This window comes from Macaca fascicularis, chromosome 1, assembly GCF_037993035.2.
Source record: "Macaca fascicularis isolate 582-1 chromosome 1, T2T-MFA8v1.1".
In the NCBI taxonomy this organism is placed as follows: Eukaryota; Metazoa; Chordata; class Mammalia; order Primates; family Cercopithecidae; genus Macaca; species Macaca fascicularis.
In genome coordinates, this window is record NC_088375.1 from 191,700,826 (window position 1) to 191,772,914 (window position 72,089).

Consider the following 72,089-nt stretch of genomic DNA (forward strand, 5'->3'; position numbering starts at 1 on the left):
AAACTCTTCTTTCAGATCTATTTCACTTTCATGAGCTCCTCTCCTATTTCCATTGTATCTACCCCAACTGTGGTTTCCAGTAACTCAGACTTTTATTTACAAGGAGAGTGTCTTGGTTTCCACAAATGACTTAGCCTTAAACTTCCTCTGCTACCAGAAATCATGAGGACAGTGGAAAGTGCCCTGAACTTTAGCCTTGACTTAATTTGTGAAGATCTTAGAAAAAACACCTTATCTCTTTGGAGCTCAGTTCTCCTGTATGTAAAATGGAGATAATGACCATATCTGACTTTGGAGGTGACAGAGCAGAAGCATCGCTATCTTGGACAAACCGCTTATTCTAAAGTTCGCCTTAATAATAACCACCTAAATCCAAAGGGTATCAGCCTAATGGCTAAGGTCAGCATGACCATAAACCACAAATAACATCTCCAACCAGAAACATTCCAAACTGCTCCCCGACCAGAGACATGCTAGCCAAGATAACTCCTCTCTGAGCTGGAAAGATATCTGCCCCAAGATAACCTCCCCTCCTCCCAGGGAGATTCCAACCCCACCATAAAGTTCTCCACACACATAAACATTCCAAGTTTCTGATAAGCCCCCTCACCCTAAAACCAATGTATACTCTTAGTCTGTAAGAGAATGTGCTCTTGACCGAAGTAGGCCAGGAGCGCTTCTCAGGTTTTACCTAAAGAAAACCTGTCTCTGACAGCCCTGTTTCGTGTTTCTTTTCCTTTCTTTAACTCTTACAGGAGATATAATAAAATTATTTTTAAGCTCAAAAGGTAACAGGACTTAAAAGTTAAATAATTGTATGTTATCATCAGAGACTCATTACCTTCAAACTATTATCTTAGAAAATGTTCGTTATTGATAGTAGCTTGTATTTGTCAACTTCACATGTTAAGATCAGGCTTATTGTGAGGTCAGTAAGTATGGGTTGGATACTCATGGTGACAACTGACTGCATATCCAGAGAGTCATGTCTTCAACACACAACACACACACACACATTAGTGAGACACAATCACATCAGATGCCACATTAACCAGGAACTAAACTATTTCTACTGCTATTAAAGCAAATCAAATTTCTTTAGCTCCAGTTTCAGATAAATATTAAATTGCTTTGCAAAAGGTGACACAGGATGAACCTTTTAAATTAGTTAGTCTTTACGTGTTTTTCTGATAGGATTCTATTTTTTAAACATTCCAGTTGTTTTTAACTGCTTTGAAAGAAGTTTTATCTGAAAACCCAGAATTGTCTGAACTTGAAGAAAACCTAAAAGATGAATAAATCCTAAGAGTATACTTTGTTCATTAACAACTTTCTTCAGAAGATAAATTCAGGAAAATTGCCAGCCTAGAGAATTCTTAGCATTCCCCAAGCATTAGAGGAATACAAGTTATAAGAGTGATGTGTAATTTTGAGAAGGGAAGAGTCTCCAGTGCCAGAGTTTCCCACCTGAACACCACAGCCTCTAAGGAGACAAGCCCTAGGGTATAAAGAGTCTTGATTTTCTGAAGACAGAATTGTCAGCAAGGCATGCTAATTGTGTTTCTTGAGGGCTTGTTAAGAAAATTGCCCTAGGGTCATTAGCGGGGGCATATGAGAATCATTTGCTAGAACTAATAGGGCTTCCTTCTTAGAGCTCTCAGAGCCGTAGAAATCCACAGCAGACCCACCTAATTTTCCCACCTCCCAACATGATCGTTCTACTCCAGCCAGTCCTGACTGTTTAGGTCTTTGCATAGGCCATTCCACATGGAATGCTCTCTCCTCCCACTTCCCAGCTGTCTCCTCACTCATTCATAAATGCTTCATATAGGTCTCTTCTTCAAAATGTTTTCTAACTATGCTTAGGTTAGATGAAAGCTTTTGCATCCCCATGAACTCTCGGCACCTAACTCTGGCCTCAGAAACAAACAGAATATCAGACTGGAAGAGATCTTCTATGGTCCAGTACACATCTTGTCCTTCAGTCCCTTTGAAAAAAAGAGCTGCTAACTTGCCATTCAAATATATTTGCATAAGGCTATTTCAAATGCTTGTGGCTTGGACTGTCCATTCTCTCATTCATGATAAACACACACACAAAAACTCTGTAAACTGGATATGGAAAGAAACTTCCTCACTCTGATAAAGACCATCTACAAAAATTTCCAGCAAACTCACACATTGTGATGAAAGACTAAATACTCTCCCCCTAAATCAGTACGAAGACAAAGATGTTTGCTCTCATTGACCTTTATTCAAAACAGTACTGGAAATTCTAGCTAGTGTAATAAGGCAAGAAAAGAGATTGAAAAGGAAGAAGTAAAACTGTTTCTATTTGTTTGCAGCTAACCTAATCATCAACATAAAAACAAAAACAAACACACAAAAACTCCACATAAACACTCCTGGAGTTAATGTAGCAATGTAACACACCAAAACTTATGGGATACCAGTGCTTAATGGGAAATTTGTATCTCTAAATGCCTATATTAAAACAGAAGAAAGATCTCAAGTTAATAACCTAATCTTTCACTTTTAGAAAGGTAGAAAAGCAAACTAAACTGAAAGCAAGCAGAAAGGAGAAATAAAGATTTAGTGGAAATAAATAAAATGGGAGATAGAAAAAATAGAGAAAATAAACAAAACCAAAAGTTGATTATTTTAAAATATCAACAAAATTGACAAACCTTTAGCTAGACTGACCAGGAAAAGAAAAGGCTTAACATACTAAAATCCAAAGTGAAAGAGAGGGCATTGATATGGACCTTACAAAATAAAAAAGGAATATAAGGAGATACTATAAACAACTGTATGCCAACAAATTAATCTAGAAGACATAGGCACATTTCTAGAAAGATGTAAATGATCAGAATTGACTTTAAAAATAGAAGATTCTCATAGACCTATGCAGGTAAAGAGATTTAATCAGTAATTTATAAATTTCCCAAAATAAAAGCCTGTGAACGGATGGCTTTACTGGTGAATTCTATCAAAAGTTTAAAGAATCAATGCCAATCCTTTCAAACTTTCTGAAAGAAGAAGAAGAAGAAGAAGAAGAAGAAGAAGAAGAAGAAGAAGAAGAAGAAGAAGAAGAAGAAGAAGAAGAAGAAGAAGAGGAGGAGGAGGAGGAGGAGGAGGAGGAGGAGGAGGAGGAGGAGGAGGAGGAGGAGGAAGAAGAAGAAGAAGAAGAGGAAGAAGAAGAAGAAGAAGAAGAAGAAGAAGAAGAAGAAGGAGGAGGAGGAGGAGGAGGAGCGAGAGGAGGAGGAAGATGAGAAGGAGGAGGAAGAGAAGGAGGAGGGGGAGGAGGAACAGGAGGAGGAGGGGGAGGAGGGGGAGGAGGAGGGGGGAGGAAGAACAGGAGGGGGAGGAGGGGGAGGAGGAAGAAGAGGGGAGGAGGAGGTGGCGGAACAGGAGGAGGAGGGGGAGGAGGAACAGGAGGAGGGGGAAGAGGAAGAGGAGGAGGAGGGGGAGCATGAGGGGGAGGAGGAGAAGAAGGAGGAGGAGGAAAAAAGAAGATGAAAAGCAAGAAGAAAAAGATGAAGAGGAATAAGAAGGAGGAGGAGAAGGTAGTGCTTCCCAATTCATTCTATAAGGCCAATGTTACTCTCATACCAAAATCACACTAACACATCACAAGAAAACTATAGACTTGTATCTCTTATAAGCATAGACACAAAAATCCTTAACAAATTCTAGAACACTGAATCTAGCAACACGTAAAGTCATATGCCATGACTAACTGTGATTCATCCAAGGAATGGAAGGTTGATTCAACATCTAAAACATTCATCAATATAAATACCATGTTAATGGAATAAAAGGCAAAAAGCCTGATAATCCTGGCAGAGGATACAGAGAAACCATTTCACGTAATCCAACACTCTTTCATTAAAAGCATTCAATAATTTAGGACTAAAAATGAACTTCTTTAACCTAATAAAGGGCTTGTATAAAAAACTTGCAGCTAACATCATAGTTATTGGTGAAAGATTGAAAGCTTTCCTTCTAAGACCTGTAGTAAGATAAGAATGTCCACTCTCACTACTGCTATTAAACATTGTACTGGAGGTTCTAGTCAGGGCAATTATGTAAGAAAAAAAATTTTAAGGCACCCAGATTCGAAATGGAAGATTTCTGTTTGCCATATATAGAAATTCTACAGAATTTGTACTCACAACAACTGTTAGAACTAATAAGTTCAGCAAGGTTTCAGAATATAAGATCAATATACAAATATCAGTTGTAGTTCTATATACTAGCAAAGAAAAATTCAAAATGATATTAGGAAAACAAGTCCATCTACTCTAATAGCATCAAAAATAATAAAATATCTAGGAAAAAATAACAAAAGCAGCACAGGACTTGGACACTGAAAACTACTAAACATCATTGACAGACATTAAAGATAACCTAAAAGAACAGAAAGACAGCTCATGTCCATCAATCAGGAGACTTAATATTGTTAATATGGCAATATTCTCCCCAAAAAGCTACAGATTTAACACATCCCTGTGAAAACTCGTTACCTTTTTGAAAGAAATTGACAAGCTGTTTCTAAAATTTACATAATTCAAGAGATCCAGAATAGACAACACAATCTTGAAGAAGAGCAAAGTTAAGAGAGCTCACTCTTCCCAATTTCAAAACTTGCTACAAAGCTAGATGAATCAAGACTACGTGATACTGGTACAAGCATAGACATGTAGATAAACAAAATAGAATTGTGAGCCCAGAAAAAAAACACATATGTCTATGGCGGAGTTGCAAAAATAATTCAGGGAGATCAATAGAATATAATTGAAAGTCTATAAATAAACCCTTAGATACAACACTTAAACCAAAAACAACTAAAGAAAAAGATAAGTTGGACTCTATCAAAATTAGAATACTTTTGTGTTTTTAAGGACACTATTAAAAACGTGAAAAGATGACCCAAAGAATGAGAGAGAATGTTAGAAATCATATATCTGATAAGGGTCTAGTATCTATTAGTAATTGTGGGTTTTGCCATTAAAAGTAATGACAATTGCTTTTGCTTTTGCATCAACTAACAGAATACGTGAACAACTCATTACTCAATAATAAAAAGATAATTCAGTTTAAAAACGGGCAAAGGATTTGAATAGCCACTTCTCTAAGCCAAAGAAACAAATGGTCAGTAAGCAGTGTGTTCCATATCATGAAAAGTGTTCCATATCATTAGCCTTCAGAACAATGCAAATCAAAACTATAATGAGATGCCACATGATAACTACTAGAATGACTATCATCAAAAAGATGGACAACAAGAAGTTCTGGCAAGGATGTGGAGAAATTAAAATGCTCATACATTGCCGATGGGAATGTAAAATGGTGCAGCCACTTGGAAAACAATTGGCAACTCCTCAAAAAGTTGAACACAGAATTACCCTATGACCTAGCAATTCCACTCCTAGGTATATACCCAAAATAAATGAAAACATATGTTCACATAGTTTCAGAGGGATCATGACCCTGCTGACACTTTGAATTCAGACTTCTAGCCTCCTGAAACCGAGAGAATAAATTTCTGTTGTTTTAAGCCCCTCTATTTGTGCTACTTTGATGACAGCCCTGGCAACTAATACAGCGAGGTGACCAAGGATCTGTGAAAGCCTGTATGAGGAAGGCACTGGAAAGAGAACCACATCCAAATCTTTGTTACTTTCTCAGGTTTTTCAGAGTTGCTAAACTTCAAAATACCAAAAGGTCTTTTTTAATGGAAGTCAAATTTTATCAAATGAAATGTGTCCTAAGATTTATCAAGTGCCTTTGCAATATCCATAAAATATCAATAAAGTGCCTTTGCAATATCCATAAAATATCAATAAAGTGCCTTTGCAATATCCATAAAATATCAATAAAGTGCCTTTGCAATATCCATAAAATATCAATGCTCTTTTGTTCATTTAAAATAGCAAAAGAGAATCCTCACTTGCCTCTCCCCACCTTCTTTCTATTATTATTATTATTATTTTTTGAGATGAAGTCTTGCTCTGTCACCCAGGCTGGAGTGCAGTGGCAGGATCTCGGCTCACTGCAACCTCTGCCTCCTGGGTTCAAATGATTCTCCTGCCTCAGCCCCCTGAGTAGCTGGGACTACAGGCATGTAGTGCAGTGGTCTAAACTGGACCACTAGTAGCTCCATTTCTCTTTCTGCAGCTGAAGGAGAATGGAAGACTTCTGGGATAACCACAGCTTCGTGTCTGAGTTCATCCTTCTGGGTTTCTCCAGGGATTCCCGAATTAATGCAATCCTCTTCAACATCTTTCTCTTCCTCTACCTCTCTACACTTGTGGGCAATGGGCTCATTGTCATCTTGATCCACCTTGACTCCCACCTCCACACACCCATGTACTTCCTCCTTAGTGCCCTTTCCATGCTGGACATGAGCTACGTTACCACTACTGTGCCCCAGATGTTGGTGCATCTGGTCTGCCAGAAGAAAATTATCTCCTATGTTGGATGTGTGTCCCAGATGTACATCTTCTTGGTTTTGGGAATCACTGAAGGCTGGCTGTTCTCTGTCATGGCTTATGATAGATATGTGGCCATCTGCTACCCACTCAGATACAAGGTTATTATGAGTCCATGGCTATGTGGAGCAATGATAGTCTTTTGTGGACTGTGGGGTGTCAGCTGTTCCCTAGTCTATACTGTCTTCACCATGTGCCTGCCCTACTGTGGTCCCAATGAGATCAACCACTTTTTCTGTGAGGTCCCTGCTGTTCTGAAGCTAACCTGTGCAGACACATCCCTCAATGACCAAGTAGATTTCATCCTGGGCTTCATCCTTCTCCTGGTACCTCTTTCCTTCATTCTGTCCTCTTATGTCTGCATCTTTGCCACTATCTTGAAAATCCGCTCAGCCCAGGGTCGACTCAAGGCCTTCTTCACCTGTGCATCCCACATCACTGTGATCACCATGTTCTGTGGACCAGCCATGTTTATGTACATGAACCCTGGGGCCAGTGCCTCCCCAGAGAGGGACAAGATACTGGCTCTGTTCTACAATGTCATCTCTGCCTTTCTCAACCCCATAATCTACAGCCTCAGAAACAAAGATGTGAAGAAGGCTTTCCTCAAAGTAACAGGCTGGGGCAGGGTCCCTGAGTGAGACTACTGGAGCATAGAAGGCCACAACCAGATCTGAAATCACAGGATCTGTGGCCATGTTACCCAGGCAGGAACCATTGACCGATGGTTAAGGCTGATGATATGTAAAGCTAAGTAGCTGGTGTAGACTTGCTGATGGCTCCAGCATCTGGGCTAGCCTCAACCATAAAAGACCCAACTGTAGACAGAGTGCCAAGTAGAATGTACTTTTGATTCATTTTCCCAGGGCTCAGCAAAGGGTCCCGCACAAAGCGTCATCAACGTTTGCTGATGGGGTGACTGAGTGTACAAGGATGTGACATATTAAATAAACTCAAGATGGCTGTGATAAGATGGCTCCCAGGACTCCAGATCAGTGACCTTATTTTTATCTCAAACAAAACCATAAACAGATCTAAAGAAACATAGGAGAAAGGAAAAGTGACCCCAGGAATAGGGTTCATGGATTGGCCATTGTCCATATAGCATTTTCCACGGGAATGTGAGTCCCAGGCTGCCTAATCCATCTGGTTGTTGGAGAGGTGAGCTCCTGCGGGGGTGAAGAGGTATCTTGAGGGGTCTCTGGGTACACACACAAAACATTACCCAAATCATATCATAGTGATTAAGAGTTTATACTTGGTAGCCAAACCGTTTCCTTATCTGTAAAATTGGGTGATATTAGTAACAGCAAATCATCACCTCATAGGATTGTTGTGAGAAGGTAAAGTTCTTAAAACAGTGCTTGAATCCTTTGTATAGACACTGCTTCATATAGATGCTGCTATTCTTCTCATCGTCTACTTCTGTTCCTCAAATCTATAGTTACCAAGAAGATATCTGAGACCATTTCGCCTTAGAGAAAAGGACCATTCTGCTCTTTGAAAAGGGATAACTAGCATTACAAATGAAAACATTGGCATTTGTTTAAATTTCAATCTGCTGTGGATTTAGTTAGCTTGGGACTGTCACCAAGAAGCTCATGAATTCAGAATCAGCAAAACCTTAAAAATTCACGACAGTTCCTCCAAGTGCTGCCGGAAAAGGCCCTAATTTCTTTTTTTTTTTTTTTTTTTTTTTTTTAATTTATTTATTATTATTATACTTTAAGTTGTAGGGTACATGTGCATAACGTGCAGGTTTGTTACATATGCACACTTGTGCCATGTTGCTGTGCTGCACCCATCAACTCGTCATTTACATCAGGTATAACTCCCAATGCAATCCCTCCCCCCTCCCCCCTCCCCATGATAGGCCCCGGTGTGTGATGTTCCCCTTCCTGAGTCCGAGTGATCTCATTGTTCAGTTCCCACCTATGAGTGAGAACATGCGGTGTTTGGTTTTCTGTTCTTGTGATAGTTTGCTAAGAATGATGGATTCCAGCTGCATCCAAGTCCCTACAAAGGACTCAAACTCATCCTTTTTTATGGCTGCATAGTATTCCATGGTGTATATGTGCCACATTTTCTTAATCCAATCTATCACTGATGGACATTTGGGTTGATTCCAAGTCTTTGCTATTGTGAATAGTGCTGCAATAAACATACGTGTGCATGTGTCTTTATAGCAGCATAATTTATAATCCTTTGGGTATATACCCAGTAATGGGATGGCTGGGTCATATGGTACATCTAGTTCTAGATCCTTGAGGAATCGCCATACTGTTTTCCATAATGGTTGAACTAGTTTACAATCCCACCAACAGTGTAAAAGTGTTCCTATTTCTCCACATCCTCTCCAGCACCTGTTGTTTCCTGACTTTTTAATGATCGCCATTCTAACTGGTGTGAGATGGTATCTCATGGTGGTTTTGATTTGCATTTCTCTGATGGCCAGTGATGATGAGCATTTTTTCATGTGTCTGTTGGCTGTATGAATGTCTTCTTTTGAGAAATGTCTGTTCATGTCCTTTGCCCACTTTTTGATGGGGTTGTTTGTTTTTTTCTTGTAAATTTGTTTGAGTTCTTTGTAGGTTCTGGATATTAGCCCTTTGTCAGATGAGTAGATTGCAAAAATTTTCTCCCATTCTGTAGGTTGCCTGTTCACTCTGATGGTAGTGTCTTTTGCTGTGCAGAAGCTCTTTAGTTTAATGAGATCCCATTTGTCAATTTTGGCTTTTGCTGCCGTTGCTTTTGGTGTTTTAGACATGAAATCTTTGCCCATGCCTATGTCCTGAATGGTACTACCTAGGTTTTCCTCTAGGATTTTTATGGTATTAGGTCTAACATTTAAGTCTCTAATCCATCTTGAATTAATTTTCGTATAAGGAGTAAGGAAAGGATCCAGTTTCAGCTTTCTACTTATGGCTAGCCAATTTTCCCAGCACCATTTATTAAATAGGGAATCCTTTCCCCATTTCTTGTTTCTCTCAGGTTTGTCAAAGATCAAATGGCTGTAGATGTGTGGTATTATTTCTGAGGACTCTGTTCTGTTCCATTGGTCTATATCTCTGTTTTGGTACCAGTACCATGCTGTTTTGGTTACTGTAGCCTTGTAGTATAGTTTGAAGTCAGGTAGCGTGATGCCTCCAGCTTTGTTCTTTTGACTTAGGATTGTCTTGGAGATGTGGGCTCTTTTTTGGTTCCATATGAACTTTAAAGCAGTTTTTTCCAATTCTGTGAAGAAACTCATTGGTAGCTTGATGGGGATGGCATTGAATCTATAAATTACCTTGGGCAGTATGGCCATTTTCACAATATTGATTCTTCCTATCCATGAGCATGGTATGTTCTTCCATTTGTTTGTGTCAAAAGGCCCTAATTTCAACCAGTCAGCATGCCCCCAAAGACATCTTCATTGCCTTTTCATAAACCTTTTCATAAACAGTTCCTTAAATCTGAATTGAGTAATAATGGTGCTAATAGAGTACTTGATCCAAGGAGTTGCTGATGGGATATGATCAGCATATTGGATCGTAGGATCCAATAACTCCAATAACTCCAAGGGGTTGCAGTTGGATATGATAGTCATAGTGGTGCTGGCTTCTATTTCCAGTGCCAAGACCTTTACCCATGGTTTTGGCCCCTGATGGTCCCTGGCACCTTGGAGGAGGCATAGACAAGTGGCTCCACAGAATCCTAGGAAATTGTACTAACCACACATTGTCTACAGTATCAAGAAAGTCAGGGACACCTCCAGCGAAGCCTGATTCAGAGAGGAAAGCTTTCACAAGGAACTTCTTCCACCTTTACAGAATCTCCTCCAAATACTACCCTCACCCTTTTCACCACCAAAGGAAAACGGGGCAGGAATTCCAGCATTTTCTTAATCCTTGTCATTATTCTTTTTTTTTTTTTACTTGAAATTTTCATATTTATTGGAGATCTCTTTTAGTTGTTTTTAAATACAGATTTTTATTTAACCCTCTTGCATGTACATATCAAATAACAAAAAAGTGAAATATTGAATGAATATGCATATAAAATAACAAAAAAGTGAAATATTGAGATATCATCAAGAAATTTCTACAGCTTCACATTCAAACTCTTCAACACTTTCAGAGCTATTGATATGCATACATCCACCTAGTACCTTCTGTGCTTTCAGAGTTATTGGTAAGGCTGTATTTCCTGAGTGCTCTTACCACACTTATGTCTGGATTTTTTTTTACCTAACTGCAGACCCACACTCCTGCAAGTTTTGATACCCTTCTGTTTGACAAAACTCAGTTTCACTTTTGCTGCAGTTTAATCACAGGTCCTAAGATAGAAGATCGGACCTGTGATTGATTTCTCACAAATTGATGTCATATTAACATGTTAATATGAAAATTATTGTTTGGTAAAGCAGAAGTGACCATCTGAAGCCCTCAAATATGGTATTTGTGTGTTTATTTTTTCTTTTTCAAGATTCTTTTTATTATTATTATTATACTTTAAGTTCTAGGGTACATGTGCATAACGTTTGTTATGGTTTGTTACATATGTATACTTGTGCCATATTGGTGTGCTGCACCCATCAACTCGTCAGCACCCATCAACTCGTCCTTTACATCAGGTATAACTCCCAATGCAATCCCTCTCCCCTCCGCCCTCCCCATAGGCCCTGGTGTGTGATGTTTCCCTTCTTGTGTCCAAGTGATCTCATTGTTCAGTTCCCACCTATGAGTGAGAACATGTGGTGTTTGGTTTTCTGTTCTTGCAATAGTTTGCTGAGAATGATGGTTTCCAGCTGCATCCATGTCCCTACAAAGGACACAAACTCATCCTTTTTTATGGCTGCATAGTATTCCATGGTGTATATGTGCCACATTTTCTAAATCCAGTCTGTCACTGATGGACATTTGGGTTGATTCCAAGTCTTTGCTATTGTGAATAGTGCTGCAATGAACATACATGTGCATGTGTCTTTATAGCAGCATGATTTATAATCCTTTGGGTGTATACCCAATAATGGGATGGCTGGGTCATATGGTACTTCTAGTTCTAGATCCTTGAGGAATCGCCATACTGTTTTCCATAATGGTTGAACTAGTTTACAATCCCACCAACAGTGTAAAAATGTTCCTATTTCTCCACATCCTCTCCAGCACCTGTTGTTTCCTGACTTTTTAATGATTGCCATTCTAACTAGTATCTCATTGTGGTTTTGATTCGGCTAGAGAACAGACATTGTGGGGGTAAGGATGGAGGCAAATGGGGGGAGTTGCTAGAACAGAGTGCAATTTGGGAAATTTAGATTTCAGAGTAGGAAATAGTCCAGTTGATTACTTAAAAGCCTATCCAAGAGTACTGCCCCTAAGAAAAATTCGTATTTTGGTAAAGAGGTGAAGGGAATATTCAGTGAAGAAATTCTGGATGCATCTTAATTTTAGAAAGGGAAATTTCACAGAGAAGCTGCAAGAAGAGGAGATGAACCCAGTATAGGAAGAATATATGGGAAGGATGGATGCCGTGGGGTGAACATTTTGGGTGGTAATGGCCAGAGATGAAGCCAACAGAACAAAGTTGAAATCTCAGCTTCTCCATGTACTGGCTAAAGGACTTTGGAAATGACCCTACCCACTCTTTGCATTTATTTTCTGAGCTTCACTTTTTCTCTTCAGTAAAATAGAGATAATAATACTTACTTTGAAAAGTTAGAGAAACTGTAGCTCTCTGGGTCCAATCAGGAGATAGAAAGCACCCAATGCAAGAGAAGTTAAATATTAATGTGTATTAACTGAGTGGTGCTCTGGAGCTATAGGATAGTGGCTTTAAAAAGACAAACTTGGAAGGGGTTCAGACGTCATGGAGAAGTTATAGTTCAGGGACAGAACTGCAGAAGAATTTGCTGGTTACCCAAGGCAGAGCTGCTCTGGAGCTGAGAGGCAAATTATAGGCCACATGCCAAAGTGCAGGTAAGAGAGCAAACAATCATCAACCAATGGTGTGGACGTGCAGTTGGCAGCTGAGTGCTGTTGGGAGGGAACCTTCATGGCGTGTGGGGCTTACAAAAAGAACTACTTCTCTGTGACCCTGCAAGCTACAGGCGCCACATAGCAGCTTGCTGAATGAGTCCACCAGGGGCTACACTCGGGCCACTCCAGGGTTGCCAAGGGAGTCAGGCAAGTGACGGGATGTGTGGGGCTCTGGTTTCCATGTTCAGAGGGTGGCCTGGCCTGAGGCTGTAGTGCATTCTGATTCTGTGCCTGGGCAGGAAATTGCCAGAAATCTCATTCTCCTGCAGTGTCCCTCCAGTGTCCTCTATTGAGAAAACTTAACATCAGTCTCACTTTAAAGGAGAAATGCTCAAATGAGTTCAGCTGTTTATTACAGAGCATATGTTAAAGGCTGCATTTCAAAGTGGGAAGGAATACATGGCTAACTGATACAGTCCACCCCTTTGACTACTCAGTTCTCATATACATCATATATATATCATATACATACCTCTTGTGAACATTTAAACTCCTCTACAACAAACAAAACAACTTTATATTTTTACATAACAAGTTACATCGGTCACACTTCCTGTGAGATGTGCAGTCCCAATACCTGTTGTATCCGTCACAGGCTATATTAATTACTCCTCAAATTCAGTCATAACTGCACTGATATTCTGTTACCTAAAGACAAATGTGTAAAGTTTACTTCCAATAACTTGTGTATAAAATAATTTTTAAATGAAAATTAGAAAGATGAAGAGCATCATTATTATATATAAATGAAAACATGCATATCACAAACAGAGAAAATATGAAAAGCAATTACAATTCTTGTTTCCACAATCGGTCATGACATTATAGTTGCTATCTACAGCTTCCTTCTTCAACTACTCATTCCATATCTCCCTTTCCCTCAACCAGAAACCCAGCTGCTCTAGGTTATTTACCTGATGGAGTGACCCAAATTTTAATTCCTGAGAGGTCCAGGTCCCCAGTTATCTTGTGTTTTTTTAGTTGCTATAATTTTCCATTAACCTTTACTGTTAAGCATGGAAGTAATAAGAATTGCCCCCAGACAATCCTGTGGGTTCCAGACATTCTTCTCTTTGCCTCAATTGTATATCAACATCTCATTTTTCTCTTTGTAATCAGGACCAATCATCCAGCCAGCAGATTAGCTCCTTATTTTGCCTGTTAGTTCAGTGGTGCAAGGAGCCCAAAGTAGCCACATGGAAGTCCCATCTCGCAATTCAGTGGAAACCTTTGTTTTGCCCAAAGGTGAATTTCCTATTTGGGGATGAAGATCTCCAAGCTAGTGGAGCTCAAAGTTGCTGGGGGAGGAAGAAAATATTCAATGAGTTATTAGGTAAAATAGTGAGAGGACTCATTCACAGTTTTACCTCTTGATTCTTGGACCCATGCATTCTGGCTCTCTGGGAAACAACACCTAACAATGGGCTCTGATTCAAAGCATAAACTGCATCCTGTAAGATAAAGCCCTCAATTCCTTCTTCAATTCAACTCTTTCCTTTTGCATTTTACTAAAGCAGGGGGAACCGTGCCACTCCTTCAACATTTTGTTTAGAAATCTCGTCTGCTAAATGCCCACTTTTATTACTTGCAAATTCTTACTTCCAAACACACACACACACACACACACACACACACACATGCACACACACAGTTCAGCCAAGTTCTTTGCCACTTTATAACAAGGATTACCTTTCCTTCGGTTTCCAATAACACATTCCTCATTTGTGTGTGCAATCTCAGCAGAATCTCCCTTAATGTCTATATTTCTAGTATGCAACTCAAAACTCTTCCAGCCTTCACTCATTAACCAGTTCTAAAGCTGCTTCAACATGTTTAGGTATTTGTTACTGTAGCACCCCACTCCCGGTACCCAAATCTATATTAGTCAGTTCAGGTTGCCATAACAGAAATACCATACTGGGTGATTTAAACAATAGACATGTATTTTCTCACAGTTCTGGAAACTGAAAGTCTGAGATCAGGGCACAACATGATCAAGTTCTGGTGAGAGCTCTTTTCCTGGCTCACAGATAGTTAGATGCCTTCTCACTGAGTCCTCACACAGCAGAGGGAGAAAAAGCTCCCTGGTGTTTCTTCTTATAAGGACATGGATTCTATCAAATTAGAGCCCACCTTCCTGATCCAATTAAATCTTAACTACTTCCTTAGTCCAGATACAGTCACATTGGGGGTTAGAGATTCAACATGCGAATTTTGGGGGGCACAGTTCAGGAGAGACACAGTCTGTAGCATTCTCCCCCATCCCTGACTTCAAGCTCTGGAAAGCTTACAAAGGACTGAGATATGCAATGTGGAGCGGGGCAAGGAGTAAGTTGGCCCTCCATGTCTGCCACCCCCTCAGAGAATCTCATTCCCATGAGATCACTGGTCTCCATGGGTCGCTGCAGTATCTTCTTGACTTGTGGCATTATAATTTCACGACTGTCTTTCCTTATCTCTCTCTTCATTCCCAAAGGATCTGATACTAGCTGGACCACAGTGGATACTCAAGAAATAGTGGAAATGAATCAACCCCTCCCTAAGACATCTGGGCCACTGATGAGGCCTGAAAGAAAGATGGATGTCTCTGCTAACTCTGAGGCCTGTGCCAGAAATCTCTATTAGTCAGGGTTCTCTAGAGAGAACTAATAGGAGATATATATGTGTATATAAAGGGAAGTTTATTAAGTATTAATTCACATGATCACAAGGTCCCACAATAGGCCATCTGCAAGCTGAGTAGTAAGGAGAGCCAGTGTGAGTCCCAAAACTGAAGAACTTGGAATCCGATTTTAAGAGCAGGAAGGATTCAGCATGGGAGAAAAGTGTAAGCTGGGAGGCTAGGCCACTCTAGTCTTCTCATGTTTTTCTGAAACATTTTTCTGCTTTATATTCTAGCGGTGATGGTAGCTGATTAGATGGTGCCCACCCAGATTAAGGGTGGGTCTTCCTTTCCCAGCCCATTGACTCAGATGTTAATCCTTTTTGGCAACATCCTCAGAGACACACCCAGGATCAGTACTTTGCATTCTTCAATCCAATCAAGTTGACACTTAGTATTAACCATCACAAGTCCACCCCTTCAACTTGAACCCATACACATCTGCTGAGATGAGATACATAATCTTGAAATAAAGACAATTACAGTCATCATTATGCCTAACATAATACAACTATCCTTCGTATAACCAGAAACGCACCAATCCCCAACCCAAATACTATTACATAAAGTTAACAATACTTAAATGCTGATATGAAGTCAATAAATCTTATGTTACATGATAAAGGAAAAAGGAAATAAAGATATTTTCTTAGTACAAGTGTATACATGCATGCACAAACGTGTTTTTAACAAAAGGAGAAAATACTCATGACTATTGCAGTCCCTGTTTCTGCAGCTGGTCACGTACGTGGTCATAGCTGGTATTGATGACTACCTTCTTCTACTGCCCATTCTGTGCTCCCTTTGTCTTCAGAAAGTACCTCAGCAGGTTGTGGTTTTTTTCCTGGTGGCATGACCCAAACCTTCATTCCTGAAGGGTCTGGGCCATTTGTAGTCCTGCCTGGATTAGGCTGTTGTAGTTTCCCATTGACCTTAATCACAGGGCATGGTAATAGTAAGAGATGCCCTAATGGACCTCCTGTATTCCATGCATACTCTTCCTTACCTCCACTGTGGAGTAGTAGACTGATTTCACCTTGATAGTCCAGGTCAATCATCCCAGCCAACACTGTAAGTCCCTTCTTAGCCTGTTGACTCAAAGGTAGGAGGAGCCCAAAGTGTCCAGGTGGCAATCTAAACTTCCAGTTTAATGGAATCATTGTTGTGTCTCCTGGTGGAAACACTCCTCCCTCTGGAACTAAGACCTCTAGGTCAACAGAACATAATGTCTTGGGAGCAGGAAGCAACAATTTTGCTAGTGGATTACTAGAGGTGATGGTGAGTGGTGCCACTTCCATTTCCAACCCTTGATTCCTGGACCTGTGAATCCTGGCAATGGGAGAAACAGTACCATATATTGGATGCTGATTCAGAGCACACACAGCCTTCTGGAGAACTTTGCCCCAGTCGTGCACAGTATTGTCACCAGTTCATGTTGTAATTGTGACTTCAAAAGGCCATTCCACCATCCTATTAATCCAGCAGCTTCAGGATGATGGGTAACATGGTAAGACCAGTGAATTCCATGAGCATGAACCCACTGCTACATATCTTTAGCCGTAAAGTGAGTGCCTTGGTCAGAGGCAATGCTGTGTGGAATACCATGATGGTAGATAAGGCATTCTGTGAGTCCATGGATGGTAGTCCTGGCAGAAGCATTGCATGCAAGACAGGCAAACCCATATCCAGAGTAAGTGTCTAATCCAGTGAGGACAAACCTCTGCCCTTTCCATGATGGAAGATGTCCAATATAATGAACCTGCCACCACGTAGCTAGCTGATCACTGCGAGGAATGGTGCCATATCGAGGGCTCAGTGTTGGTCTCTGCTGCTGGCAAACTGGGCACTCAGCAGTGGCCGTAGCCAGGTCAACCTTGGTGAATGGAAGTCCATGTTGCTGAGCCCATGCATAACCTCCATCCCTGACACCATGACCACTTTGTTCATGGGCGATGACAGGGGTTGCTGGGGAAAGAGATTGAGTAGTGTCCACAGAACAGTTCATCCTATCCACTCGATTATTAAACTCCTCCTTTGCTGAGGTCAGCTATTCATGAGCACTCACATGGGATACAAATATTTTCACAGTTTTTGACCACTCAGAGAGGTCATCCACACACCTCTTCCCCAAATTTCTTTGTCACCAATTTTCCAATCATGCTTCTTCCAAGATCTTGACCATCCAGCCAAACCATTGGCTACAGCCCATGAATCAGTATATAATAGCACATCTGGACATTTCTCCTTCCATGCAAAGTGCACAACTAGATGCACTGCTTGTTCTGCCCACTGGGAAGACTTCCCTTCACGGCTGTCCTTCAGGGATGTCCTAGAAAGGGGCTGTCATGCTGCAGCTCTCCGCTTTCGGGTGGTGCCCGCATATCTTGCAGAATAATCTGTGAACCAGGTCCTAGTCTTCTCTTTCTCTGTCACCTGATCATAGGGAACTCCCCATGAGGTCCTCAGTACAGGCTGGGGGAGAGAAGGCCATGGGGCCATGGACATTTGAGCCACTTCCTCATGTAACTTACTTGTGTCTTCAGGACCTGCTCAAGCCTGATCATGTATATACCGCTTCCATTTGATGATGGAATGCTGCTGTGCACGACCCACTTTACGGCTACATGGGTCAGAAAGCACCCAGTTCATGATTGGCAGTTCAGGTCGCATGGTGACTTGATGACCCATAGTCAAATGTTTAGTTTCCATCATAGCCCATTAACAGGCCAAGAGCTGTCTCTCAAAAGAAGAGTAGTTATCTGCAGAAGATGGCATGGCCTTGCTCCAAAATCCTAGAGGCCTCCGCTGTGGCTCACCTATGGGGACCTGCCAAAGGCTCCAAAGAGCATCCCTATCTGCCACTGACACCTCAAGCACCATTGGATCTGCTGGGTCCTATGGCCCAAGTGCAGAGCAGCTTGCACAGCAGCCTGGACCTCCTGTTCTGGACCCCACAAAACTGGCAGCCTTTCAGGTCACTTGATAAATGGGCCACAGTAACACACCCACATGAGGAATGTGTTGCTTCCAAAATCCAAATAGGCCCACCAGATGTTGTGCTTCTTTCTTGGTAGTAGGAGGGGCCAAATGCAGCAACTTACGCTTCACCTTAGGAGTATCTCAACAGGTCCCATACCATGGGACCCCTAGAAATTTTACCAAGGTAGAAGGTCCCTGAATTTTGGTTGGATTTATTTCCCAAACTCTGGCACACAAATGTCTCACCAATAAGTCCCCTGTGTTTGCTACTTCTTGCTTACTGGACCCAATCAGCATAATATCATCAATATAATGGACCAGTGTGATATCTTGCAGAAGTGAAAAGTGATCAAGGTCTCTCCAAACAAGATTGTGACATAAAGCTGGAGAGTTGATATACCCCTGAGGTAGAACAATAAAGGCATATTCCTGGCCTTGTCAGCTGAAGGCAAATTGATTCTGGTGGGCCTTATGGACAGGAATGGAGAAAAAGGCATTTGCCAAGTCAATGGCTGCATACCAGATACCAAGAGATGTGTTAATTTGCTCAAGAAATGAAACCACATCTGGTACAGCAGCTGCAGTTAGAGTCACCACTTGATTAAGCTTATGATAATCCACTGTCATTCTTTAAGATCCATCTGTCTACTGCACAGGACAAATGGGAGAGTTGAATCAGGATGTGGTGGGAAATCACACCTCCGCAATCCCTCCAGGGATGCAATATTGTTTTTTATTTTACTATTTTTCCTTTTTCTTCTTTTTTTCTTTTTGAGGCAGTCTCGCTCTGTTGCCCAGGCTGGAGTTCAGTGGCATGATCTTGGCTCACTGCAAGCTCCACCTCCAGGGTTCATGCCATTCTCCTGCCTCAGCCTCCCAAGTAGCTGGAACTACAGGTGCCCGCCACCACGCCTGGTTAATTTTTTTTTTTTTTTTTTTTGTATTTTTAGTAGAGATGGGGTTTCACCATGTTAACCGGGATGGTCTCGATCTCCTAACCTTGTGATCCAACTGCCTCAGCCTCCCAAAGTGCTGGGATTACAGACATGAGCCACCATGCCTGGCCTTTATTTACTATTTTTTCTAGGTAAAGGCAGCTCTAATGACTTCCATTTGGCCTTTCCCACCATAGTAGCCCTCACCCTACCGGTCAGGGAGCCAATGTGAGGTTTCTGCCAGCCGCTAAGTATGTCTATGCCAATTATGCATTCTGGCACTGGGGAAATGACCACAGGATGAGCCTGGGACCCACTGTAAGTCGTACCTGAGCTAAAACTCCTTTAATTACCTGACCTCCTTAAGCCCTACTTTAACTGGAGGACCACAACGACGTTTTGGGCCCCTTGGAATCAACATCAGCTCAGAGGCAGCGTCCAATAGTCCCTGAAATATCTGATCACTTCCCTTTCCCCAGTGCACAGTTATCCTGCTAAAAGGCCAGAGGTCTCCTTGGGGAAGGATGGGAAAAAGATTGACAGCAAAAATTGTTGGTAGTGTAGCGGGGTCCTTCCTCAAGGGGTCCCAGCCTCCCCTTCATTCAAGGGGTTCTGGGTCTGTAAACTAGCTCAAGTCTGGAAATTGATTGAGGGGCCATGATTCTGTTTTTATAATTCAAATTAGTCTTTTGTTCAGTCAACCTAGAAGTTTTCATCTTATATAAATTAAGTAGGAATGCAGTAGGCTTCCTATCAATTTCACTTCTAGGAACACCACGATTAATCAGCCAATGCCAGAGCTCTACAGGAGTCAGACCATTCTGATTGCTGCTTTGCCTCCCCTGTCCATTACAGTAGCTATGCCCACCTTGCCATTGATAGTTGAGTGCCACCACTTGGCCCCTGCCACCTCGGGATCCAATTATTCCCACTGCATTTAAATTTTGTAGTTGAGTGACTGCAGTTCTTATTGTTAGATCTGACATTCAGAAAAGAGCAATTACAGGGCTCTTTAAAGATGCAGGTTCTACCTTATAAATCTAATTTGCAAGGCATTGGTCAAGGGTATATCTTTTGGACCCTTCCAGCTGGGATAAGTAGGTTTAAAGTAACTAATCCACTCCACCATTAAAATCTCCCTAAGCCTTTGGATCTCTTCCTCCACATTAAACCAAGGAAGATCAGGCATTTCCAGCTCATGGGCCATCTTTTGATCCATATTTCAGCTAACCAAGCAAATAAACTACTACTAGTATTTTTTCTTTCCTATCTTTTTTTTTTTTTTTTTTTTTGAGATGGAGTCTTGCTCTGTCACCAGGCTGGAATGCAGTGCCATGATCTTGGCTCACTGCAACCTCCACCTCCCGGGTTCAAGTGATTCCCCTGCCTCAGCCTCCTGAGTAGCTGAGACTACAGGCACGTGCCACCACGCCTGGCTAATTTCTTGTATTTTAGTAGAGATGGGGTTTCACCATTTTGGCCAGGATGGTCTCAACCACCTGACCTTGTGATTCGCCCTCCTCGGCCTCCCAAAGTGCCGGGATTACAGACATGAGCCACTGCACCCGGCCTAGACTGCAACATTAAATGCAGAGTCCCTACTTAGTGGGCCCAAATCAATAAATTCAGCCTGATCCAACTCCATGTTCCTTCCGCCATTGTCCCACACCCTTAATATCCATTCCTATGCCTGTTCTCCAGATTTCTGCTCATATAAATTAGAAAACTCAAGCAGTTCTTTTCAAGTGTAGTGCACCTCCTCATAGGTCACACTCTCAACCTCACCTGTAGGGGCCAGCTAGGGCTTTAGTTATAGGTCTAGAAGCAAACATGGGTGTTGGGGATGGTTCCTGAGGAGAATCACCATTATCCTGTTTAGCAACTGCCTCAGGGGAGGCCATCACTGTTGCCTCAGGCAGTAGAGGGTTTATCTCCTTAGACAAAGGTGGAAAGGCAGATGGCAGCAGCATGGGTGTGGGAGAGAATGTTGCCACTACTGGTGATGGAGAAGCTGTTTCTTCTGGCAAAAAAAGGTTCATCAGAGTTTACAAACTCAGTGTCCCCAGTTTCATCAGGGTCCTCCCATACGTCCCCATTCCAAGTTGCAGGGTCTCATTCTTTTCCAATTAATGCCCTTGCTTTACCAGTAGACACTGAGTGAGGCTGTGCATGCACCTTTCGTTGCAGGTCAGCCACTTGCATGATGAAAGCTTGTGTCCGTTTTTCCACAATTTCAGCTCTTTCTCTACAGGAGATATGACCCTCACTCAGGGCAATCTTAGCAGATTTGAGGCTCAGTATCTGCTTCTAAAGCTGGGAGTTAGAATCCCTGAGTTCATCTTTTCTTTCATCACTTTGTCCACTGAACTTAGGAGCAACCAACCAGCTTCATTACGTTCCTTGGTTATCCACATATGGTCAAAGGTGTTATGTATAGAGTCACTAAACTCCTTGCCTCTCATGAGTGGTGAATCGGGAGTGTCAAATGCATTTATGTTGCATAACTCTCTAAGCAGTTCACACCAAGGACTATCAGTGTTCTCCATACTATTAAAAGTAGAGTCCTTAGCATTTTAGGGTCTAATCGTATTAAGCAGCCAACTCCAGAAACCCCAAAACCAACAAAGGAACTCTATCCTTAATATTATGTTTCTCTAGAACTACTCCTGGTACCAAAATCTGTATTAGGGTTCTCTCTAGAGGGACAGAACTAATAGGACATACATATATATATATATATAAAGGAGAGATTATTAAACATTAACCCACTTGATCACAAGGTCCCACAATAGGTCATCTGCAAGTTGAGAAACAAGGAGAGCCAGTCTGAGTCCCAAAACTGAAGAGCTTGGGGTCCGATGTTCAAGGGCAGGAAGCATCCAGCATGGGAGAAAAATGTAAGCTGGGAGGCTAGGCCAGTCTAGTGTTTTTACGTTTTTCTGCCTGCTTATATTCTAACCACGCTGGCGGCTGATTAGATAGTGCCCATCCAGATTAAGGGTGGGTCTGCCATTCCCAGCCCACTGACTCAAATGTTAATCTCCTTTGGCAACACCCTCACAGGCACACCCAGGGTCAATACTTTGCATTCTTCAATCCAATCAAGTTGACACTAAGTATTAACTATCACAGATTCTTAGAAAGTCCAATGTCATTTAAGTCTTAAAAGAATGAATCACTGCTAGGTATGCTGCCCATTGTGGTTTACAGATGAGCAGCACACATAGCAGCAATGCTTTTTTTTTTTTCTTAGAGATGGGAGTCCTGTCTCCCAGGCTGGAGTGCGGTGGTGCAATCATAGCTCAAAGAAGCCTCAAGTTCTTGGGTCCCAGTGATCCTCCCACCTCAGCCCCCTGAGTAGCTGAGACTATAGGTGCACATCACTGTGCCCAGGTAATTTTTTTCTATAGAGATCGGTGGGGCAGGGGGCAGGTCTCACTTTGTTACCCAGGCTGCTCTTAAACTCTTGGCTTCAAGCAATCCTCTCACTTCAGCCTCCCAAATTGCTGGGATTAAAGGCAAGAGTCACTGTGCCTGGTCTGCAGCAATTCTTATTATTTTATGGTTTCCTTGTTTATTTTATGGTTCACAGAGGACTTTCACAAATTTATTGCATTTGAGTTTCATACACCATGCTTACTCTGCCTATTGTGGCATACAATTTTAGAGACACAAGAGGCTTTGGGGACCCTTATGTTCAACGTGTTAATTTTACAGATAAATGAAGTGAGATTTAGAGAGAGGAAACAAATTGCCCAAAGTCACACACACAGCAAGTTGGCAAGGTTGGCACTAGAACCCAGGTCACTGAACATCAAATTCTGTGTCTTTCCACAATACAATGCAGAGTATACCATGTTAGCCCCCTGAACCACATTGATTACATGCACCAAGTCAGGTCCATGGGCTGTATTGGTTCCACATACCATCATCTTAATTTTCTGTGTTGGCAGCAAATATTGTTTATATGTCCTACTTTGCTTAAATCACTTTGGCCCCCATGCGCCATGTCACACAGTTACCATGTTCCATGTTGGTTACATGTATTCTATTGGTTGCTGTGGTATTATGGTAGATTATATCATTATCTCTGTTATTTGCTGCCCTCCCTGTAATTATGCATGCCTGTCCATTGTCCTGTGATATGCATTACTTCTCAGCAGGAAGAAAATACTTCCTGCCTCCTTGCCGTCACTTGACCATGTGACCTGCTTTGGCCAATGGGATGTGAGCCAAGAGGTGTGTGTCACTTCTGAAATGCTTTATTAGTCATCATTTGTTTTGGCCATTGTTCCTTTCCCTCTGCCATAAGAATGGTATGTTCCAGATAAGGGCTTCTCCTTCAGGGTGGATCTGAGACTGCACAAGGCCATAGCCGACCTACAACTACCATGGGATGTGAGCAATAAATAAACTTTTGCTGTTGTAAGATGCTGAAATTACAGATTTGTTCGTTACTGCACCACAATGAAGCAAGTGGATCAAGATAGCCATGTTAGTTTCATGCATATTTGTTCCACTGACCAAGTACTGTGTTGGTTCAAATGCACAACGTTAGTTGCACATTACAGTTGCTGTACCTTTCTTCAACATTGGACATTCTACCCCAGGCCTCTCCTGGCTCCCAGTTCACTAGGCAACCCTACTATGCCCCATCATTTTGAGAAAAGGCTGCTTAATGTCCTTGTTCCTCAGAATGTAGACCACAGGATTGAGCAGAGCCATGAAGACACTGTAAAAGAATGAGATCTGCTTACCTAGCTCAGGAGAATAGCTGTTGGGCCTCACATAGATAAAAGTGACCAGAGCATAGAAGAGTGTGACCACGGTCAGGGGGGAGGCACAGGTCCAGAAAGCTTTGCAGCGGCCCTGGGTGGACTTAATCTTGAGGATGGCCAGGGCAATATGAATGTAGGAGGCCAGAATGAGAGACAGTGGGACAACAACCATAAAGACCCTGATGACCAGATCTGCCATCTCAATGAAGTGGGTGTCCCTGCAAGCCAAGCTCCGTACCGAGGGACCTTCACAGAAATAGTGGTTGACCGTGTTGGGCCCACAATATGGCAGCCTCATGGTGAGAAAGGTATGAATCAGGGAGAAGAAACCACAGGCCCATGTCCCAACTACCAAGCATGTGCACAGTCCCAAATGAGGATGACAGTATAACACAGCAGGTGGCAAATGGCCACATATTGGTCATAAGCCGTGACTGCAAAGAAGATGCACTCGCTCAGGCCCAAGACACCAAACACATACATCTGCAGCCAACAGCCAGCAAAGGTGATGGTCTGAGAGTGAATGACAAGATGCACCAACATCTGGGGCATGGTGATGATGATATGGCCCATATCCAGCAGGGAGAGGATTCAGAGGAAGAAGTACATGGCAGTGTGGAGATGCATGTCCAGGCAGATCAGGGTGACAATGAGCCAACTGTCTGGGACAGAGCTCAAGTAGAGGAAAAGAAAGGCAACGGAGAAGATCCTGTTGAAATGGGGTCACTGGAAAACCAAGCAGGATAAATTCAGAAACCCAGCTTTGGTTCTGCCCTGGAAGCATCCACATGATGGGGCCTATAAAAAACCACACTTACATAAATGTCATCTGAAATATGGTATCCTAACCTGAGGTCAGGAGTTCGAGACCAGCCTGGCCAACACAGTGAAACCCAGTCTCAACTAAAAATATAAAAATTAGCTGGGCATGGTGGTGGGCGCCTGTAATCCCGCTACTTGGGAGGCTGAGGCAGGAGAATTGCTTGAACCCAAGAGATGGAGGTTGCAGTGAGCCGAGATTGCACCATGGCACTCCAGACTGGGTGACAAGGGAAAAATTCCATCAAAAAAAAAAAAAAAAAAAAAAAGGTATGGTATCCTGGCAAGAATAACAGCTGTGGAGGTAGACAGGCTAGGATTTTAATTCTGGTCCCACTACTCATTTACTGTATAATCTTGAACAGGTTACTTAACCATTCTGAGCCTTTCTCAGCCTGAATCTCCTCATCTGTAAAATGTGACTAATTACACTCACCTCTCAGGATTTTTGTAAGGAGTAGAAGCAATGTATATGAAGCCTGTAACACAATGCCTCAACACAGGAAATAAAACATAAAATGCTCATACTCAATTTCCCACTCTATCCCCACCCCTCAGTAGACAACTGGTCACTCACATGTCTAGCAAGAATCACTTTACACCTTCTCAGCCCCAGCCCCCAAACCTGAGAGAGAGCTCCCTCTGTCTCAGAAAACATGGGTGTGGATGTGCTACGTGCCTCTCCTGACACCATGCAAGCGTTTCTCTCGCCCCAGCCGGTGCAATGTGAGGCTCTGTCAATAGAGGGCGACAGAGGGGCACTGAAATGTGATGGCTGCAGGAAGGTACTTATGTTGCTGGCTTCATTCTTCTTCCTTATTCAGCTTTGCTTCATTCTTCTTCCTTATTCAGCTTTAGAGTGAGTAAACTGGTGCGTGGAAGGGCTGTAGTACTCACTCCAACTGACCTCCGTGGACTACACAGCCACGCACTCAGGCCACACTCTCCCCATCCAGCAGCCACTTCTACAGACCAGCCCTGGCCACATGCTCAGGCAATGCTTCCCCTCAACACAGCTGCCATTTCTATGCAAGCTCTGGCCAGTGCTGCTGGTAGGCTGGTCATTCCTGTGAGTCACATCCTCTTTGAAAAAGTCTGAATCTCAAACTTTTTATTTAGGTAGTTGCAAGCTATCTATCCACTAAGGATTTATTGAGTACAAACATTAAAAATAGTAGATCTATAATAGAGAAACTGGACAACATCTAAACTTAGTGATCACAATTAACATCACCAATAAGGAACAAATAGATACAGTGTGTATCCAGATGTGCAATCCTAAGAATACACCATCTATATAGCATTTTAGCCAAAAATGTAAAACCTGAATCTAATCATGAAGAAACATCAAAGAAACCCAAATTGAGGAATGTTCCATAAAATAACTAGTTTCTAATCTCAAAAAATGTCATGAAAAACAAAAAAATGCTGAGAGACTAAAAGAAAAATAACGAATGCAATATATAATCTTGGAAGAGAGGGATGCTATAAAAGACATTATGACAATAGACAAAATTGGAATATAAATTAGATATTAGATTGTATATATATATATTATTTCAACATTTAACTTCCTGATTTTGATAACTCCTATATGAGAGGGTATTTTTGGTTTTAGGAAATATTCACTGAAGTATTATAAGGTAAAGGAGCATGATATTTGCAAATTACTCTAGAATGGTGCTGAAAATTATAAAAACAGCAATAATATATTTATACAGATAGAATGATAAAGTAAATGCTATAAAATGTTAAAAATTAATAAATCTAGGTATGGGGCATACAGGATTGCTTTGTACTATTCTTTCAACTTTTCCCTAAGTTTGAAGTTATTTCAAAATAAAAATTATTTTAAATTACAATGCTTTAAATGTGAAATAAAAACTTTTCCAGACAAAAAAAAGTGAGATAATTTAAAGGAAGTTATTCAGGCCGAAAAAAAGGAAGAAACACAAAAATGCAAAAAAGAATAAAGAGCACCTCAAGGGCAGGGAAAATATGTATGTAGATATAAATTAATAATAATTACAATATAATAATAAGGTCTTGTGGGACTTAAAACTATTGAAAATGAAAGATTATGACAAAAATAGCATGAAAAATAAAGAGAGTAAATGAAGTTAGAGTAATCTAATTATTTATCAAAATTAGAAAAGTAATAAAACTAATCATTTGTGTTGAACTGTGCTAAGTCAAAGATTTATGTTTTAATATCTAGAGAAATCATTAAAAATAATGTTTAACAAGCTAAAATAAGATAAATGAACTGATAATGCATTTTAACCCAAAATAATGCTCTTTGAGAGAAGGAAAAACCAAACATAAAACAGGTAGTTCAAATAGAAAATAAATAGAAAGATGGCAAATATGACTTCAGTATGTAATTAAGTGCAAATAAACTAAGTATTTTAATTTAAAACACACATTTCCAGATGGAGTTTTTAAAAACTCTACAAATTCCCCACAAAAAGCACACCTTAATATAAGGGCATAAACACTATGGGAAGACAGTATGGGAGAAAATACACCATGTAAATACTAATTAAAAGAAATATGTAGGCCAGGCGTGGTGGCTCATGCCTGTAATCCCAGCACTTTGGGAGGCAGAGGTAGGTGAATCATGAGGTGAGGAGTTCAAGACCAGCCTGGCCAATATGGTGAAACCCTATCTCTGCTAAAAACACAAAAAAGTTAGCTGGGCGTGGTGGTGGGTGCCTGTAATCCCAGCTACCCAGGTGACTGAGGCAGAGAATTGCTTGAACCTGGGAGGCAGAGGTTGCAGTGAGCTGAGATCACACCACTGCACTCCAGCCTGGGCAACAGAGTGAGACTCTATCTCAAAAAAAAAAAAAAAATGTAGCTTCATAAAACATTTGCCAAAATTGGTCATATGCTGCATCATAAATATGAGCTCAAAAAAATTCAAAAAAGAGAAATAATTTGGAATAGATTTTCTGATTATAATGAAATTACCCAGAAATCAAGGTTACACTAAATATAATGAGAAAGTACCTAACTCCTTTGAAATTAGAGATACACTTCTAAATAATTTATGGCATAAAGAAAAATCAAAATGGAAATCAGTGCATTGACCTAAATGATTATACATTATTAATGCTGAGACCCAGGTATCCCTGCTCTCTTGGGGGCCTGGAAAGACCCCCCCCAGCTTTTACAGATTCAGAAGCGTCTGCTCCCACTGCCTGGCTTCTCCCTGCTGTCAGCCTCCACTCTGGTCTTCGAGCAAAGTCGGGGCTGAACCCCAGCACTGTCACAGCCCAGTTGGGTGTGCACATGCTTGGGGCAGGGCTGACACACCAGCTCCCTGCCGCCTCAGCCCCTCCAACTTTGGGCACCAACAAGCATAGAAGGGAAGCCAATGGGGGGCTGAAGGAAGCTTGGCACTGGTGACCCTTGGCACCTACAACCTGGGTGCCATGAATGACAGCCGGAAGCAGACAGGCTCCTGGGTGGAAGGGGGCAGATCCCTGGTGAGGCCCCATCAACAGGCCAGGGAGGGCCTGAAGGCTGGGGGCTAGGCTGCCAGTCCTACAGATGGAGAGGGAACTTGTGGTGCTTTTTCCCGGCCCACCCATGACTGTCCATGAACCAGTCAGCCATGCCCTTCCTCCCCTCTGAGGCCCATAAAAACCCTGGGCTCAGCCAGAGGTGAACAGACAATGGAGCAACCAGCTGCAGAGAGGAGCTACCCACTCTAGGGCCTCCTCTCTGCTGAGAGTTGTACAGACAATGGGACGACCAGCTACAGACAGGAGCTACCCTCTCTGCTAATAGTTGAACACTTGTCAGGATGACCTGCCTAGCAGAGAGGACCTACCCTATCCACTAGGAGGAGCTGAACACTCATCAAGGCACCCTGGCTGTGGAAAGGAACTACCACCTGCAGGTCTCCTGTGAGCAGTTCCATTGTTCAATAAAGCTGCTCTTCATCTTGCTCACCCTCCACTTGTCTGAGTACCTCATTCTTCCTGGTTGCAGGACAAGAACTCAGGACCCACCGAATGGTGAGGCTAAAAGAGCTGTAACGCAAACAGGGCTGAGACATGCCCCTTGCTCACCACATTGCAGGTGAAGAGAAGGAAAAAAGAGCTGCAGCCCTTCAGGGAACCCAGACCTGGGGGCTCTGCTCTGCAGTTCCTGGCATCTCCAAGCTTCCAGGTACCACTGTGTTCCCAATGCCAGCTGTGGAAGCTGTTTGTGGTACACCTGGTCTGTCCACAGCCTCACAGAGAGCCAGCACTCATGCTAGCACCTGGAGCTGTCCACCCTGCTGCAGCAGCTGGCATGTCTGACTGCGCAGTAGCTGGATCCCATGCTCGCTCACACACCCCTCACTATTCCACCCCCGACTCACCCTTGGCAGGTGTGGGACCCAGGCCAGTAGCGGGAGCTGAGCACAGCCTGCCAGGCCAAGTGAGCAAAATAACCCCAGCAAGCCTGAGCAAAACTTGGGCAAAGGCACCACCAGCCAAAGAGGTTTCTGGCCAGAAAAATGACACCCCAAGGATCCTGCAACAATACCTTGTCTACGCAGTCCCTGTACAGTTTCCTGACCTGTGGCAAGAATGTCACTTTCTGACAGGCCCAGGAGTCCCAAGTTTTCTTGGGATCTCAAAGTGAGGAATTCACCCAATTAATACAGATATTTGCAGGCACAAGCTGGGCTTAAGGCATTAAAGTTGAATCTGAGATTTCTTATGAAATAAAGTTCCAGCAAAGCCAAGTGGTGGCTCACGGCTGTAATCCCAGCACTTTGGGAGGCCGAGGCGGGCGGATCACGAGGTCAGGAGATTGAGACCATCCTGGCTAATACGGTGAAACCCCGTCTCTGCTAAAAATACAAAAAATTAGCTGGATGTGGCAGCGTGTGCCTATAGTCCCAGCTACTTGGGAGGCTGAGGCAGGAGGATGGCATGAACCTGGGAGGCAGAGCTTGCAGTGAGCCAAGATCGTGCCACTGCACTCCAGCCTGGGCGACAGAACGAGATCTGTCTCAAAAAAAAAAAAAAAGAGCCTATTTGGCAAATAATTATTCTTGCTGGGTTTATGCAAATACTCAGGCCAAGTATAATAAGACTAAAACTTATCTTGCAAATGAATTTGTATTACAACTTGTCTTTAGTGAAAATGGAAAATGGAGAGAGAAAATTATGCTTCAAAATAAACTATAGTAGGCCGGGCGCGGTGGCTCAAGCCTGTAATCCCAGCACTTTGGGAGGCCGAGACGGGCGGATCACAAGGTCAGGAGATCGAGACCATCCTGGCTAACACGGTGAAACCCCGTCTCTACTAAAAAATATAAAAAACTAGCCAGGTGAGGTGGCGGGCGCCTGTAGTCCCAGCTACTCGGGAGGCTGAGGCAGGAGAATGGCGTAAACCCGGGAGGCGGAGCTTGCAGTGAGCTGAGATTCGGCCACTGCACTCCAGCCCGGTCGACAGAGCAAGACTCCGTCTCAAAAAAAAAATAAATAAATAAAAAATAAAAATAAACTATAGTAGATCTGTTATTAGATTCCAGTTTTGCTTAATGTTTCCAATTTTTGTTATTTTCTACAACTTGGACTGAATTCTAAAATTTTTCCTGGCTACAAGTCTCTAAAATAATGTTTTCCATTTATTTCTTCTTCTTTTCATTTTCCCCCCATTTTTCCTAATTTGAAATCACTGAAAACTAACCTGTGCTTTCTTAAAATCCTGCAAACTGATGCCAGACAACTTAAACTTCAAAGAAAATAACCACAACCTATTTACATACACAAGCCATTTTCATACCTGCCGACTGATGTGTGGGCTTCAGGGTAACATGGCCTATATTGATTTTCCAGAATTGTTCTTTTTATTTGTTTGTTTGCTGCTGTTTTTCCCCTTCTTTTCTCTATTTTCTCTTCATAGGATGTGAGACTTCACAACCTGCTGAAAATAAGCTTTCCTGATAACATGGGACACACCTATCTATGAATAAACTGTCCTAGCTATAAGTGATCAGATGAAACCTACGACCAGAGACTTATTTTCTTCTAAGATGCTTTCTCCAAAAGATTTTAAAAAGAAAAAGGGAGAAATGTGAAACAAAATAAATCTTGAGACCCCAAAATCACTAGGCTAAAGGGAAAAGTCAAGCTGGGAACTGCTAAGGGCAAATCTGCCTCCTGTTCTATTCAAAGTCATCCCTCTGCTCATTGAAATAAATGCACATCTGATTGCTTCTTTTGCAAAAGCTAATCAGAAACGCAAATGAATTTGCCTCTTATCTACCTATGGCTTAGAAGCCCCTTCTCGACTTCAATTTGTCCTGCCTTTCTGGATCAAGCCAATGTACATCTTACATATATTGATTGATGTTTCCTGTCTCCCCAAAATGTATCAAAAGCAAGCTGCATCCCAATCACCTTGGGCATATGTCATCAGGACCTCCTGAGGCTGGGTCATGGGAGCCTCCTTAACCTTGGCAAACTAAACTTTCTAAATTGACTGAGATCTGTCTCAGATATTTTGGGTTAACAGTATCTTAGGCTTTGAAACTCTAGATAAACTGTTTCATTACCCTAGACAGTTGCCAGATAAATAATCCTAAATTTGCATATTAAAGAAAACAATTCTTAGGTGAAAAATCAGGTAGCAAAATTTACATCTCAAAGTACAGAGAGAAAAGGTCTGGCATGCCAGAGGGAAATTAAAATATGTTTAATTATCAATTAAACGAAATTATAGAAATCTATCATAAAGGCCTTTTAAAAACAGACACAGGGCAGGACGCAGTGGCTTATGCCTGTAATCCCAGCACTTTGGGAGGCTGAGGCAGGCAGATCACCTGAGATTAGGAGTTCATGGGCAGCCTGGCCAACATGGTGAAACCCCGTCTCTACTAAAAATGCAAAAATTAGCTGTATATGGTGGCAGGCACCTGTAATCCCAGCTCCTCGGGAGGTTGAGGCAGGAGAATTGTTTGAACCCAGGAGGCGGAGGTTGCAGTGAGCCAAGATCATGCCATTGCACTCCACCTGGGCGACAGAGCGAGACTCCATCTCAGGAAAAAAAAAATTATTAGATATGATAACAGCATTATCATTATGTAGACGAATATTCTTGGGAAATAACATGACAGAAAATTTAGGTGTTAAATACTATGACTTTTGCAACTTAAACTGGTCCAACAAAATAGGAGCAACGAAATAAACTTGGCAAAATATTAAGAGTTGGTAAATCTAATTTACCAAGCCCAGGTGAAGGGCATGGGATATGCAGGTGTCCCCTGTATTATTCATTCACTTTTTCAAAGTCAAAAGCTCTAGAAAATTTTAATATACAAGTAAACAGTCTGACTAAAAAAAAAAAAAAAAAGACATTTACATTTTGATATATTGGCTCTGTAAAGAAAAATTGTGTCCAGATTGGCAGACGACAATCATTAAGTCAGACATGAGGCTGCAACAACTGGGAGGGCTTGAGCTGCTTCCACCAACCTGCTCAGCATTGTTAGGGGAAAAAAATGTAATTAATTGTCACCATTTAAATACCAGATTTCACAAAGAAAAATACTGTGATTTCTACCCTCTCTTGAAAACTGGGAAGACCTGGCAGCATTGGGTCTGCTTTACTGCCTGAAACCAATCAGCTTAGGACTGAGCAAAGCCTTGGTCCACTTCAGTTGGCAGCTCTCCCTGTGGCTGATGCCTGGCCAGGGTCATCCATTGTCTGTATTAGGCTGTTGGGGTCTTATTCCTGTGTGCACTGAGGTCATTACAGTCTATGGTTTCAAACAGGAAACATTTGTTAAACACAACCTACTACCCATGTACATAACTACTGTATACACAAGCAAATACTTCCTGATGAGGAGAAGCAGAAATGTTTCCCAAAAAGGAAAAGAGAAAAAGTCACAAAGAAACTTTCTGGCTGGGTTTAGTAGCTTCTGTCTGTGATCTCAGTTACTCAGGAGGCTGAGATGGGAGGATGGCTTGAGGCCAGAAGTTGGAGACCAGCCTGGGCAACATAGCAAGATCCCCATCTCGAAAAAGAAAAAAAAAACATAAAGGAAGAAACTTTTCTAAATTCTGGGGAACCTAATCCTGAAATTTTTTTCATGCTCTGTAATAATTTTAACTCTTTTTTCCCCACTTCTAACACAAGAAGGATACAAGAAGTCTTAGAGGAAAAAAAAAAAAAAACATCTTTCTTATAAGGTCAAAAGGCTCTGGATTCAAAAATTACTCTCCTTTAATCAGATAATATCAATTATCTGATTAAAACAATTATCTCTTAATATCATATAAAGGCCCCAAATGAGCAAGATAAACTTTGAAAATTCTATGATAAGGTAAATAAGCAAAGAAAAGGCAATATTTTACTCACTCTGAACTCACAAACCTTACAACACGAGGAAATTCAGTTACTAAAGAAACGTAGAAATTTGAGAGCCAAACTTAACAAACAACTTGAGAAAACACTGAAAGCAAAAATCAACTATCTTTTGCTTCTGCTAACCTGCCAGATTCCAAAACATCAGCCTGATGAAGCCAAGGCTAACAGTTCATCAGAAAATGTATGATTATTCTTGGAATAATCACAGGAGAAGTAATCAGGGAAATTTGGTAGAAAGCAGGCTTTGCGGTGTACATGTAAGAAGCATAGGTCTGGAACTAGGAAGACCTGGATTTGATTCCTATCATCATCATCACTCACCAATCCTGTGACGCAGAGCAAGTGTCTGATCCTGAATCCATTTTCTTATCTGTAAAATATAAATAGCACCTCCTGGCAAGGTTACTAGGGGACAATGTAAAGTTCAGTCTGTTCTGCTCTCAAACATGTGTCTGTAAATTAAATTGGCTCCATCTAACTAACATACAGGAAAACGAAGCCATAGTTATGCAGAAGTTACACGGTTCATACATTATTTTTCCAGAATGTTAATGCTTTGTACCACCAACAAACAGCATCTGAATTGAAGCACTAACATGACTAAATGCAGCAAGCTAAGGAGTAATTGTATACGACACACCAGGTACATCATACTCACTCACTCCACATTCTTCCTTTTGGCCACAGGTCTGTCATGAAAGTAACTAATGTGAAGTTTCCCCTAGTATTTGCACGTTTTGCCTTTATCTCCATAAGTCAGCACCTACATCCCTTCTTTACATCCTCTTCATCAAGCTACCTTCACCTTTTTAATAAGCTGAAGTCCTAAATTCAGTCATTTCTTTATTCACCAGAAGTTTAACAAGTCTTAAGTATTTACATTTTTTCATTAGGATCATTCTTGCATTTGTTATTGCTGTGATTACAAAGCTGCAACAGTTTTGTTTGTTTGTTTGTTTGTTTGTTTGTTTGTTGAGACGGAGTCTTGCTCTGTCTCCCAGGCTGGAGTGCAGTGGCACAGTCTCGGCTGACCGCAACCTCCGCCTCTCAGGTTCAAGCGATTCTCCTGCCTCAGCCTCCTGAGTAGCTGGGATTACAGGCACCCTCCATCATGCCTGGCTAATTTCTGTATTTTTAGTACAGATGGGGTTTCACTATGTTGGTCAGGCTAGTCTCGAACTCCTGACCTCAGGTGATTTGCCCACCTCAGCCTCCCAAAGTACTGGGATTACAGGCGTGAGCCACCACACCAGGTGATGGTGCAACAGTTTTGAGAGGTTTTCTCCAAACCTATTTTTCCCACACATTGCTATCTTCAGTACTTGATTTTGTACAATGTGAGAATTTTCAGGATGTGACATTGCAGTAGAAATGCTTACACTTCACTGACACAAAAATGGGAGTTCTCTTCCCCCCCTCCAGAAAAAGAATGAAAATGATTCAGTAATAATAATAGCTAATTTTTTAGTACTTACTATGTACCTGACACAATTCTAAGTGCTCTATTATGTATTGTTAGATCTAAGACATGATCAATTTTAGGATGCATCATTTTATATACCACTGAGAAAGAAAAAAAACCCTACCTTTCCCGACCTAGTATTGTAAAACAGAAGACATGTAAATCTTTCAAGCAATATTAACTGGACATTTTCAGTGAGAACCAGTAAGATTGCCCAAGCCCACACAGCATAGAATAGAAGCTGGAGTGGTGATATAAACAAATTCTCTGTTTGATAGTTCTACGCAGAATGTAGATTGGTGCTTATGGCAAAAGCCTATAAATGCCTCCCAGTGGCAACTACTGGGACTTTGGACTAGAGAATTTCCACTTGAGGGGCATTTACCACTTCACTATGGGACATTGACTGAAGCTACTCATATGAGCAAAAGGCACAAAATAATTCTGAAACCTGAAATACCCACAATGCCTGGGGTGATGTCAGAGAAATACCCCAAGGAGGATGGCAATGCCTGGAAGAGTTCCATCATAAAACAGAAATGGTTAATGCAGGATCATGATACCTGAGGAATGCAAGGAGGAGACACTTAGTAGCAAGAAGCCTCTTTTCGCCTAGGACTGCTGGATTCTACAGTTCCCTATAAACAGCTCTTGACTTATTGACAAGAGCTGCTTGGTTTGTGAATGGCAGTTCCAAGATGAATGGACCACATCTTTCTTGGAAGGATACCACTCTGCCAGTTTTTGCAACCTCATATTTGACTTAATGACTGCCACCTATTAATCTTGACACAATTATTCTTTATTTTTTTTTTTTGAGATTAAGTCTTACTCTGTCACCCAGGCTGGAATGCAGTGGTGCAATCTCGGCTCACTGCAACCTCTGCCTCCCTGGTTCAAGCAATTCTCCTGCTTCAGCCTCCTGAATAGCTGGGATTACAGGCACCCACCACCACTCCTGACTAATTCTTGTGTTTTTATTCAGACGAGGTTTCACCATGTTGGCCAGGTTGGTCTCGAACTCCTGACTTCAGGTGATCCGTCCCCCTTGGCCTCCCAAAGTGCTGGGATTACAGGCATGAGCCGTCACTTCCAGTCACAATTTGTCTTTACAAAATCAAATATATCAGAATGCAAATGTCTTCCTTTTATTTTATTTTATTATTATTTTTTTTAGGTCAAACTGGTTTCTTGCGTATTAAGGACTTAAGGACTATCCATATACCTTTCTTCCCTGCACTCATTCTCACCACTTTTCTAATCATGTCCCTTCCAAGTCCCTGACCATCTAGCTAAACCATTGGCCCCAGTCCATTAGTCAATATAGACTTTTATCTTGGTTTATTTCTCCTTCCAGACAAAATAAACAACTAATGTCTATTGATGTTCTGCCTCTGAGGAGGATTCCTCTTCACCACTGTCCTTCAGGGATGTCCCAGAAAGGGGCTTTAGTACTGCAGCTGTCCACCCTCAGGTGGTGCCCACACATCATGCCTAACCAGGCCTGGGTTTTCTCTTCTTTATCAATTCCTCATGTTGAGGAACATCCCAGAAGACAATAGGTACAGACAATGGAGGGTAACGTAGCAAGAGTAGGGCATCTGGGCCACTTCCCCATGCAAACTTCTTGTGTTTTCAGGGACTATGAGAGCCCACTTTTGTACATACCACTTCTATTTGATGATGGAGTGTGTGCCAGTTTTATGACTTGGTAAGTCAAACAACACCTAGTTTCCAATAAGCACTCAGACCACATGGTAATTTGGTGGCTCATGATAGTTCATGGATCAGAAGACTTAATGTTGTTAAGGCTGGGCATGGTGGCTCACGCCTGTATTCCCAACACTTTGGGAGGCCGAAGTGGGTGGATCCCTTGAGGTCAGAAGTTCGAGACCAGGCTGGCCAACATGTTGAAACCCCATCTCTATTCCAAATACAAAAATTAGCCAGGCATGCTGGTGGGCACCTGTAATGCCAGCTACTTGGGAGGCTAAGGCAGGAGAATCACTTGAACCCAGGAGGCAGAAGGTGCAGTGAACCGAGATCGCACCATTGCACCCCAGCCTAAGCAACAAGAGTGAAACTCCGTCTCAAAAAACAAACCAATAAAAGTTGTTAAGACATCCGTACTCCTTATGTTGAACTACAGATTCAACATCATCCTTACCATAATCGTAGATGACAGTTTTATAGAAATTGACAAGCTGTGAGGCCAGGAAGTCAAGACCAGCATGGGCAACATAGTGAGACCCTGTCTCCACAAAAAATTTAAAAATTGCCTGGACATGGTGGTATGTACCTATAGTCCCAGCTACTTAGGAGGCTGAGGCGGGAGGATTCTTTGAGCCCAGGAGGTTGAAGCTGCAGCAAGCCATGACAGTGGCACTGCACTCCAGCCTGAGTGACAGAGCGAGACCCTGTCTCAAAAAAAGAAAAAAGAAAAGAAAAGAAATTGACAAGCTGATCTTAAAATTCATATTGAACTTCAAGGGACCCAGAATAGGTAAAACAATCTTGAAAAAGAAGAACAAAGTTGGAGGACTCACACCTCACAATTTCAAACTTACTGTAAACTGCAATAAACAGCAGAGAGAGAGACAGAAAGACCGAGTCCATGGCCTGTGTCTAAAGCTCAGTAGTTCGCACAATAACTTTCTATGTGTTCTTTTACCTGGTCCTCCCAGCCACCTTGTGGTGGAGAAATTACCTCCGTTTTCAAGATATGACAGTTGTGTGTGGTCTCCTCTCCACCCAAACCTGAACTCCAAAAGGAAGAAGTAAACGAGCTTGTATAATTACCAAGCGTAAGGTGCTATGCCAGGCTTTTCCCATACAGTATCTCAGTTAATCCTTAAAACACCCTATGAAGATGATATAATTGCTCCCATGTTACAGATAAGGAAACCCAGGCTCAGAGAGGTATAACCCACATGGCTAGGACAGAACACAGCAATATTCAATTCCACTTCTGTTGGATTCCATTGTTAGTGCCCTCTCCTCTATGCCACTTTGAGCCCCAGCTGCTGAGTGCCACCACTGGCCCACTCCTGCCCTTCTCCTGCCCCTCTCCTGCCCCATGCTGTGCATGCTTTCTGCCCACTTCTCTGGCCATCCGCTGCACACAGATGGTAAAGAGCTAGCCTTGGCATCATAGCCAGCTGGCCCCGCTCTTCTGGGGAAGAAATTTCAGTGCCAAAGACATCTGCTTGAGCCTTAGGAATCCCCAGGGGAGCCAGAAGACAGGGAAAAAACACTCTTTATGGCAAATGGGCCAGGCAAGAGACCTCTCCCCTGCCTGTCCAGTGAGCCCCTGAGAGGGATAGGGGGACACAGTTCTCTCATGGAGCCCCAGGCCAGAATCTCCAGCCTGAACAGACTCCCAGAGGAGCGGAAGACTCCACAGTGGGACAGCAGTGGCAGCAGCAACATTTGCTGGGGGCATCAGCCAGGAGCTTCGGCCTATGCTGACAGCCCAGACACTGGATGTCCAAACGAGCCTCAATGCTCAGTCCCAACACTCACCCCTTCCTTGGGGGTGATCCCAGCAGGTTTGGGATGGCCTAGCTGGCTCCCATAACCCTGCTCCCCATTAGCACCAAGCATAAGGTCTGAGCTGGGAGGAGTGGCTTTCCCTAGTTGGGGAGACAGTCAGGAAGAAGTGAAGATACAGAAGATGAGGCTGAGGATGGAATGAGTCACTGTAATAATCTCGCTTGAGAGGCCGGGACTTGAGGGCAATGCTTCCCTGCTTGATCCAGCCAATAGGGCTGAGGGCAGGTAGTGGGACAGAGGCCAACTACTGCGGGGCTGGAGCTGGCTCCTCATAGAGGGAGAGCTGCCTAGCATGGCATAAGCTGCAGGGCCAAGTTCAAGATGGGTGGTAAGTGGGGTCTCTAGGCCTGAGAGAGAGGAGCCCAAGGAAGGAGGTGTTGGACGTTGAAATAGGAGAGGAACTAGATTGGGGGTGAGAATGGCCAAAGGGTCTGAGGTGGGTCTTAGGAGGAGGTTGCAAGGAGGGCCTTGCAAGGGGAAGGAGGGTGGGGACTGAGATAAAGGATAGGAGCTCAATTGAAGGCCAGGGATGGGGCGAGGGACTGAAAGTGGGTCTGGAGAATAAATTAGGGGTTCGGTCCATTCAAGGGGAAGGACATGGGGACTGAGACAGAAATGGCAATAGTTCAAAGAGATGGGAAAATTTTCAAGGATTGAGAATGGATTAGGGAGGCTGAGGTAAGTCTAGGGGATGGAGTGAGGGGATGAAGTTTGAGGAGTCTCTCCCATGGGCATGTGTACCCCCCTCCTCTTTCCTGAGGAGTCACCCCTGCAGAAGGCTTTGTCAGCACTGAGAAGGGCCTGCCCTTGGAGCCAGCTGGGTCTTCCGCATTTCCCCAGCAGGGGTTCCTGAACATCCCTTTCTTTCTGGCAGCTTTGGCTGTCCCACTTGCACAAAGACTGGACTAAAGGGGTTCTTACCCACTCAAAAAAACTTAGGGCTAGTGGAAGGGGGTACACTGTGTCACAGTTCCTGGATGCTCCCCTTTGAAGCAGGGACATAGGAAATCCCACAGCCCCTTGTTTCAGACTCCCAGATGAATTTCTTTGTCCATCAGAGCATTTCATTGTGGAGAAGAAAGTCAAGTCACTCAGAACTTGTTGCATGGCAGTTATTAACTATCCGACCAGTGGTTTCCAATCTTGACTTTGCATTAAATACCTGAAAAGCTCTGAAAAAAAGATATGGTGAGGCCAGAGAACAATAGAACTGCCAATTTCCCTTGGGTCACTCCCCACTCCTCATCCCCTAAGAAAACCATGCCCACCTCCTTCACATACTCTCGCTTACACACACATAGACACCACGGCTCCTGCCCTCAAACACACACATTCTCTCACAAATGCATACATTTCCAAAGAATGGAGACACCCTCAGGCTCTCCCATCCAGCCTCACACTAAAAATGCACACACAGACTCAAACACAAGAGCGTAGGCACTCATACTCTCACTCGAACTCAAGCAAATGTGCATATTCCATCACGCTTACCCTTCCAAATCCAAGACAACACACATCCAGTTCTACAATCCATCTCACCTTCCCATGCAGATCCCTCCACACACATTGACTCAGCCACAAACACACTGCTCACGTACAATCACAGACCACACAAAATCACACAGGGCAGCGATCACAAACTCTTACTCACAGAGACTTATGTCACAGTCTCACACTGAAACTTACACACAGAACCAGTCCCTTACACACTCAAGCTTACACAGACAAGCTCACATACACACTCACCATCGGGTACATTTACAGTCAAATACAAACATGCACACACCCCTGAGTTTCCAATCACAAACACGGTCAGAAATACACATATTCACAACCACACGTTCACCAGCCACTGCCCTAACCTGACTGTCCTGTATTGGTTCACACAGCCAAGCTCATACTGGGAAGGGCAGGCAGGGCTCAGAGTCTGAGCCTCCAAAAGGCACCCCTATTGTCTTCTCTGCCCCTAGAAATCCTGATCTTGGGGCTCCTGCTGGCTACCCCCAGCTGCCTTGCCTACTCTGAGGACCTGGCCAACTGCTTCCAGGATCCCAATTATGAGTCCTTCTTCGTCACAGCCCAGGAGGGGCTCCACACCTCCCCGCTGCCCAAGTGTGTGGTGGTAGTAGGAGCTGGCATGTCAGGCTTGGTAGCAGCCAAGACCCTGCAGGACGCTGGCCACCACGTGAGTAGGCTATGGAGGGGCCTCAATCATTTGCCACCAGTTTGCTTCCTTGGGTGGCAAAAGACAAGAGCCAGGTTACAGCCAACTCTTGGAAAACTGCATAACCCCTGGGTCTCTTAAACCCTCAACCTTTAAATATTGTTAAGTACAATTTGTGTTCTATACTAACAGGCAAGGGCCAAGTGGTGCTCTGTCCCCAGCCCATGGAGAGAATTCAGCTTCACCTACATTTCTCAGGGGCGTTCGGGGGGAAACAGCCCTGGTTTGGTTATCCCGCACATTCAGGGATGCTGGGAATTCCAGGCCAGCGCATGTGGCAGGGTGGGAGTGGGAGGAGATGGTGGGGAGAAGGGACAGCATGTCTCTGGGAATGACAAAAGCTTCTCCGCACTCCAGGTGACCATCCTGGAAGCCAGCGACCATATTGGGGGCCGAGTGGTGACATTCAGAAATGAGGAGGAGGGCTGGTATTATGATCTGGGGCCCATGCGCATCCCCAAATCCCACAGGTAAGTCCTGGGAAAGGGAGGGAGCAAAGGGCAAGGAGGAGAGATGAGGAAGAGGCAGGAAAGGACCCGCAGTCATGAGATCAAAGCCCTTTCAGATTTACTGTGCCATGTGATTCAACTCTACGGGCCAGGTCTAACACTCATCTCCCATTTAACAGAAGAGAAGACAGAGGCTCAGCGTCCAGCATCACACAGAAAGCCATAGATTCCCAAACTAACAATCATAATAGTTACCATTAACTCAGCAAATTGTGTGCTTTAAAGATGAACAAACAGTTTCTTATATGTCAATTATGCCATGTTAAGCTGTAAAATAATCCACCTAACCTTCAGATTTTCCTCTACTCCTCTTTCTATTCCGATTCAGTGAGTGCTCCATGCAACCACTTTTGCATACCTATGCTTAAATCCTTATATGTGCACAACACCCATTAATAATGCCTATTATTTTTAGAAAAAAGGCAAAATCTCTTTAGCATTACTGACAAGTCTCTGTTGCCTTTCTCTTTCACACTTATTTAAAATTCCCATCACTTCTTACAATTTCCCTGTTATTGTGAATAGTGCTGCAATAAACATATGTGTGCATGTGTCTTTATAGTAGAATGATTTATAATCCTTTGGGTATATGCCCAGTAATGGGATCGCTGGGTCAAATGGTATTTCTAGTTCTAGATCCTCGAGGAATCGCCACACTGTCTTCCACAATGGTTGAACTAATTTGTACTCCCACCAACCGTGTAAAAGCATTCCTACTTCTCCATATCCTCTCCAGCATCTGTTGTTTCCTGACTTTTTAATGATCACCATTCTAACTGGCATGAGATGGTATCTCACTGTGGTTTTGATTTGCATTTCTCTGACGACCAGTGATGATGAGCATTTTTTCACGTGTCTGTTGGCTGCATAAATGTCTTCTTTTGAGAAGTGTCTGTTCATGTCCTTTGCCCGCTTTTTGATGGGTTTTTTTTTTTCTTGTAAATTTAAGTTCTTTGTAGATTCTGGGTATTAGCCCTTTGTCAGATGGGTAGATTGCAAAAATTTTCTCTCATTCTGTAAGTTGCCTGTTCACTCTGATGGTAGTTTCTTTTGCTGTGCAGAAGCTCTTTAGTTTAATTAGATCCCATTTGTCTGTTGTGGCTTTTGTTGCCATTGCTTTTGGTGTTTTAGTCATGAAGCCCTTGCCTATGCCTATGTGCTGAATGATATTGCCTAGGTTTTCTTCCAGGGTTTTATGTTTTTAGGTCTAACATTTAAATCTTTAATCCATCTTGAATTAATTTTTGTATAAGGTGTAAGGAAGGGATCCAGTTTCAGCTTTCTACATATGGCTAGCCAGTTTTCCCAGCATAGTTGTAGATGTGTGGTGTTATTTCTGAGGCCTCTGTTCTGTTCCATTGGTCTATATCTGTTTTGGTACAAGTACCATTCTGTTTTGGTTACTGTAGTCTTGTAGTATAGTTTGAAGTCAGGTAGCGTGATGCCTCCAGCTTTGTTCTTTTTGCTTAGGATTGTCTTGGCAATATGGGCTCTTTTTTGGTTCCATATGAACTTTAAAGTAGTTTTTTCCAATTCTGTGAAGAAAGTCAGTGGTAGCTTGATGGGGATGGCATTGAATCTATAAATTATCTTGGGCAGTATGGCCATTTTCACAATATTGATTCTTCCTATCCATGAGCATGCAATGTTCTTCCATTTGTTTGTGTCCTCTTTTATTTTGTTTAGCAGTGGTTTGTAGTTCTCCTTGAAAAGGTCCTTCACATCCCTTGTAAGTTGGATTCCTAGGTATTTTATTCTCTTTGTAGCAATTGTGAGTGGGAGTTCACTCATGATTTGGCTCTCTGTCTGTTATTTGTGTATAGGAATGCTTGTAATTTTTGCACATTGCTTTTGTATTCTGAGACTTTGCTGAAGTTGGTTATCAGCTTAAGGAGATTTTGGACTGAGACAATGGGGTTTTCTAAATATACAATGTCTTCTACAAACAGGGACAATTTGACTTCCTCTTTTCCTAATTGATTACCCTTTATTTCTTTCTCTTGCCTGATTGCCCTGGCCAGAACTTCCAACACTGTGTTGAATAGGACTGGTGAGAGAGGGCATCCTTGTCTTGTGCCAGTTTTCAGAGGGAATGCTTCCAGTTTTTGCCCATTCAGTATGATATTGGCTGTGGGTTTGTCATAAATAGCTTTTATTATTTTGAGATACGTTCCATCAATACCAAATTTATTGAGAGTTTTTAGCATGAAGGGCTGTTGAATTTTGTCAAAGGCCTCTTCTGCATCTATTGAGAAAATCATGTGGTTTTTGTCATTGGTTCTGTTTATGTGATGGATTATGTTTATTGATTTGAGTGTATTGAATCAGCCTTGCATCCCAGGGATGAAGCCCACTTGATCATGGTGGATAAGCTTTTTGATGTGTTGCTGGATTCGGTTTGCCAGTATTTTATTGAGGATTTTTGCATCGATGTTCATCAGGGATATTGGTCTAAAATTCTCTTTTTTTGTTGTGTCTTTGCCAGGCTTTGGTATCAGGATGATGCTGGCCTCATTAAATGAGTTAGGGAGGATTCCCTCTTTTTCTAGTTTCAGAAGGAATGGTACCAGCTCCTCTTTATACCTCTGGTAGAATTCGGCTGTTGAACCCATCTGGTCCTGGACTCTTTTTGGTTGGTAGGCTATTAATTGTTGCCTCAATTTCAGAGCCTGTTATTGGAAATATGACCTCTTTTTTTTTTTTTTTTTTTGCCTTAAATGTAAACTGAACCCAAGATTTCCCTCCAAACACCACCCAAAACAAAAACCAGCTGAACTAGTCCAAACTAGGAGTCTTTAGATATGGCCTTAGACCTACTCAGAAATGGAAAATGAAATTTCAAATTCTGTCTGAAACAAAAGGCCTCTATGTCTACTTAGGAGTTCTACAAACTGAGATTCCCTAAAGGGTCTTAATTCAGAGATGGGTGAACTCCCCACCCCATATCCCTCCGGGCCATGACAGAAGGAAAAGAAGGAAAAACAGGATGAGAGCTGAGGAAGGAGTTGGTCTGAAGCCCCCGGGCAGAGGAAGAAATTGCTTTTGCTGGAACTAGTTTCTGCTGTGAGGCCAGCAGGAACAAGATGCCATGGGGATGGGGACCATGTTACGCCTGTCTCTGCTCCAGCCTGGTCTACACCTATGTCAAGAAATTTGGCCTGAAGCTGAACAAGTTCATCCAGCATGATGACAACACCTGGTACCTCATCAAGGCGACGCTACCGTAGCTGGGAGGTCAAGGCCAACCCAGATCTCTTGGGCTATTCCGTAAGCCCCACAGAGAAGGGCAAGAGTGCTATGAATCTCTTCTAAGAGTCCATCGACAAGGTGCCTTCTGCCTTACCCCAGCCTGGGTCAGGAAAGAAGAGGGTCTGGCCTAAGGTCACCTGGCAAGTTAGTGGACGAACCCATGTCACCTGACTCCTATTCAGTGCTCTTGTGATTGGGCCACCTGTCTTATAACACTCTCCAAGAATGTTGCCACCAATCCCACTGCCCAGTCCCCTCTCTTCTCCTGTCCCTGGGTGGTTTGATCAGTGGCAGTGGGAGGAAAGGGAACCACCAGATAACCCAATTCTTGGTAATGAATCAGTCCTCCTGGGTTTCAGTGAATGTCTTCACCTTAGTCTTCAAAAGGTCTTTAAATGAAGGTGAGAAAAAGAAAAAGAGGAGCTCCTGAAACTACCCTTGCCCTGGTTCTTCAACTCCCATCTCCTTGTGCCCACCCAGGAATTCTGCTCTAATCTAAAGCTCCTTCTCTGTCTTACCCTCCTGCAGCTCATAGTCTGAAAATGTTCAACTGCAGCCACCTGATGTCCTTTTACGATTCTTACTCCACCAAGGTGAGTGAGGCAAAGAAGCCCCAGAATGGGAGTAAGGCGAGGGGTCCCCGTTCAGCCTCCCACCCTCACTGCCCCATTCACCCCTGCAGCTTTTTCGAGATCACTGGTGGCTTTGACCAGCTCCCGAAGGCCCTTGGCGCCAGCCTGAAGCCCGGCACCCTCCACCTGAGGTCCAAGGTGGAGGCGGTGGTGAGGGATGGGCCCCAAGTCCGGGTCTCATACCAGGCGGACCTACCCGCCTGGGCGCAGTGCACCCTCACCGCCGACTACGTGGTGGTCTCCGCCTCAGCCAAGGCCATGTGCCTCATCGCCTTCCAGCCACCCCCGTCCACGGACAAGATCGACGCCCTCCGCTCCGTGCACTACACTGGCACTACCAAGGTGGTTTTGGCCTGTGACCAGCGCTTCTGGGAATGGGACGGATGTATCCCAATGGGAATCCGGGGTGGAGTATCCATCACCGACCAGCCCTTGCGCTACATCATCTACCCCAGCCGCAGCCTCCCCGACGGCAAGGGTGTCCTGCTGGCCTCCTACACCTTGGATGATGACTCCCTCTTCTTCACAGCATTGAAGCACGACCAGGTGGTGGACATCGTCCTGAATAACCTGGCGACCGTGCACCACAACACACACTACAGCACACACCCCACAGCACACACCATAGCACACGCCCCATACTACACACTCCACCGCACACACCCCACAGCACACACCCTACACTAAACACTGCACAGCATACACCCTACACTACACACCCCACAGCACACACCCCACAGCACACACCCCACAGCACACACACCGCATCACATGCCCCACAGCACATACCCCACAGCATACACCCTACATTACACACCCCACAGCACACACCCTATACTACACACCCCACAGCACACACATCCCACAGTACACGACCCACAGTACACACCCCACAACATACACCCTACACTACACACTCCACAGCACACACCCCACAGCACACACACCCCACTGCACACACACACACAGCTCACACATACCTCACGATTGCATGCCTGAGCCAAGGGCATCATGTCTTGGACCAACATGGAGTCTAGGTGGATGAGAGTGATGAGGGCTGTTTTTTGCTGTTTTTTAGTGTGCAGGACTGGGATATTGGTTCCTTGGAGATAACTCCTGTCTCATAGACTTTTCCTGTCCATCCTCATCCCTCCATCACCAACCAGAAGACCCATCTCTGCCTGCCTAGCCCACACTTGACCCTGGGAGGACACCATGCCTGTTCTACATGCTCCTTCCCCACTTTGATCCTCTCTAAACCCAGCCTGTCCTTCCAGGCCCAGTTGAACTTCTTTCCCCTCCCCCAAAATCCTCCCTTAACATTCCCACCCAAACCCCGGGGACCTCTCCTTTGAACCACAACTCTTTTCCCCTAGAGTCTCAAATATTTGGCCTGCAGATCTTATTATGCTGCTATGTAATTCCTTCGTAAAGCTGTATTATTTCCCCAGGGACTGGGACTATATCTTATATGCCCTTTTGTGTTTTCTTCAATAGCCATGAAACACATATTATTTCCTGCAGCCTGTCAATAAATATTTGCTACACACCTACCATATGTCAGGCACTGTGCTGAGCACCAGAAATACAAAGAAGGAGCCGCATTACCTCAAATGAAACTTCGCCATCACCTGGGTCCCCAAGCCTCCAAGGACCAACTCCCAAATCTGGATCATTTGTTATCCGACATCCTTGGGGACCAAGGGCCGTTCTTTGGTATTTGGGTCCAACTAGACCAAGAGAAAGAATAAACGACGTCACAAACCCTATTCTTGGAGAACATCCCCTCTAGGAAGCCCTGGAGACTAGCTACTCTGGAGACTAGCACAATAAAGTATTGGGATAGAGCGTTGTGGATTAAGACTGTATGTGGTATGTGAGGAAAGCGGATAGAGAAAGGAAACTCACATTTCATTACTGCAATTTGGTCTCTTGTTAAAAGCTTCTGGTCTTCCATTTGCCCCTATTTTAGTCAAGACTTCTTTAGTTTCGAGTGACAGAAATCAAAACAAGCTTAAGGAAAAGGAAGTGTTTTGGCTTGCACACCTGGGAAGTCTAGGGAGAAGCTGGCTTCACCCAGCGTGACTGGGTTCAGGAACTGAAAAGACGTCATCAGTGTTCTCTCTCTTTCCACCTCTTGGCTCTGCTTTCTCAAAGTACCTCTGTATTGGGTTGAATAGTGTCCCCCAAAATTCAAGTCCACTCAGAACCTGTGAATGTGACCTTATTTGGGTCTTTGCAGATGTAATCAAGTAGAGACGATGTCATAACGGATTAGGATGAGCCCCAATTCAATGACTGGGAGAAAGAGAAAATTTTAATTACCAACACACACAGAGGGAAGACAGCTATGTGAAGATGAATGCAGAGTGATGCATCTACAAACTAAGGAGCATCAAAGATTGCCAAAAGCTATGAGAGAGGCACGGCACAGATTATCTCTTACAGCCTGGGGAACCAACTCTGCTGGCACCTTGCCTTTGAACTGTTGGGCTTCAGAACGGAGAAAATAACTTTCTGATGTCCAGTTTTGTGCTGATTTGTTACAGCAGCCCTAGAAAACTAACAGCTTCCTTATTTCTCCCTTTTTTCTTCTGGCAAGGAACATAGAAGCAACTCCAAGATCATATCTTTATAGGTTGCCATCCAAGAGAAAAGAAAGCGTCCCTCTTTCCCAGAGTCTTCCCATTTATTTCTATCCTTCCCATCCACCTAGGCCACAAGGCCTAGAAAGTAGGTCTTGTGACCAGCAGCCCCAGTGGCCACCATGAAGGGGGAATGGGACAATCTATTAAGAAGAGTATCCTAAGCAGATAAAAACAATGGATATAAACTACAAACTTCAACTTCTCTGGATCCCAAGATTAGGCTAAGGAATTCAGCTGAGATTCAGGGCTTAGTTAAACCAGCTCCTTTGGTGCTTCCAAGGCTGGATGGTTCACCCAACAGAGTCACAACAGACATGGGGAACTAGAAGCAAAGTAAACCATATCATAGAAGCTGGTTCCATTCAGGGAGGAGTCTTCTAAACCATCTCCTGAACTGTTTAAATTTAGTATCCCCTTTAGTGTCTTGATAAAAGTCATCTCTTTCTGAGACTCTCCAAGCCAGCCTGGGAGGAACCCTGACCCAATTCAGTCCAGGCAGAGAAAGTGGCAGAAGGCAGAACAGGGAAGAGGAAGGGCCCTGAAGAAGAGCTTACCATGAAATCTCCATGAATTCCTAAGAACAGGATCTCAAAGAAACAAGTCAATGAAGAGCACAGACAAGAAGCTGGGCAGCAGGTTCTCTTTGCTAACCTCCATCCACTAGCTATAAAAACGAGGCCCCGGGGGCATGGAGATAGCTGTGCAGAGAGGAGGGAACAGAGGGAGGAGGAAATTGATCGTGGAAGCCTGATTCAACTTGTATTCTAGAGGCAAATGATGCCTAGCATTTGTATGGGAGTGTTCGTCATAAATTAAAAGACTCAGAGACTCCAGAGGACCATCACTGGGTCCGCAGAGCTGCCACATGGGTTTCTTGATTACAAACAGCAGAAACCAAATCTGAGTAACTCACGTGGAAAAAAAAATTGAGAAAGAATATCAAGAAGCTCACAAAATTAACAAGAAGTCTCAATACCAGTCTTGGAGAGTTGTCAGAAGCCAAAGGAGACTCAGTGGCCTGAGCCACAGCCAAGGTCATGCCCCAGGACCCACGCAGGTGGTACCTTGGCAACTGAGCACTGGGCCTGGCTGCTGAGACCGCCACCAGCCAAAAGATGCTTCCATTGCTGCTAGAACTGATTCTCAGCTGTCCATTCCTTCTTAAGGTCATTTCAGCGAGTTTCAAAGTCTCAGATAAGCACCTCTAATCTAGGTCAGTCCCCACTCCCTGGCTGCCAAGTGTCAGGAAAATAAAGCAACCAGCAACATTCTTTGACTTTTGAAGTGAGAGGTGAGGCATTGCCTGTCATAAAACCTTACAATCATAGATTTGCCAAACACAGAAAACGGATATTGACATTGGGCAGACATAAGGTATGGCCCAAAGGGATGGATAAGACACAGGGTACCTCTGCTACGTTAGCTATTTAACCCCTCTAAGACTCATTCATCATCTGGACAATAAGAATGACATCCCATCGTATCATGGCTGAAGGGACTGGAGATCCTGTATAAAATGCACATAGAGATTTTAGGTGTATAAAACACACAGTAGGTCCTTGCCCTCTCATGCTCTCAGAGAGGAATTATTTTCATTTTAAAGAGGAGGACACCCAGACTCAGTGAGGTTGAGTGACTTGCTAAAGCTTTGACAGTGAGTGGTGGGGAGAGGATTTGCAGCCAGTGCTGCCTGACTCAGAAGTCTAGCTCTTCCCACAGTAAGATGCTGCTGCCAGTCTAGTTGGAGAGAGGAATGGCTGGCCTGAAAGAGATGAAGCACATTTCAGACCAAGCAGATGCCAAGGCAGGTAATGTGGTGGGAGCTCCATGAAGGTTGAAACAAGTATGGGCCAGAACTGACGGCCTGCCTGGGTGACATTATCTGCATAATGTTACACTCTGTCATTTCCCTTCCTACATACGGTCTTGAGGGAGAAAAGGACAGAACTGAGTTATAGCTCATAAAACCAACAGATTCTCTACAAATCTCTGCTACAAATTTGAGCAACTATTTTAATGTTACTACATTAAAATTGGAGGACTTTCATGGAAGCATGAGCACAAAAAACAGTCATGCATAACATATGCCTTAACAGAAACAACCGTTGAGAATGACTCCAATAACTATCAAGAGATAAAAGCATCCCCCAATCTCTCCAGAAAGCACCATCCACACGATCCATTTGAAGGTCTGACTCTGGGAATTCCAGGCTGCTGCTGGCTGTAAGAGCATGAAGAGTGTAGAAGAAACCCTCACTTGGAGAGCCTGGGCATGACATCTTCTCTTCCTGCCCCCAGGGGTGTTCTTAGAACCCAGTGAACGTGGCAAGAGCCGGGTGCCAGATAAAGAGGCAGCTGGACTTGGAGCTGGGCCCCTTTGGCTGCCAAATACCCAATAATAGGCCCCAGGGAAACGGGCAAGGTAAATTCTTCCCGGAGCAGCAACGTAGCCTCTCTTCATACTCCCTCTCCCAGCCCCTCTATAGTCATCGTTGAATGTTGTCTCCCTGCTTGACAAATAAGGAAGTAAGCCTCTGAGACGGAGATCATCTGGCCCAGGGCTACCAAGCACACGAGGGGAAGAGCCCAGAGGAGATGAAAATAATAACAGCCATCATTACTGAGTCTTACTTCGGAGGCAGTGAGTTAAGAGAATACATCCATTTTCTAACTGAATCCTCACTCCCACCAGGAAAAAAAAACAACAACTCTATGAAATAGACATTATTATCATCTCTATTTTACAAATGAAGGAACTTTCTGAGAAACATTTTAGATGTTAAAGATGGAAAGAGAAACAGGTCAAGACAGTATGCCTAAAAATTCTACATGAAATACTTCTCCAAGTCTTTTTTTCTTTCTTTCTTTTTTTTTTCTTTCAAGATGGAGTCTCGCTCTGTTTCCCAGGGTGGAGTGCAGTGGCACGATTTCGGCTCACCACAACCTCTGCCTCCCGGGTTCAAGTGATTCTCCTGCCTCAGCCTCCCGAGTAGCTGGGATTACAGGCACCAGCCACCACACCTGGCTAATGTTTGTGTTTTTCTGTTTGGGCTTTTTTTTTTTTTTTTTTTTTAGTAGAGACAGGGTTTCGCCATGTTGGCCAGGCTGGTTTTGAACCCCTGACCTCAGTTGATCCACCTGTCTCCGCCTCCCAAAGTGCTGGGATTACAGGTGTGAGCCACTGTGCCCAGCCTCCAAGTCTTTTTTGACACATGACTGATCTGTCAGGAAAGACAATTATTTAGAAATTTTAAACAACAAGAAAAAGGCAAATCCACCAGAAAATTTAAGTGCTGGAGATGAACTTTGCTCTGAGGGTATCTGTCAATACCTGGTGGCCTCGGGTCTAGGTTTAATTGATGACAAATGAAGGGACCAGAAGTTAAAGCCAAAGTCCTGAGCAGACTCAGGAGACTGAGGCGGGAGGATCACTTGAGCCCAGGAGATCAAGGCTTCAGTGAGCCATTGCACTCCAGCCTGGATGACAGAGACCTCATCTCTAAAAAACAAAGTCCTGAGCAGAGACAGGTCAGACCGGACTATCACCTAAAGGTATGATCTGCTCCTCTCCCATCTTCCCCCGCCAATAGTTGATAATCTCAATGGATAAACTAGAGGAAAAAACAAAACAAAACAAAAAAAACCTGCTCCACAAAGTAAAACGGATTTGGTGTTAGCTTTGGCTCTGGGAAGAGCAGGGAAAAAAAAAAAGAAAAAAGAAAATGTATCCCGTAAGAATTTTAATACACAAGCTCATATTTACATAGATTTAGCTGCGGTAGTTACACTACTTCTACGTCCTAAAAAACCCAAAGCCAAAATTTTAGTTTAAAAGGGTCCCAGATGGGTTATGTCCTTGGATCCTGAACAAATAAAAAGTAAATCTTCTCTAAAGGAAAGAACCTTTAAATCCAGGCTTCAAAGAATGCTACAGATAAAGTCCCAAGGAACAGGAGCTCAGGATTGAAAAACACCTAAATATACGAGGAAATAAGCTACCATAAGGAAGAATCAGAAGAAAAAATGCAAATAAAACCCATTAAAAACTGTTGATATTAGAATTATCGATAGAAAATAGAAGATAAATCTGTTTAATATCAATAAAGAAATAAAAGAAGAAATGAAAACGTGATGAAGCAAATGAGGGTGTCCAAATTTGCCAATCTCATTTGAAAAAGAACATTTAGAAGTGAAAAAGCATAACAAATGAAATAAAAAACATAAGGGGTTAGATTTAACAGAAAGTTAGGCTTAATTGAAAAGGTAATTAGCAGCCAGGTAGTGGCTCATCCTTGTAATTCTAACATTTTGAGAGGTCAAGGCAGGTGGATCGCTTGAGCTCAGGAATTTGAGAGCAGCCTGGGCACCATGACGAAACCCTGTCTCTACAAAATGTACAAAAATTAGCCAGGCCTGTTGGCATGCAGCTATAGTCCCAGCTAATTGGGAGGCTGAGGCAGGAGCATTGCTTGAACCTGGGTGGTCGAGGCTGCAGTGACCTGAGATTGTGCCACTGCACTCCAGCCTGGGCAACAAAGTGAGACCTCCGTCAAAAAGAAAGAAAGGAAGAAAGGAAGAAAGGAAGAAAGGGAAGAAAGGAAGAAAGGGAGAAAGAAAGGAAGAAAGAAAGGGAAGAAAGGAAGAAAGGAAGAAAGAGAGAAGGAAAGGGAGAGAGTAATTAGTAAATTGGAATAAAAAATGGAAGAAATTACTTCAAGACAAAGAAATGAACAACACGAAAAAGAACTTAAGACCCACATAAGATAGGAGAGAACATGTAGTATAAATTTGATGTAGCAGGAGAGAGTAGATAGGAGAAAGACAATACTTGAAGAAATTTCCCAAAATTGACGAAAGACAAAACAAGAGATTAAAGAAGTCTGACAAATTCTCAAGATGGATAAGTAAAAAGAAATCCACATTTGGATACAACATGGTCAACTGCTGGATGAAACCAACCCAGTAGTCCCATAGAGACTTTTTTTGTTGCTTTTTTTTGTTTTTGGATAAACATAGAAATGGACCCTTCTGGTAAGCTCTGCCTCCCAAGTTCTCGCCATTCTCCTGCCTCAGCCTCCTGAGTAGCTGGGACTACAGGTGCCCACCACCACACCCAGCCAATTTTTTTTGTATTTTTAGTAGAGACGGGGTTTCACTGTGTTAGCCAGGTTGGTCTCCATCTCCTGACCTCGTGATCCACCAGCCACAGCCTCCCGAAGTGCTGGGATTACAGGCGTGAGCCACCAAGCCCGGCCCAATCCATTTCTTAAAGCTTGAAACTTGCCTTTGTTTTATTTGAGTTCCTTCTTAGCAACACTCTCAGGCCACTCAAAAAAAAGTATCAAAGAGCTGAAAATCACCAGGTCACAGCATCCAGACAATGAAATGCCAGATCCCTCATTCATCACTATTGCTCCCAAGGAACTAGGGAGGGGTACATTTTCTGTTTTCTTTTACATTGCCATATAAACCTCTAATTCCAGTAATCGGGGGGAGACAGATTTGATACTGATCTCCCATCTCCCTGGCTACAGCACCGGATTAAAGCCTAAAGCCTTCTTCCTTGGCAATAATCCTGGTCTCAATGATGGGCTTTCTCTGGAGCAAGCAGCAGGACCCAGACCAAGCCCCTGGTGTTGTGGTAACACTGAATACAAAAGACAAACAGAAGGTCTTAAAAGCAGCCAGAAAAGAGAGATTACCCATGCAAGGCTGCCAGTTAAACTGATAGCTGGCTACTCCATAGCAGCAATACAGGTCAGAATACAATGGAATAATACCTGCAAAGTGCTGAGAGAAAACAATAGTCAGCCTAGAGTTCAAGACCCAGCAAAATGATCTTTCAATAATAAGGGTGAAACGAAAACATTTACAGGCAAAAAAATTGACAAGCAAACATCAAGTGCATAAAGTAATAATTATTATTATTATTGTTTGAGATGGTCCCCCTCTGCCACTCAGTTTGGAGTGCAATGGCACAATCATGGCTCACTGCAGCCTCAGCCTCCTGGGCTCAAGTGATCCTCCCACATCAGCCTCCTGAGTAGCTGGGACTATAGGCACATACCACCATGCCCAGTTAATTTTTAAATTTTTTTGTAGAGATGGGGTCTCCCTATGTTGCCCAGGTTGGTCTGGAACTCCTGGGGTCAAGCAATCCTCCTGTCTCAGCCTACCAAAGTGTTGGGATTACAGGTGTGAGCCTCTGCACCCAGCCAACAATAATAATTATGACCAAATTTTGTGTTAAAAAATTTTAAATAGCACTAAAATTCTGGACACGAATAACCCATCATTCAGGAGGAAGGTGACTGGAGATGAACTATACTGTGTCCCAGGAAAAGAAATAACAAAGTATGGTCACAGATAAGGCTTGGTAAAATCACAAGAAAAATACTATGAATAGCTTTATGCTAATAAATTTGAAAATAGATAACTTTTAAATTGATGAAAAGGACCGTTTTATATAAAAATATAATTTAAATGAAATGGACAATCTTATGTAAGGATATAATTTACCAAAAACAGTCTTAAAACCTACATTGATCTATAACCTTCAAATAGATAGAATTAATAGTTTATAATAATCTGCCCCCCTCCCCACTAAAAAAAGGACCTTGGAAATTTTAAAGGCAAGTTCTGTCAAATATTCAAGTGGTATATGATTCTAATTTTACGCAAGTTGTTCCAAATAATCCTAAAAGTGGGGGACACTGGGTGGGAAATGCTCTCAAATTCATTTAAGGCAATCAATCTAATTTGATACCAAAGCCAGAAAAAAGCTGAAGAAAGAAAATACGTAGACCAGTTTCATTTATGAAGAGAGACATAAAGAGCCTCGATACATTAGCAAACCATATCCCATATGCGCAAAAAAAAAAAAAAAAAAAAAAAAAATCTCTTAGCAAATAAGGATTAAAGGAAGTTTTCTTGACCAGGTGCAGTGGCTCACATATGTAATCCCAGTGCTTTAGGAAGCCCAGGCAGCTGAGGAGGGAAGATCACTTGAGCCCAGGAGTTCTAGACTGCAGTGAGCTATGACTGTGCCACTGCATTCCAGCCTGGGCAACAAAGCAAGACCCATCTCAACAATAACAACAACAACAACAACAACAAAAACCCACCACCACTACCAACAAAAAACCAGCAGCAGCTTTCTTAAACCTAAAAAGGATGTCTTCTAAAAATCTATAGCAAACTTCAAACTTCATGTTAAAACATCAGATATAATTTAAGTCAGAAACAAAACAAAGATGCCCACAATGACCACTTCTCTTCACACTGCACTAGATGTCCTAACTAGCACAATAAGACAAGAAAAACAAACATAGAGTTTAAGAATTGATAACTAAACAAAGTTGCTAGCATTCATAGATAATTGGGTTGTGTACATAGAAACACAAGAGAAAATACAAAGTATGATGCAAATTTACATGAGAGTTTATCAATTTTCCGAAAGAACAGAAAGGTCAATTTGTAAAGATATTAGTATTTATTTTTAAATTATAATGATTAAAGTTGTGTGGTATTTGACCAATGAAACAGAATAAAGAGCCCAGAAGCAGACCTTCATATATGGAATAGTAATATGACAAAAGTAAGCACTACAAATCAAAGTAAGAAAAAATGGTCTATTCAATATTGGATCTTAGGACAATTGGTTACCCATATTTAAAAAAAAATAGAGCCTTATATATCACACCATACACGTAGATCCATTTCAGGTAGATAATCAGTTTAATGTGAAAGCAAAACTTTAAACTTTTAAAAGAAATTATAATAGTGATCTGTTTATGAACTTGGGGTAGGGAAGGATACAGAACATATAAAATGTAAATTATGTAGGATAATAAATTTGACTACAAATAAAATGTATCTATGTATCTAAAGGTACAACAAACAAATTGAAAAGTTATGGCATAGTCTGGGGGAAAATATTTGTGGCACAAATATCAGTTGAAATAGCATTTCACTTAATCTTCATGGCAACCGTGTGAGATGGGTGTTTTATGTCTACCTTGTAAATGTAGAAATTGAAGCTAAGTGAAGATAATACATTTGCTCATAATTGTGATAAACAAAGATTCAACCTAGGTCTGCCTTCTTCTGAAGATTATGCTTCTAATCCCTCCACCATAGCTCCTTGTGTAAACACGGAGCATCGCTGAATGGGTGCAGAGATGAGGGGCAGAGGAACAGAGACTCTAGCACAGGAGAGAGGCCAAGAGGACATCCCCAATATGAGAGAAAAGTGAGATTTCAGGATGACAACAGAGTAACCAAACCAGGTTCAAGCAACTCAGAAGGCTCCAGAAAAGAGATCTTCAACAAGATGAAGTTTTTAAAACTTCTTATGTATCTGAATTTGAGAAAAAACTTAGACAATAGTGAGGAAAGTATGAAGATGAATTAGTAATAAATAAATATAAAACTAAAGAAGAAAGGTAAATGGAAATTAAACACTATCTATACAGTGTGTGTGTCCTTCAGTAGGTGAGTGAATAAATGAATTGTGGAATATTTAGGGGATGAAATTCTATGCAACAGTTAACAATGAACCTACTACAATGATCCATGTATCAGCATAGATAAGTCATTAACAAGAATGTTGAGTGAAAAAAACAAATCGGAAAAAGTAAAACATACATTATTTTATATTTAAAATATGAGAACTAAATAATACTATATATATTATTTTTAATAAATCCATATTTGATAAAAGACTGTAAACATGAGCAGAAGAAAACACACTAATTTCAGAATAGTGTCTACTTCTGAGGAAGAATGGACTGATACAAATAGAGCAAAAAGTTAAAATTTGTTAAACCTGGATGATGGATACAAGGATTATTGTTACATTTTTGTTATATTCATTTGTATATTTTTCTGTATTTAAAAAATATTCCAGAAATTTTTAAAATTAAACACACACACACACGAAGAAGAACTGCTTAAAGTGATTCAACTCTTTTCCAAACTGCTTTCAGCCTCGAGGCTTCAGAAATTTAATACCAAAGCCTGGTGCATGTTTGGATCAAAATTCTTGGGGCAACTGAGTACAGAGACCTATCTAGGTTCTAGGAAATGTTAAGCAAAACAATGGGCCTTGCCCCAGGAAACACATCAATAAGGAAGACTCTGAAAGTTTCTATAAATTGAGCTGATAAATTGATCAACAAAAATATTGACATGAACACTGTGTATTCAAACTGGTATGCTGGTACAAACAAGGAAACAGAAGAGAGGGAGGAGACTATTTAGCACAATAGAGTCCTCTGTTCAAACATGAGCCTGCTTTTCTCAGTACACCCACCAGGCCAGTACAATACTCAAGCAATGCTAAGTGATAAAATTAAGCCTTTTATCAGACCCAATTAGGTCAGTCCCCTCTGATCTTTCAGAGCACAAGTGGATCAAAAAACTACAGAAATATTAATGGCAAGTAACATTTTTTAAGTGTACTACAGTATCCCCTCATCTGCGGTTTCACTTTTTATAGTTTTAATTACCCATGATCAACTGCAGTCTGAAAATAGGTAAGTACAGCACAGTAAGATATTTTGAGACAGAAAGGGACTACATTCACATAACTTTTATTATGGTGTGTGTATACACACACACACATATTTTATATATATATATTTTGTTTTTTGGTGTGTGTGTGTGAGAAAGTCGCTCTGTTGCCCAGGCTGGAGTGCAGTGGCATGATCTCGGCTCACTGCAACCTCTGCCTCCCATGTTCCAGCAATTCTCCTGCCTCAGCCTCCTGAGTAGCTGGGATTACAGGCGTGTGCCACCACACCCAGCTAATTTTTATATTTTTAGTAGAGACAGGGTTTCACCATGTTGGACAGATTGGTCTCAAACTCCTGACCTCAAGTGATCTGCCCGCCTCGACCTCCCAAAGTGTTGGGATTACAGGCGTGAGCCACTGCACCCAGCCTATTACAGTCTATTCTTATAATTGTTCTATTTTATTGCTAGCTATTGTTAATCTCTTAGTGTGCCTAATTTATAAATTAAACTTTATCATAGGAACTATCTATAGGAAAAAACATAGTATATGTAGGGTATGGTACTATGTGTGGTTTCAGGCATCCACTGGGGATCTTGGAATGTATCCAGTGTGAATAAGGAAGAAAATGACAGTGTTTTTCAGTCATGTTTCTAAGTTCTTTAGATGTAAATGCAAACTCCTCCCAAGGCTATTTTGCCCCTCATCTTACTGATGAAGGAACTGAGGCCCAGAGAGGTTAAGGCCACATTGAAATAACATGGTGGAGTTACAATTCAAAACCAGGTATTCATGCAAAAATCCAATTCAAATTGGATCATAGACCTAAATGTGAACTTTTTTTTTTTTTTTTTTTTTTTTGAGACGGAGTCTTGCTTTGTCACCCAGGCTAGAGTGCAGTGGCCGGATCTCAGGTCACTGCAAGCTCCGCCTCCCAGGTTCACGCCATTCTCCTGGCTCAGCCTCCCGCGTAGCTGGGACTACAGCCGCCTGCCACCTCGCCCGGCTAGTTTTTTGTATGTTTTAGTAGAGACGGCGTTTCACCATGTTAGCCAGGATGGTCTCGATCTCCTGACCTCGTGATCCGCCCGTCTCGGCCTCCCAAAGTGCTGGGATTACAGGCTTGAGCCACCGCGCCCGGCCTATTGTGAACGTTTTTAAAAAGACAAGACTTGGAAGTCTAAAGAGTTATGTTATGGTGATGTCAGTAAGATGGCAGAAGCTCCAGGGCCCTGTTCTCCCATGGAAACATCAAGTAAACGACAACATATTTACTAAAATCAGAGACTGGGTGCGCCGACTCAGGCCTGTAATCCCAGCACTCTGGGAGGCCAAGGCAGGCAGATCACTCGAGGTCAGGAGTTCAACGCCAGCCTGGCCAACATGGCAAAACCCTGTCTCTACTAAAAATACAAAAATTAGCCAGGCGTGGTGGCACATGCCTGTAGTCCCAGCTACTCAGGAGGCTCAGGCATGAGAATTGCTTGAACCCAGGAGGTGGAGGTTGCAGTGAGCTGAGATTATTGCACCACCGCACTACAGCCTGGGTGACAAGAGGAAGACCTTGTCTTAAAAAGAAAAAAAAAAAAGGGTGTCGTAGCAGCTGTAGGAACCAGTCAAGGATCTGCAACAACCAATCAATTAAACACCCAATCAAGACAAAGCAACACTTAAAACAGTAGGAAATTGTGTAGCTTTTTTTTTTTTTTTTTTTAGCCCTTGCGTACCTTCTCCCCAGTGCAACACAGTCAGGAGGAAGTCACACAATTCCCCTTTCAGGGGGAAAAGACTGGGACTTGTTCGCACTGTTCTGTCTTGTGTGGAGGCTGCCTGAGGAACTGATTTTTATCTCATCTGACTCAGAGCTTAGATGGGAACGGTGGCATAGCTGCAAAGCAGGTTGGACCCCACTGAAAGCAGTGGCAGGTGCCATGGCACATGAAAACTGCCAGAGAACTGTAGACCCAAGGGCACTTGGAGTGGCAGACTACAGGCAGAGAAATACAATGGAACATCCAAGACCCTGAGAAGAAGCAGGGGTGAAAGTCTTAGGAAAATCAAGACATTTAAAAGCAGCTGTGTATATATATGAAGAGCCCACAACTAACGTCATACTCAATGGTGAAAGACTGAAAGCTTTTCCTCTAAATTAGAAGCAAGATTGTCTATTTTCATTACTCTATTCAACATAGTACTAGAAGTCTTAGCCAGAGAAATTAGGCAAGGAAAAGAAATAAAAGGCATCCAAGTTGGAAAGGAAGAAGTAAAATTATCTCTGTTCACAGACAACTTGGTCTTATATGTAGAAAACCCCAAAAATGCCACCAAAAAAGTGTTGAAACTAATAAACCAATTTAGCAAAGTTACAAGATATAAAATCAACATGCAAGTATCAGTTGTCTTTCTATGCACTAACAATGAATAATCCAAGAAGGAAATTAAGAACAAAACTTTATTTACAAGAGCATCAAAGGAATAAAATACTTAGGAATAACCTTAGAGGCAAAAGACTTGTTCACTGCAAGCTACAAATTTTGGTGAAAGAAACTAAGGAAAACATTCTTAAGTGGAATATTCTTTCCAATCCATGTTCATAGATTGGAAGTCATAATATTGTTAAGAAGTCAATATTACCAAAAGGGATCTACAGATTTGACATAATGTCTATCAAAATCCCAATGATTTCTTTTTAGAAATTAAAAAATTACCTGGGCAATGATTCTATGAAAAAAAAATACACCTCAAACTTAAATGAAATCTCAAGGAACAAAACAATCTTAAAAAACAAAGTCAGAGGCCTCACACTTCCTGATTTCAAAACTTACTATAAAGCCACAGTAATCAAAACAGTATGGTACTGGCATAAAGATAAACATATAGACCAATGGAATAGACTAGAGAGCCCAAAAATAAACCTCTATGTGGTCAAATGATGTTTGACAAGGGTGTCATTACTATTAAATAGGAAAAGAACTGTCTTTTCTGCAAATGGTGGTATTAAAACTGGATATCCACGTGCAAAAGAATGAAGTTGGACCTTAAACCACACACAAAAATTAACCCAAAATGGATCACAGACCTAAACATAAGACCTAAAACTATAAAACTTGTAGAAGAAAACATAAGGGGAAGCTTCATGACACTGGATTTGGCAATGATTTCTTGAATATTACACCAAAAGCACAGGCAACAAAATAAAATATAGATCACTTGGACTACATCAAAATTTAAAATTCCTGCACCTCAAAGGACACAAGAAACCAGGTGAAAAGGGTAACCAATGGAATCAGTGAATATATTCACAAATCATATATCTGAAAAGGGGTTAATATCCAGAATGTATAAATAATTTCTACAACAACAGCAAAAACTCCAATTTAAAAATGAGCAAAGGAGGGCTGGACATGGTGGCTCACACCTGTAATCCCAGCACTTTGGGAGGCTGAGGCAGGCAGATCACCTAAGGTCAAGAGTCCAAGACCAGCCTGGCCAACATGGTGAAACCTTGTCTCTACCAAAAATAAAAAAGTTAGCTGGGGATGGTGGCAGATGCCTGTAATCTCAACTACTTGGGAGGCTGAGGCAGCAGAATGGCTTGAACCCAGGAGGCGGAGGTTGCAGTGAGCCGAGATTATGCCACTGCACTCCAGCCCAGGTGACAAGAGCAAAACTCAATCTCAAAAAAAAAGTGGGCAAAGGATATGACTAGATATTTTTCTAAAGAAGATATAAAAATGGCTAATAAACACATGAAAAGATGCTCAACATCCCTAACCACTAGATAAATGTAAATGTAAATCAAAACCACAATGAGATACCATCTTACATTCATTACAATGGCTATTATATTTTTTTAAATAAACAAAATAACAAGTATTGGCAAGGATATAGAGTAATTGAAATCCTTGGGCACTGTTGGTAGGATTGTAAAAATGGTGCAGCTACTATGGAAAATGATATGGCAGCTCCCCAAAAAATTTAAAATAGAATTATGGATATACCATAGCAATTCCATTTCTAGGCATATACCTAAAAGAATTGAAAGCAGGGTCTCAAACATATATTTGTACACCCGTGTTCACAGTAGTATTATTTACAATAGCCAAAAAGTGGAAGCAACTCGAGTATCCTTCAACAGATGAACAAATAAACAAAATGTATATACATACAATGGGATATTATTCCGTCTTAAAGGAAGGAAATTCTGACACATGCTTCAACATGGATGAACCCTGAGGACAGTATGCTAAGTAAATAAGCCAGTCACAAAAGGACAAATACTGTATGAATTTCACTGATACGAAGTACCTAGAGTAGTCAAATTCATAAAGACAGGTGTAGAATGATGGTTGCCAGAGGCTGGTGGGAAAAATGCTTTTTTTTAAATGAATATAGAGTTTTAGTTTTGCAAGATAAAAATATCTATATGACCTCAAGATAGGCAAAGATTTCTTTAAAAACACACAAAACGCATTCACCATAAGGAAAAATATTCTTGTTTGATTTTTTGAAAATTAAGAAATTGGCCAGGCACAGTGGCTCACGCCTGTAATCCCAGCACTTTGGGAGGCCGAGGCAGGCGGATCACGAGGTCAGGAGATCGAGACCATCCTGGCTAACACAGTGAAACCTCGTCTCTACTAAAAATATAAAAAAATTAGCTGGGCATGGTGGCGGGCGCCTGTAGTCCCAGCTGCTCGGGAGGCTGAGGCAGGAGAATGGCTTGAACCTGGATCAGGGTCTGTGGGACAGACCTGGCAGCAAAAGAGGTGAATATTATAATTCAGAGGACTGGCGCAGTGGCTCACGTCTATAATCCCAGCACTCTGGAAGGCTGAGGCAGGCAGATCACGAGGTCAAGAGATCGAGACCATCCTGGCCAACATAGTGAAACCCCATCTATGCTAAAAATACAAAAAGTAGCCGGGTGTGGTAGTGCACGCCTTTAGTCCCAGCTACTCATGAGGCTGAGGCAAGAGAATCACTTGAACCAGAGAGGCGGAGGTTGTAGTGAGCTGAGATCATGCCACTGCATTCCAGCCTGGTGACACAGCAAGACTCTGTCTCAAATAAATAAATAAATAAAAATTTCGGAAACAGACTTTTTACGCAGGTTTTAGAGAAAGAGAGATACGCACCGTCTGACTCTAAATCAATCAGGATTCCCACCCTTCCTACCCCATAACTGGTCAATTAAGGCACTAGTGGTTGAAAGACCTTTTTCAATATTGGTCACATAACACTTTTTTCCAATGAGTTTTCTGATGAGTGATACAATTAGAACTGTTGCTGAACCTTTCCCACAAGTGGAACATTTGTAAGGTCTCTCCCCAGTATGGGTTCTCTAATGAGTGATGAGACTTGAGCCCTAACTGAAGTTTTCCCCACAAACTAAATGCTTGTGAGGCCTTTCTCCTTCGTGGGCTCTTTTCTGCACAAAAAGAAATTAACTGTGGCTGAAGCTTTCCCCACACAGGAAGTAACAATACAGTTTCTGTTCTGTGTGGGTTATCTGATGCACTGCAATTTGGGAGCTATGACTGCATCTCCAACCACACTCCGGGCATTTGTGAGGCATCTCCTCTGTATACATCCTCTGTCCAGGAGCAAGTTGGACCTACAGCTATAGTCTCCCCCACACTCCTGATACTCATAGGGGTTCTCCCCAGTGTGGAGGCACTGGTGGGAAATCAGGCTGCAACTCTGCCTAAAGGTCTCCCACATTCATGGCACTTGGAAGGTCTCCTTCTCCACATGTTGTCTGATGGGTGAGCTCTAGCTGAAGGATCAGGCATTAATAAGGCTTCTCTCCAGTGTGAGTTCACTGGGACTAAGAAAGTCTGGGCTGTTACTGAAACTTTTCCCTCCGTCTGGGCAATGATAGTGTTTCTCTCCATTGTGGATCAGCTGACAGTTAATAAGGCATGAGTCTGAGTAAAAGTTCTTCTACACTTACAACATATTTGCAGCTGTGCCCAGGACCCCTTGTGACTTGCAAATGACTTTAACTGTCCTCTTCAAGGGTGGACTTTCCCTGTTCATGTTTCAGGGAAGTTATTTCACATTCTATAGCAAAATCTTTTCTTTGATAATTACGTATAAAAGCTAAAATGCATCATCAAGCAACACTTCTCAAAAACTTTCTCTTTCGTATTGTTGTCTTCCTTCTCCCTTCTGATCTCAAACCTAAAAGAACGAAGAGAGAATGTAGTTATTTTAAGTCGTTATAATCAGGATTAGGATTAAAAGGCATCAACAGTTTAGCTTTTGTTGGTTATTTTTCTTTTCTTTCTTTCTTTTTTTTTTTTGAGGCAGAGTCTTGCTCTGTCTCCCAGGCTGGAGTGCAGTGGCGCGATCTTGGCTCACTGCAACCTCTGCCTCCCAGGTTCAAGCAATTCTCCTGCCTCAGCCTCTGAAGTAGATAGGATTACAGGCATGCGCCACCATGCCTGGCTAATTTTTGTATTTTTAGTAGAGATGGGGTTTCACTATGTTGGCCAGGCTGGTCTCGAACTCCTGACCTTGTGATGCACCCACCTCGGCCTCCCAAAGTGCTGGGATTACAGGTGTGAGCTACAACACCCGGCCTAGTTTTGTTTTTAAGGATTATTTACCCTAATGTCTGCACACATGAGACCTCAAAACTTAGGCATTTTTTTTTCAAAAATCAAATAGTGAGTTTTTCTGTTAATAATGTAAAAGATGCAGACAGTACTACTATAGCCTCCTTCTGTATATGCTAGCTGATCATCTGCTTTTACCCACAACACATAATGGATATCTTTAGGTCTATGTCATTATTGTTATTTGCTTCCTTTGTTTGCTTTATTCTAGTACATGGATTAAAATGAAGTAGCTATGAGCATCTCCTTTGGTATCAGACAGCCATGAGTCAAATCCTGATTTCACATGTACTGGCAGTGGGACCTTGAGCAAATTATTTAATCTCTGTCAGCCTTACTGAGTTCCATTAACTGAGAAAGGGAAGTTATAACATCTACCATAAATGCTGCAAAAATTAGATAATGTCTAAAAACAATTTTCAGAATGCCTAACATAACAGATTAATAAGTGATAGATACTATCTTTGAAAAGATATTTTACTTTAAATAATCATCTATCAATGGGCACATAGATTGCTTTTAATTTTTCCTTTAAAAACAATGGTGTAATACATCTCCTTTTATATAAAAAAAGTTCTTGTTTGTGTGACTTTTTTTAGGTTTAACCCATAAGTGAAATTCTCAGTCAAAGGATATAGAAAATATAGTGTTTCTAATCTCTGGCAAAGATTTGTGACATTAAAACTGAGGGAACTATAACATATAGGCAGTGCAAAGAGAACAGCTGAAGCAGAGTGGTCATGAAATGAAGAAAACGGGAAAAAGTGTAGGCTATCTCGTGGAATCTTTATTGTACAGGGAGGTAGAGGGAAAACAGTAGACAGAAGTTAAGAATATGCCCAGCTCTAAAGTGAGATAGCCTAGATTCATACCCTTATCTACCCATATTAGCTGTGTAACCTTGGACAAGTAAACTTTAAAAAAATCTTATAATATGGTTTGGCTCTCTGTCCCCACCCAAATCTCACCTTGAATTGTAATAATCCCCACTTGTCAAGGGCAGGACCAGGTGGAGGTAAGCGGATCATAGGGGCAGTTTTCCCCATGCTGTTCTGATAATAATGAGTGAGTCTCACGAGATCTGATGGTTTTTTTAAGCGCCTGACATTTCCCTTGCTTGCACTCATTCTCTCTTCTGCCGCCCTGTGAAGACTTGCCTTCCACCATGATTGTAAGTTTCCTAAGGCCTTCCTAGCCATGTGGAACTGTGAGACAATTAAATCTCTTTTCTTTATAAATTACCTAGTCTCGGGCAGTTCCCTATAGCAGAATGAGAAAGAACTAATACATCTTATACATTAAAAGTATATATGTTTTTCAATTGTGACGAACAAATAGCCTAATGTATGTTAAGGCTTTTACATAGTGCCTAACCAAAATAAGTGCTCAGTAATGGTTGCTATTATCAAATATAATACAAGCTAATTTAGAAAATGAAATGGGAAACAGCAGAGCACAGAAAAAGGAAGAACATTTCCAAACTAATGCTTTGATAAAAACATAATCTTTATGTTAAAACTGAATGACGGCACACAAAAACAGAAAATCATGGACTAATTTCACTTATGAATATGGTTGTAAGATTTCTGAAGAAAATTAAAGCAGGAAAATTAAAATCAGCAAGGTTCTAAATGAATAGCCAAAAAGTGGCTAAGTAACTTAGAGACAAGTAACTTAGAGACAAGTTTTTACATTTTTCAGTATCTCATTTTCTTCATTCATAAATCAACATGGTAATAATACAGCAGTAGCGGCGCTCCAGACGGCCTGCCTTTGCCATCACTTGGGCTGCAGCAGGGAGGCACCACTGGGGCTGCATGTTCCATGGAGCCCGAGGGAGCAGGGGACAAACGGGAGCTTCACCCCTTCTGAGTTGGGGCAGGTGCTGCTGCAGCCTCCCACACAAGGGCCACAGACCCAGGCCTCCTGCTCCATGGAGCAGGCAGGATCTCTGCCTTACTGGGCACAGCTGTAGCCACTCAAAGCCACCCAAAGCACACGGCAGACCTGGGCTTCCCACTCCATGGAGGAGGCAGAAGCCCTGCCGTTCTAGGCCAGGCTGCAACCACTCAAGTTGTGGCTGCAGTCGCCCAAGTTATGGCTGCAGATCCCAGCCTCCCTGCACTCTCAGGTGCAGCTGCAGCCACCCAAACCATGGCTACAGACCCAGGTCTCCCCCTCCACGGAGCAGGCAGGAGCCGTGTCCACCCCTCGACTTCTGCACAGCTGCAGCCACATAAAGTGTAGCTGCAGACTCAGGCATCCCTGCACTCTTGGGTGCCCAGGAAGGCACCCCTGCCCTTGCAGGCTCAGAAGTGCCTACTCCTGCTGCCTGGCTTCTCCCTGCTGTCAGCACTGGTTCTGATCTTGAAGCAAATTTGCTACGAACCCAGAAGCCATGAATGGTGGCAGGAGGAACACAGAAGGTGGTGGAAGGGGTGGGACCCCGGTGAGGCCCCACCTTCAGGCCAGTAAGGGCCTGAAGGCTGGGGGGTGGGCTGCCAGTCGCACAGACTGGAATGGGAACTTGTGGTGCCTTTTCCTGGACACTCATGGCCACCCATGGACCAATTGGCAGGCACTTCCTCCCCTCTGAGGCCCATAAAAGCCCTGGGCTCAGCCAGAGCTGAGCAGAGGATGGGCAGACCAGCTGCAGAAACGAGCTACCCCAGCTCCTCTCTGCTGGGAGCTGGGGAGACAACCAGAAGGCCTGCCTGCAGAAAGAAGCAACTGACTCCAGGGCCTTCTCTCTGCTGAGAGCTGCAGAGATGACAGGATGACCTGCCGGCAGAGAGGAGCTTCCCACTCCAGGGTCTCACTCGGCTGCAGAAAGGAGCTACCCCCTGCAGGTCTCCTGTGAGCTCTTCTGTTGTTCAATACACCTTTTCTTCATCTTGCTCACCCTCCACTTGTCTGCCTACCTCATTCTTCCTGGTTGCCGGACAAGAACTCAGGACTGACCAAATGGCAGAGCTAACAGAGCTGTAACACAAACAGGGCAGAAACATGCCCCTTGCTTGCCACGCTGCAGGCAAAGAGGAGGAGAGAAGAGCTGCAACCCCTTGGGGATCCCAGACCTAGGAGCTCCCTGAGCCAGGGCTGTGACTCCCTCTTTGTGGTCCTGTGGTGCCTGGCATCTCCAAGTTTTAGGGCACTACTGCTTTCCCCAGTGCCAGCTGAGGAAGCTGCCTGCCATACACCTGGTCCTGCCGCAGCCTCGCAGAGAGTTGGCGCCCATGCTGGCACTTGGAGCTGCCTGCCCCACAGCAGCAGCTGGCATGTCTGACTGTACACAGTGGCTGGATCTCACACTTGCTCACACACCCCTCACCACTCCAGGCCTGGCTCACCCTTGGTAAGCATGGGATCCAGCCTGGTAACATGAGCCAAGCACAGCCTGCCAGACCAAGTGGGCAGAACGAGCCCAGCAGCCCAAGCAAAGGTTGGGCAAAGGTGCCATGGGCCATAGAGGTTTCTGGCTGGAAGAGCGACATCCAAAGATCTGGTAAAAGAGTTATGATGCTAAGTTGAGCATAAAGAACTAAGAATGCCGAATGACACAATAACACTTAATAAATGTCAAGTATCAATGCTATGATTACCACTACTATCAACACTGAAATGTTAGGATGATGTAACCTTAGGAAGAGAGAAAAACCATGATCAACTTAATTGTTGCTGAAAAAACATTCCATAAAATTCAACACTGACTTCTTTTAAAAATGCTTAGAAATCTAGAAATATAAGCAAGGCTTATATGTACCCAAAACTAAAAACTACAGCAAATATCATTCTGTCACTCCTCTATTTCAGTATTTTTCTGGATGTCCTACTCAATACAAGAGCAAGAAGCAAGAGGCACAAATTTAAGAAAATAAGAGACAAAATTGTCTCTTATTTACAGATTGTTTGCAGATAATCTGAATAGCCAGAAATCCTGAGGCAGGGTAATCAATGGAGAAAACTATTAGAATTAACATTCAAAATTCAGGACAAGCATTGAAACTGAGTGTTTAGTGAGATGGCCTGATATAAAAATAACATATAAAGCCTGTCATGGTGGCTCACAGCTGTAATCCTGGCACTTTGGGAGGCCGAGGCAGGAAGATTACTTGAGTCCAGGAGGTCTAGGCTGCAGTGAGCCATGGTTGCACCACTGCACTCCAGTCTGGGTGACAGAGTGAGACCCTGTCTCAAAAAAATAAAATAAAATACCGTATAGAAGTCAATAGTTTTGCTATATATGCCAGCAATAATTGTGTCAGGGCTCTTGATACAAAAGTGCTTTTTTTAAGCAATAAGGGAAGTTATTGGGGCTAACAGAAATAATAAAAGGCTGGAAAATGAGGATTGGAAAATAGGGAAGAATTGATGCTAGGCAACAGGAATCATAATAAATAATCACATAGCAAGAACAGGCTAAAAATAAAGAAATAAACACAAACACGTAAGAAGAAAAAAGAGAGTAAACTAACCTATGCAACAAATTCTTTGCTGCAATGAACTCAACTCTGATCACCTCCAAATCTTCAATCAATATCAAAGTTCCTAAGAACATCTCATTTGTGAAAGCGAAACCAAATGCCAACCCCTTGGTGAACCACACTCAGGGACATTGCACATGGAGATCATGATCTGTGGTTTCAAATAGTAAATATTTGCTAAACAAAACCTACTACCCATGCAACTAACTATTGTATATACAAACTTCCTGATGAGAAAAACCAGAAATGTTTCCCAAAAAAGGAAAAACAAAATCATAAACAAACATTTCCAGATTCTAGGGAACCTAGTTCTGATATTTTTTTTCATACTCTGTAACAATTTTAACTCTTTTTTTTTCCTGCTTCTACCACAAGAAAGACACAAGAAGTCTAAAGAAATCTCAGCTGCTCGGGAGGCTGAGGCACAAGAATCACTTGAACCCAAGAGGCAGAGGCTGCAGTGAGCCAAGCTGGCGCCACTGCACTCCAACCTGGGTGACAGAGTGAGACTCTGTCTCAAAAAAAAAAAAAAAGTCTAGAGAAAGACAAACATCTCCTTTTTCATAAAGTCAGAAGGCTCTGGATTCAAAGGAGAATTACTCTCAGGGGCCTAATATCACTTGAAGGCTCCAAGTCAGGAGTTATGACCAAGATAAACTTTGGAAATTCTATAAGGCAAATAAGCAAAGAAAAGGAAATGTTATACTCACTTTGAATTCACAAACCTTATACAATATTAGCAAATTCAGTTACTAATTAAAGATACCAATTTGAGAGCCAATTTTAACAACTTGAGAAAACACTTAAAGCAAAACTCAACTAACTTTTGGCTCCGCTAAACTGCCATGCTTCAAAACCTTAGCCTGAGGAAGCCATGGCTAAGAGTTCATCCAGGAAAGATTGGATTATTTTCGGGTATAATCGTGCGAGAAGAGGATGTGAGGAATCAGAGAAATTTCGTTGAAGTGGGCTTTGCAATGTAAGTGTAAAAGCATGGGCTATGGAGCTAGGAAGTCCTGGATCTGATTCTTGTTGTCATCATCCCTCACCAACTATGTGATGCAAAGCAAGTTTCTGATCCTCAATTCATTTCTTTCATTTTAATTTTTATTTTATAGACTTAGAGGGTAGAAGTGCAGTTTTGTTACGTGAATAAAACTTTAGTGGTAAAGTCTAGGCTTTTAGTGTACCCATAACCCAAATAGTGTACATTGTGCCCGGTAGATAATTTTTCACCCCTCACCTTCCTCCCACCCCTCACCTTCCTCCCACCCTCCCACATTTTAAAGGGACCAATGTCCATTATTCCATTCTGTATGTCCATGCAAACACATTGTTTAGCTCCCACTTATAAGTGAGAACATGTGGTATTTGACTTCCTGTTTCTGAGTCATTTCACTTAGGACAATGACCTCCAGTTTCATTCATGTTGCTGCAAAAGACACCATTACATTCATTTCACAGCTACATAGTATTGCATGCTATATATCCAGTCGTCACTGAGGGACACTAGGTTGATTCCATGACTTTGTTATTCTGAATAGTGCAGTGATAAACATACAAGTGCAGTTGTCTTTTTTATAAAAGTATTTCGTTTCCTTGGGTAGATACCCAGTAGTGAGACTGCTGGATAGAATGGTAGTTCTATTTTTAGCTCCTTGAGGAATCTTCATACTGTTTTCCATAAAGGTTGTACTAATTTACATTCCCGCCAACAGTGTATAAGCATTCTCTTTTCTCCACACACACATCAACATCTGTTCTTTTTTGTCTTTTTAATAATAGCCATTCTGACTGGTGTAAGATGGTATCTCATAGTGGTTTTAATTTGCTTTTCTCATCTCACTAGTGATGTTGAGCATTTTCTGTATGTTTTTTGGCCACTTGTATATCTTCTTTTTAAAAATATCTGTCCATGTCCTTTGCCCACTTTTGATGGGGTTGTTTTTTTCTTGTTGAATTGTTTGAGTTCCTTGTAGATTCTGAAAATTAGTCCTTTGTTGGATGCATTGTTTGAAAATATTTTCTCCCATTCTGTAGGTTGTCTGTTTACTCTGCTGATTTTTTCCTTTGCGGTGCAGAATCTTTTTAGTTTAATTAAGTCTCATTCATCTATTTTTTGTTTTGTTGCATTTGCTTTTGAGGTCTTAGTCATAAATGGTTTGCCTAGGCCAATATCCAGAAGAGTTTTTCGTGGGTTTTCTTCTAGGATTTTTGCAGTTTCAGGTCTTACATTTAAGTCTTTAACACATCTTGAATTAATTTTTGTACATGATGAGAGATATGGGCCCTCTTCCGTTCTTCTACATGTGGCTATCTAATTTTCCCAGCACCATTTATTGAATAAGATACCGTTTCCCCAGTGTATATTTTTGTTGACTTTGTAAAAAATCAGTTGCTTCTAGGTTGTGGCTTTATTTCTGAGTTCTCTGTTATGTTCCATTGATCCGTGTGTCTATTTTCATATCAGTACCGTGCTGTTTCAGTTACTATATCCTTGAAGTCAGGTAATATGATGCCTCCAGCTTTTTGCCTTTTGCTTAGAATTGCTTTAGCTATTCAGGCTTTTATGGGGTACCATATAAGTTTTAGGATTTCTCTCCTAATTCTGTGATAAATGACATCAGTAATTTATAGGAATTGCATAACAGATTGCTTTGGACAGTACGGTCATTTGAATTATATTGATTCTTCCAGTCCATGAGCCTGGGATACTTTTGCATTTCTTTCTGTCATCTACAATTTCTTTCATCACTGTTTTATAGTTTTCATTATAGAGATCTTTCACGTTGGTTAAATGTATTCCTAGGTATTTTTGTAGCCATTGTAAATGGATTGAGTTCTTGATTTGGTTCTCAGCTTGATTGTTATTTATGTATAGAAATGCTAGTGATTTTTGTACATCGATTTTGTATCCTAAAACCTTACTGAAGTCATTTATCAAATCTAGAGGTCTTTTGGAGGGTTGTGTGTGTGTATATATTTTATATATATACTTTAACTTCTGGGATACATGTGCAGAACCTGCAGGTTTGTTATATAGGTATACATGTGCCATGGTGGTTTGCTGCACCCATCAACCAGTCATCTACATTAGGTATTTCTTCTAATGCTATCCCTCCCCTTGCCCCCAACTCCTCGTCAGGCCCCTGTGTGTGATATTTCCCTCCCTGTGCCCATATGTTCTCACTGTTCAACTCCTGCTTATGAGTGAGAGCATGTGGTGTTTGGTTTTCTGTTTCTGTGTTAGTTTGCTGAGAATGATGGTTTCCAGTTCATCCATATCCCTGCAAAGGACATTAACTTATCTTTTTATGGCTGCATAGTATTCCATGGTGCATATGTGCCACATTTTCTTTATCTAGTCTATCATTGATGGGCATTTGGGTTGGTTCCACATCTGCTATTGTGAGTGGTGCTGCAATAAACATATGTGTTCATGTGTCTTTATAGTAGAATGATTTATAATCCTTTGGGTATATACCCAGTAATGGGATTGCTGGGTCAAATGGCATTTCTAGTTCCAGATCCTTGAGGAATCGCCACACTGTCTTCCACAATAGTTGAACTAATTTACACTCTCACCAACAGTGCAAAAGCATTCCTATTTCTCCACATCCTCTCCAGCATCTGTTGTTTCCTGACTTTTTAACAGTCACCATTCTAACTGGCATGAGATGGTATCTCATTGTGGTTTTGATTTGCATTTCTCTAATGTCCAGTGATGATGAGCTTTTTTTCATGTTTGCTGGCTGCATAAATATCTTCTTTTGAGAAGTGTCTGTTCATATCCTTTGCTACTTTTTGACAGGGTTGTTGTTTTTTCTTGTAAATTTGTTTAAGTTTCTTGTAGATTCTGGATACTAGCCCTTTGTCAGATGGATAGATTGCAAAAATTTTCTCCCATTCTGTAGGTTGCCTGTTCATTCTGATGATAGTTTCTTTTGCTGTGCAGAAGTTCTTTAGTTTAATTAGATCCCATTTGTCAATTTTGGCTTTTGTTGCAATTGCTTTTGGTGTTTTAGTCAGGAAGTCTTTGCCCTTGCCTATGTCCTGAATGGTATTGCCTAGGTTTTCTTCTAGGGTTTTTTTTGTTTTGTTTTTTTTTTTGAGACGGAGTCTTGCT

General features: G+C 42.3%; 1 protein-coding gene, 1 long non-coding RNA gene and 1 pseudogene across 2 annotated transcripts; 1 reads left to right on the forward strand and 2 right to left on the reverse strand.

Moving 5' to 3' along the window:
* The first annotated feature begins 6,190 nt into the window (after nt 1–6,190).
* Nucleotides 6,191–7,135, forward strand: LOC102143322 (putative olfactory receptor 2B3). Its single transcript, XM_005543698.3, has one exon. It carries the CDS (start codon nt 6,191–6,193, stop codon nt 7,133–7,135), a length of 945 nt encoding a protein of 314 aa, XP_005543755.3.
* A 6,338-nt stretch (nt 7,136–13,473) lies between these two features.
* Nucleotides 13,474–46,424, reverse strand: LOC135968791 (uncharacterized). Its single transcript, XR_010583755.1, has 2 exons — nt 46,303–46,424; nt 13,474–13,809 (listed from the first exon to the last, which is right to left on the reverse strand). It is a non-coding gene; the product is annotated as an uncharacterized lncRNA (long non-coding RNA).
* On the reverse strand, nt 23,720–25,200 carry LOC141409188 (olfactory receptor 2A12-like; annotated as a pseudogene).
* Nucleotides 46,425–72,089: the final 25,665 nt, after the last annotated feature.

Coding starts and splice junctions, on each gene's coding strand:
- LOC102143322 (XM_005543698.3), top strand. CDS start 6,191: ATGGAAGACTTCTGGGATAACCACAGCTTCGTGTCTGAGTTCATCCTT.